General features: G+C 40.0%; 2 protein-coding genes and 1 pseudogene across 3 annotated transcripts; 1 reads left to right on the forward strand and 2 right to left on the reverse strand.

Annotated features, from left to right (window-relative positions):
• Nucleotides 1-7,664: 7,664 nt before the first annotated feature.
• On the reverse strand, nt 7,665-11,046 carry LOC127639556 (C-type natriuretic peptide 4-like). Of its 2 annotated transcripts, none has more exons than XM_052121624.1 (3): nt 10,871-11,046; nt 9,076-9,374; nt 7,665-8,009 (listed from the first exon to the last, which is right to left on the reverse strand). In XM_052121624.1, coding segments are annotated over exons 1-3 (393 nt in total). In that variant the 5' UTR covers nt 10,964-11,046; the 3' UTR covers nt 7,665-8,008. The 2 variants fall into 2 exon arrangements, with proteins under 2 accessions (XP_051977584.1, XP_051977585.1); XM_052121625.1 differs by having other exon boundaries at nt 10,943-11,039.
• Nucleotides 11,047-25,145: 14,099 nt separating this feature from the next.
• On the reverse strand, nt 25,146-25,856 carry LOC127639765 (replication protein A 32 kDa subunit-like; annotated as a pseudogene).
• A 24,854-nt stretch (nt 25,857-50,710) lies between these two features.
• Nucleotides 50,711-52,318, forward strand: LOC127639766 (uncharacterized). Its single transcript, XM_052121977.1, has 6 exons — nt 50,711-51,004; nt 51,094-51,228; nt 51,410-51,538; nt 51,628-51,696; nt 52,065-52,191; nt 52,278-52,318. Exons 1-6 carry the CDS (start codon nt 50,711-50,713, stop codon nt 52,316-52,318), a joined length of 795 nt encoding a protein of 264 aa, XP_051977937.1.
• The last annotated feature ends 19,771 nt before the right edge of the window (nt 52,319-72,089 follow it).

Consider the following 72,089-nt stretch of genomic DNA (forward strand, 5'->3'; position numbering starts at 1 on the left):
CTTGTGTAAAATCACAATCCAACAACTGCTTTATGCAGCATAATGAGCTAGTAGCTAACAGCTAGCTGTCGTGTTATTGTTTTGTGTCACGTTTAATATGATGTCTTGGCAGTATAGGGGGCCCAACTATGGCGATCAGCCTATAATCCCACCCACGTTGAGGCGGCACTAAACTGCAGTGGAAAAGCAAGCACAGAAAAGTAAAGCGAATAGAGTCGAGTCTAGTAGAACCGTAATGTGCAGTCGGAAAGTTCCATTAGTCAAAGTATTACTGCAGTACTGGCAGGAAAATGTCCTCTCGCAAGACGAGCAATGTAACGATGGAAATCACTTCATTGGTGGTGCAGAAAGCAGATTTCTGAAATATTGGCAAGTCGCTATGGATTTTTTCACATTTGAGTCTTTTTTAAATCAGTCAGTGCTTGAAAATGCCTGTTTGGCAAGAAAATAACTTACAAATGCAGTATATTCACTTTAAGTCAAGTAATTTTTATTTGAATAGCACTGTAAGGCAGGGTGCCAATGTGTTTCCTCATCCATTCCCCTTCAGCTCAGAATCACCTCAAAATCACCTAAGATCTGTATGTAACAAAAGTCTATATCTGATGTATACAAATAATGTAACTAGTGTAACATGTTTGGTATAATTTAAAATGTCTCAGTGCGTCTGGTATAGTGCTCTTATTCCCAGTTTTGTAAAACTTAATGACAACAAAGTTACAAGGTCTTTGCCAAATGCTTTATAATTCTGGAGGTCTGTCCCCATCCCTGCTTGTATGTTAATGAGGTATGTCCCCAGGACTTCCAAACCTAACCACTCCCAAAATTCCCTTTGTTTGTGGTTTGGGTATTTAAGGAGATGTGACACATTATTCATGGTTCTCTGTAGTCAGATGACCCCACACAGTTTACTGTGTGTAATTTATATCAGGTGATTGTAATTTCAATTTCTTAGGTTTTGATAAAATGTCTAAATTTGACTTAACACTGTCTAATTGGAATTGAAGAATTTATTCTGTTACCTGGTCAATAAATTGTAAACATTTGATTTTATTGTGGATGACTTCTGACTCTGCGTCAGATTAGTGACGACTAATATTTGGCATCAATTCAAGTGTACTTGGTTTGCAAAGACAAAAAGGGAATTTCCGTTTAGAACAGCAAATGCTGCTTGACCAATCTAAATTTGGGTGCGTCTTACCTCTGTTTTAATTTGATGTTTCTCCAGATAAGTGTACGTGGGAACCACGCATGGCCAATCCAAAGCTATTAAAAGAGAAGTCATGTTGGTCAACTTATATCTGTAATAGTGGCCGTGACCTCTACTGAAGAAAACGTTAAGTTAAATTCAAGTGTATGCAATTCCATGGGGGCTATATTCCATCAGGGGCAGTGGTGGCTCAGCGGTTAAGGCTCTGGGTTACTGATCAGAAGGTCGTGGGTTCAAGCCCCAACACCACCAAGACACCACTGTTGGGCCCTTGAGCAAGGCCCTTGAACCTATCTGCTCCAGGGGCGCCGTATCATGGCTGACCCTGCACTCTGACTCCAGCTTAGCTGGGATATGTGAAAAATAAATAATTTCACCATGTATATGCAGAAATGTATGTATAATGTGTGACAATTGGTCAAATTAAATTAAATTAAATTAAATTATACTGAATTATCTTTGATTGTGAAAACTTGAATGTGACCGATCTTATGTATATAGCAATTACCTCTGTTTGATGATCCAATACTGGCCGCTTGTGATCGTGAGACCCGCAGTGTAGAGAAAAACACGCGAGGACCTCAAAGCGACATAGTTTCCTAATCTGAATGGGTAAAATATAATTAAAGGAGTTAAAAAGAATAATCAAACATTCGCTCACTTTTAATGATGCTCAGATATCATTAAAAACCTTTTTCATTTATGGAGTCAGATGAATAAACGAGGTAATACATAAGAGAAAATGCATTTCATTTAATATTGTTGTGTTGCGTAACAAGAAAGACAGTAACGTGCAGAGACCTTCACCCGTATTATTGGAGACCGCCATTGGACCGATAAACGGGCTTACAGCGCTTTTCACAACACACATAATTTCAAAGCAGCTTTACAGAAAATCATGCTTTAACACTACCTCTGTGGATGGTGACCATACTTTTGAAGGTGCAAAAAGAACAGACAGTCAGCATCAGAGGCGTTTCCAGCATTGAAGGACATCCAGGGCTTAGCCCAGACAATTTTATTTTCACACTAGCAACCACATCTCTGTAGTCCAAAGCTGGTGAGAGGGTATTTTTTGAGTTTTGCTCTGGCTGGGCCTGTTTCTACAGTTCCTAAATCTTCCACTCTAGTACTATCCTCGACTAACTCATCCTCTCTCCTCCCTGAATCATCTGTGATGCAAAAGAACAGATACAGCACATAACTTACTGCAAATCAGCTTCAAACAACTAATTAATCAAGTGCTACATATTTCAAATTGTAGACCAATACCATTGAAGAAAATGTATTGGGAAGAGCAGATCAGTGGGATTGCCCTAATATCTATCATGATTCTTGAAGTTTCATGTACATTACAATAAAGTCATCACAAAAGAGTTATATTATAGTGAGTAAAGTGAGGTAAAAAAATATTGAATATAAATAATTTATATTTTTTGACATAAATAGTCAAAATGATGTATAAAATCCTAAGTTAAACTGATTAATTGTTACCAGTTGCCATGCCTGATTCTGGCACAGCTGCTGCTGCTGCTGCTGCTCCTCAGTCTGTTGCTCATCCTTGCTACACTCTACAAAACCATTTAATGAAATCAAGGTGTATATTTACTACAAACTATTATCACAAAACAAGTCACACATACATTTTATGCTAATGCTTATTGGTTATCCTTAGCGAAAACAACACCTGATAAACAAGAAAACTACACTCCGAATGAGACTCGAACCGCGGTCTCCGGCGTGAGAGGTGAATGCGCTAACAATGAGCTACTGTGGGTGAAAGCCAGCTAGATGATGATCTTCAAAAACAAATGTGAATTCTTATCCACTGACTTCTTTCGGAAAAATCCCCAAAGCCTCATTTGCTTAATTTTTGCTGTCTTTCCTGCTAACTGCCGTTAACTCGCCACTAAGTAACGTTTGTTGATGTCAACGACTGTGCAAGCTCCTCCCCTACCTGCTGCATATTCAACAGAGAGGAAGAATCAGAGTCACCCATAGGCTACCGACAGCAAAGGAACTTATTCTATAGGCTAGATTATGCCTATGTCTATTATTATAGGCTGTATGCAGCATGTGCAAAGCCAAAGCACAATGAAATAAGGCAACTTATGATTTCGGAGGTTTACATAGGCTTTTGTCTGGTTTCATATTTGTCAGTCAACTTTTCAAAATACATTCGGGGCTACACTCAAAACATTCGGGACTGAAGCCCCGGCAAAATCGGCTGCCGCCGCCTCTGGTCAGCATAAAATAGATTTTAGACTCTAGATTTTAGACTCTAGATTATATAAATGTCTTCTAAAGCGATATGTTCGCTTTTGGTGCGAAAAAGATCAACATTTATGTACTATAAATTAACACTTCCATTCAGCAGCGTTACGATCGGTTTTAGGTGAAAAACAGACAAATTGATGTCCTTATTCTCTCTAAATCTTGGAGTCTTCATGGCATGAGAGAAGCTTCATCACACACTTGATGCATGCGCTGTACACAAGCCAGACACAGCAGTGTTGCCAGGTTTGCAGTTTCACTACCTGTTGGATGACTTTGAAAATGCAGATGCATGTTAAAATGATAGTCATTGTTTTTTTAATGTTTAATTCTAGGTAGCCTAATTGATAGTACAGGTACCACACCGACACTCTGGGTGTCATCCTATTTTATCCTGATACCCAAAGTAAAAAAGCCAAATATTTGGTCTCTCTGGTGACTCTTTGTGATATAAAAAGATAGTTGTGCCTTGCACTTCAATTGTGGCTGTTAAACAAAACCAGAATAGAATATTTTTGCTGTTGTTGATATGAATTAATATGTAATCTGGTCTCGGGACAATTATAGGCCACATTCCTAGATAAAGTATGCCCAGAATCTATTACTCATAGGATGCAGCCATTAATGTTAATTTGTTGAATGGAAAAAACTAAACTTTTCTTGTGAAAAGTGTTTTAGAAAGTAACCAATTAATAATGTAATAACTTTTTCAGTAATGTAATCAGTAAAGTTAGTAATCCATTTACAATATTAATGTAGTAAATAATAATTTGTAATTAATTACTTTTTTTGTGTAACTAACCCAACTCTGCTCAAATGTAGGGTTTGGGATTTTAGACTCTTTGCTCGTGCTACAGACATAAATTATTCTTCAAACCATGCGGCTTGTTGAAGAAAGGTGTGCAATTACTTTTTTCAACAATCAGACATGTGATTTTTGTTGGTGAAAGATAAAAGAGAGTAAAATCACATATATTTCAACTGAAGGTTGCCCAAGCCACATATCTAGAGACCAGAAAAGAGACTTGAGGTAACCTCCCCACCACCCATTGCATCTGCATAGCAATGCCCTGGACATCTTTGACCGTTGCTCCGCGTCACGCCGTCTTTTCAGCTTCTCGAGCAGGAGCACCACGATGTCAGAAAAAAAAAAAAGGAATGTAAACTTTAAAAGTGTGTCTCAAGACACCTGTGACACCTGTTATGTGCATTGCTACAATGTTTAGAGAGAATCAAATAGAATCAAAGAAAACTTGAATTATCCTATTCTATTTATTTATTAATGTTTTTGGCTGAAAAAGTCCCATACACAACTAATGCAAGTACCATTTGCATTTTCTTTAGAAGTCTAGTTTTGTTAGGCTATTTCTGTGGTGCCTTTGTATGTCAGTCTATTCAACGTGCTGTTCCCAATACAACTGCCACCATCCTGATTCTGTGGCATATTGAATTTGGCAGAGATTGACTTTGGCCACTAGATGGCAACATTGCATTTTAAAGGGTAAATGAAGCCTGTTGGCCAGCTGCCCATGTGCACATAATTAAAGAATATTGACTAGTAGCAGTTACAACTTGCAGGCTATTAGGGGTAATGTAATTTCTGATGTTTTGTACAAGTAATTCTTCCATATACTTACATTGTGACTCTTAATTTTCCTATTTGCTAAATTCTGTCTTTTATATCAGAAACTAATGGTGGCACTATTTTTACCATCATGCAATTACAGTAATTTAATATTCACAATTATTGATTTCAAAAAATGGGGTGGAAATGAGAAAGCAAAATAATTTAAATAATAATTATAATATAGGTATACCACATTTAAGATTTCAAGTTATATTTTCTTAACTGTGGAATGAATATATCCTACTTTTGAAATTGTGCAAGATCTGTTACCTTCCAAAGAAGATTTTCAGGTTAAAAATGACAAATGGGGTTAAAATGACCCAATATGAATCAAATCATTACTAAAATGCACTACCTGTCAGCAGATCAACAGAAAGATTAATTTTTGTTTCTCATGATCTTAAAAATTTTAATCTAAAGGATTTTGCTGGATAATGTTCTGGATATTTTAAATGGATTTTAAAGCTGAAATCTAGAGACAGGGCTACTTTGAATGAGCTCAAATAAGATAGTTTTGATTTGTTTAACATTGCTGGTCAATATAAAAATCCCATACTTCCATTTGTGTTATTTCATAGTTTTGATGATTTTACTATTCTAAAATGGGCAAGATAGTAAAAAAAAAAAATAAAGATTGAAAGTAATTTGTGTAGTGTAATTAGCTCTTATATTTTTATTTAATTACAAATGATATTTTTCTTCATACTTGGCACTGAAACAACATTCTTGTTCTTTCAGGTTGTCTCAGATCAAAATGTCCTGTTTAGTTTGGCGATAAGACTTCAATTTTCCCCTCATTTGTTAACCAGAATTTTAACTGCAATGTCTATTTATTACATGTTAAATATATATTTTATTATTGAATGAAATTACATTCAGCCATGTTTAAGTGCAACTTATGTGTCGAAAAAACTTTTGAGACACTGTTTACATGCAGAACATAGTGAGTCATTTGAAATTGGTTATTAAGGACAAATGCACTTTTTTTCTTGTTTTCCTGTGGAATTGTCCTTTAAAAGCACACTGCAAATATAAATAAATCCCCAAAGTACATGCTTAGAATTAATGTATTGCGATGAATCTGGCATTTTCCCAACTGAGTGGGTCATTCTTAAGGGTAGTGAGTAATGCACTTGGTGCACTTTTTTTTTTACAATTTTCGAGAGAGTTCAAATTCTGCCAGACGAGTCCTTAAAACATTTAAGTTATTTATTTGCATGGCGTATTGGCATCTCAGTATTGCCCTCTGATGTTTCTTAATCTTAATGCATTGTTATAAATGTGCAGTGGGTTAAAGGTGACATGTGATTTAATCGTGTGTTTACATGCACAATCTTACACTGATTATGCCTAATAAACCAACAATGTGTGTGGTTGTGTTTTCCTTTATCAAGTTGAGGTCTTAAACGGTTTAAGCAAAAACCGATCGGCACACATAGTTTTACACATTACCCCATTTTTGTGTTGCATGTAAACACCTTTACTGCCGTTCTTACCGGCTTATCTAATCTTCACACGCCTGTTCACGTTTTAATGTCAAAAGCAGAGAATAGACCTGGCTGTGTCTAAAGGGCCTAAAGCCCTTTAAAGCCTAAGACTCACGAGAGCTTCATTCGATGTTGTTTAGGTTTAGATTTAGTGGAAGGGTTAAGGTTATGGTTAGGTTAAGGAGAAGGGATAGAGTGGCTGTAGGACTCCAAATAAACACTATAAACAGTGTGTAAACGTCGCATGCAGCTCTCGCAAGACTTTCTGTAAACGGGAGGTACCTTCTAGACACGACCAATAGACCTTATTCACGCTAGCGCCATCTTTGATTGTAATGAGAATGACAACGAGGCTGTGAGGGATGAACTTACAGTCTCTTCAATGGCACGCACAATATAAAGCTGTATAAAGTTCCTAGATCACATCTGATTTTCCACAACTCATGTTGTCTGTTTTTTTTTTTGTCTACTGAATGATCTTGGTAAGAATGGTAGCAGAATGGTCCAAAAACACTTTAAACTACTGTACAGCCCATAAAAGAGATTGTACGTTTATCCCTCAAAGCCTCGTTGGCAATGTGAATAAGGTGCTGTGAATAAGGTCTATAACCAGATGATTTTAAGTCTCATGTAAACGGTTGCCTTGTATTGTTGGATTTTTGGAATCCGCTGATTTTGGCAGTTATCTGTGTGTTGGTGTGCATGTGAAAGCACTCATTGCACTATAATATAGGGGAAAAGGTACATACTGTACATCAATACATTCTGATGTAAATGACTGAGGAGCAAGTCAGTATATTGTATTGTGTGCTATGCTTATTGTTTCAGGTGAAGACAAAAATGTAACAACCAGGCAATCCATTAAAAGGCCTCTTCACACACATTCAGATTCTTAAGACCAAAGAATATTTCAAACATTTAGTTAGAGAGATGTTTTAGATGCTTTTGGTTTTCCAAAAGTAATCTTTAGGAACCTTTTCTCCATTTTTGCATTTGTGCATTTTTTAATGACTTTTAAAACATGTACAACTATTAGAGACAAAAAAGTTACAAACGTAATTGACCTGCATTTTGCATTCATTTCAAAATATTACATAAATAAAACAAATATTTATAAATATCTCTTTTATAAACATATAAATATTTTTTAAAACATAAATACATTTATGCGAGGATGAAATACATGAATTTACAGCAGCAGCAACAATATACAGCTTTTATCCACAATATCCGCCATATCGTTTATTTTATACATATGATTTATCTATTTTATTTTAACTGTACGTTTCATTGTCCCCACAAATGGTGCTCATAGTGGCTTCGTACCGTTAGTCCAATTCTTTACGTTTTTCTTCAGAAGAGGAGCAACTAAGTCCATTCTGTCCCATATCTATGAAGGTCATGAGACGCTCTGGGGAAGAAAAGACATTGCATATTGTTAGGTGGATCCGCTCAGACATCTGTCACATCACTGCAACCTTTTATGCACGTTCAAGTGGCTGACATCATATTCTTTACAACAATTCTGCATCATTAGGTCAGATATTGTTCTCATCAATGTCATACTTGACTAGTTCAAACTGTCTTCTCTGCAGTAAGTCCACAAGTACGCACACACATTTGTAATCTGTTAACCAACCATGATACAAGTCAGATTAAGCTAGTAATATAATTATGCTGCCTATAATTATGATAAGCGTCTGCCATGTTCTTACTGTTCTGCCATTTGCCTCAAGCACTAATAAAAGTCATTTTCAGCTTTGCATGTCAGATGATATACAGTATGTCATATTTGTAAGCTTTTAGACTATGGCATCAATAACTATATTAGATATCATCTATATTGAGCAATGAAGTTTCTTTTTATCACAACCTATTCCCTTTCAAAACAATTCTTTAGGAGTGCATATATTTTACAGTTAATTCCTCAAAAATGATTTGGAAAGATCTAGACAGCAAAAAACCTTTCCCCTTATCTAAACATCCTTAAAACAAAATGTATGTAAGTAAAACGGCATAAACTACTAAGAATTTCACTGTATATATTGAATTAAGTTCAAGCATATCAATGATATTATGTTTTAGTTTAATATACAGTATATACAGTATATTATTTTTGTTTCTTAAATAAATTTATGTTATTTAAGGTTAAGGTTGTTGATATGTTTTACTTGAATACAAGATATTAAACAATGCTGATTAAGAAATATTTTTTGCAGGGTAAGGGGCCATTCACAGAGGAAACATTCTTGAGTGCATAAACAGACGGATGCAAAGGAATGGAACAGAAGGAGAGGCATTTTTAAACTGATTTTTATGGCAGTGCTTATGACGCAAGATGCAAGTCGTGACGCAACAGTCTAATACAATCAATCCATCTCGCACATACTGTATTTACGTAGAAGAAAAGTTATAACACGTCCTGTGTGAACAGCTCCTTAAGTATGCTCTTGAGTTTAATTTCTAAAGATACTCACCATGAAAGATTGTTTACAGAGGGGTAATGGGACGGTTGACATCCCATCCCGCTCATGGTCCCTATCCTATCCATCTTGTGTCCGAAGCATCCGCTCCTCGCTGTCGTCCCTCCCTTTTTAGATCCAGCTCTCTGTTTCCGTGATCCGGGCTGGTCATTCAGGATCCGAGCCCACATGCTCTTTGCTCGAGTGTCCATCTGGAGGTCCCGCAGAAGGCGCGCTCTGTTCTCCATCCTCCTCTGGCTCTCATCTGATGCTAATAACGCGGACAGCTCCTCTCCCAGCAGCGCCCTGAGGGACTAAGATATACAGATGAAACATTTAGGACACACATTTCTCGTAACAATACTTATAGAAACCGCTTTAAAACTCAAAATGCATAATTTGTACTTGAAATTCAATTACAGTGTAGTTCATATGCTAGTCAACCATCCGATTTGCCATTTTTATATTATTAAATGTGAACATATCAACTGCAAAAGATGCAGTTATGTAGTTGTTACATTAAGGAGCCTTTTCTGACTCTTAAAAATGACTTTTGATTCTAGTTACTGGTTAATTACTGGTTGATTCAGTCATTTTGAAAGAGATTTAAACCAGTTCATTTAGATTTGATCACATGAAGCACATTTATTTGGGTTACCGACAATTCTACCTTGTGCAACATCATTCAGTAAAATGGTTATAACAACCATCAGATTTGGGTTCTTGGACTTAGAATAGCAGATAACCATAGTGGAACCCTTTTTGGAACAACAGTTTTGGTGCATACCAATTATGGGCTCCATAAGGAGGCGTTATACCCCAATGCTAAAATCAATTTCAGCATAATAGGGTTCTTCAGGTAGATGTGCTTCTAAATGCAACTATTCACATTATTAATGGCCCTTTTAAGGATGCAGAACTATAAAAAATTGGTAACCTGCGATATTGTTGTATTTCTAAGTGATATAACCCATAAAAATGACTTTTGATGGTGTAACCTTATGTAGTCAGTTTGATTCAGTGATATTAAATCATATCTCTTTACCTGAATAAAAGATTTGAGATGTTTAGACCACATGAGATAACATTTATTTTCCAGTGTAACCTGTTTGAGAATTCTTCTAGCTGTTACGCTGTCTTCATAATTATTCTTTTTTTCCGTTCAGAACATTTTTGTTGGTCAGAAGTTGATCTTCATAGCCAAGGAGACTCTTGAGTTCGCAGTACATTTTTTTGTCTCAGGCACTTCTCCTGAAATGCCATTCGTTGACATACAGTAATAGTAGGCAATAGGTTGACATTGTTAGTATGTCTTCGGAAACTCGGAAAACTTCGGAAAAGGGGAGCCACATGTGAAATTACGCATAAAAGCGCGAGGAAGTTAGCTTTATCTTTACTTTTGGTGTATGATTATTTTTTTATATTTGAGAAAGAAAACTGTAAGACTTGTTGATATAACATAAATATAAGTCTTGCAAATAAAGAAATTAAACGTTAATCAATAGCCTAAAAGTGTTTTTTTTTTTTGTTGCGTCCGAACAAGTGTCCAAGTGTCCATTGGGGAGACGCTAGCGCAGACATGACGCTTGAGTCGCTTTTTCATGAGGATGATGAAAAGTGCTAATTTCGAAACTGAGATAATGTTTTGTAATTATAATTATTATTATTTCAACACTGGAATTTAAGCAGTAAATTTAAACCAATCGCTCGCAAATTTGCGCGCAACTGCATTTAAATGATTGTTGCGCGTTTCTTTGCCAATGTTACATGGACTCTATCAGTTGTAATAAACCTTATAAATAATACTCACTCTCTGTTCTGCCTGGGTTAAGGGTTTTGCCTCTGTGCTGGCTGATAGAAGAGTCATTAAAAGTCCACAAACCATTAAATGCGAGATGATCATGTTGATGATGCTGTCAAAAGCGGTTGATCTCAATGAAGAAGTTCAGTTCAGAACGCAAACACAGCCCTTCATTTACTTCCACAGGTCTTGATCTCAACTCTAAGTGAATGTAATTCCTGCTCATGGTTTTATAGCCATTATGACATCAGTCGGGGGACGTCATAATGGCTCTCCTCCCTCCTGTGCGTTTACCTTTGCCAGTTTCTCCATTAGGTACCGTTAAGTGCGTCATAGGTTACCCTTCACAATATCAGTGACCAATATGGTATTTTTTCTTAATTGATCAAAAGGTATTGCTATTGGTTTGGTCATCATTTGCAGTGGCCAGTGAAAACAGGTGGAAAAAAACACTGATCATATGCAAATTCATTGGTGATTGTGCTGAATCACCAGTCCTACAAATGTTGTTGAACTTTGTTAGAACAAAAGTAAAACAAGATGTATATGCGTCATGGACAGCATCACAGCAAAGCTCTTTGTTTTTTTTTCATGCACTCTATTTTAATGCACTTTTAAATGTACTTTATCTAAATTTATTCAAAATGCATTGCATTGCTATTTTTTATTAATTTTGCAATCATTTATGTACTTCGATAACAGACACTGTGCCATCTGGAATGTAAATGCCATTTAATAACTTAGAAACAAACATTAAATTATAAATAAATTAAATAAAATTAAATGTATTGATAGAAATGAGTCACCAGCTAAGCTTAATTGCATTATTAACTATATTCAATATTCTGTATACAAGTGCATTTTGATATTTGTGAAAAATGATGCATTGTGAGGATGTCTTCAAAAATAATGACATAAATAGTTTTCATTTATCACTTAATGTCCTACAAAGACCAGTAAACATAAAAAAAAAAAAAAAAAGATAAATCAATATTCTGTGTGACCACATTTGTCTTTAAAACAGCAGTAATTCTCCTAAATACACCTGGACACAGTTTTTCTATCTATTTAGGCTGTCTCAATTGTTTCTGTCTCTTTATGTAATCTCAGACTGACATGATGTTCAGTGGGGGGCTCTGTGGGGCCATGACATCTGTTGCAGGGCTCCCTTTTCTTATTCTTATTGCAAAATTAATGTTTGGGAATCTAACATTTATATTTCCTATTGACACATTAAAGCTGAAGATATAAATAACCATCTTATGACAAATGATTTTGTGAAACATCTTATGTGCCTAACACTTTTGCACAGTACTGTATATTTGAAACTGAACCAGAAGGTCAGTTGGAGCTTAAAAATAATATATTAATAGTTATAATTTTTTTCTATTATTAATAAAAAGTAATGGTATTACCTCATAATATTTCATCAAACCATTATTGTATGCAGGATGAAAAAGCAGAAGTGAGAAATACCGTATTCTGCACAGTAACATTGCAACCTCTCTTTTGAGACACTATGTGGCAGTATATACTGTTTTGAAATGCTTTTGGGAGTTAAGAGAGCGTCCATCAAATATCTTTTTTTTCCACAGTCATGTCCACCAAATAATGATAATAATAATAAAAAAATATTTTGAAGTCTTAAAATGAAGCTCTTATGTGTTTAAACTGGTAACACTTTACATTATTGTACTGTATACAAGGGACACTGGGGCTAAATGTCACACAGGAAAGTTGTCACAGGGACTATATCTCAGAAACTAAGGTTTTCAGTCAAAAGTCAAATTACACAAATGTGTTTTGTCTTACTGTGGTTCCCTATCGAGAGGTCTCTCCTATTGCGTAAGTAGCTTACGCTATGGGAAAACTCCGTTTCTCGAGAAATATTGAAGTCTTTATGTAAAACGCATTGCAGCTGCACAGCAGACAGTAATGAGCGAGGCAGCTCGGTCATTGGCTGTGCTGCGGCAACTGCTCGAACCAATGACGGGCGACTCTGAACGCTGCGACCAATGGGCGCTACGCCTGCATCAGCGCTCAGAGCCCGCCGAAATTAGCATAGCCAGGCTATATAATGGGCACCCCGTCATGCGAGTTCCTTTAGAGTTAATCTCCTTCAGCGAAGACCTTCTCCTCCGGATTGTTGGAGTCTTTCGCCCGCCGTCGAAAAGCCTACAGCAGGACTGCTAAGAGGACGCCGGCGCCTTCAGCCGCCTTCGAAGCCTTCTGCTACGCCATCCGGCACGCATCGCATATCCTTTACTGCAAGCGCTCGCCCCCGCGACGTTTTTTAAAGTAAAAGAGTAATTTTTCAAGGCGTTGTTTCAAATGCCTTCAGCCTGCGCCTCGTGCAGAGGCCCTCTTCCTGACGGAGATCGGCACGTCATTTGCACTCGCTGCCTGGGACCGGACCACGCAGAAGCTGCACTCATTCAGGGCGGATGCCCCGAATGCGACTCCCTGGGCCTCGCCGAGCGCTCGCTTTGCCGCTTTAGCCGCAAACGAGCCTGCTTCCACCGTGCTGCCACCTCTGTTCGAGAGGTGGCAGCACGACAGAGGCTGCCAGAGCACGTAGACTTCGGTGACGTCACGCCGGCCCAATCCCCGCGTGCGTCACCGCTACCAGAGATCTCCCCGCCGCCAGTCCATTTCACGAGAGCGGACCTGCACCCCTTCAACAGAGCGGTGGGTCTCGTCTCGTTTGGCACGTCAGGGGACGACGATGAAAAGGATGACAGCCTTTCTATTAACGCTGCATCCGACGACTGGCCGGGCTCGTTCAACCCCGCGCCATCGACATCAGCGGACACGAGCGCGGGCACCAGCATGGACTCTGAGATCGTCCGTATCCTGTCCAAGGCCGTGGAAGACCTCGGGCTCGACTGGTCTTCTCCAGAAGAACCCGCCCGCAGCCGGCTGGACGAGTGGTTCCTGCAGGGGTGCCGGCAGGCCCCCCGACAGAGACCCTCTCCTTTCTTCCCCGAAGTCCACGACGAACTCACGAAGTCGTGGAAAGCCCCGCACTCTGCTCGCCTAAAGCCTTCTTTTTCTTCCTCGCTCTCCTCAGTGGACGGCGCGAGAGAAAGAGGCTACAAGGCAACTCCGCCCCTCGAGGAGGCCGTGGCCAACCATCTGTGCCCACCCTCCACCGCTGGATGGAAGGCCAAAGCTTCTCATTCTTGCAGATCCACCTCAGCTCTCGCCGGTCGCGCATACGCCGCCGCCGGCCAAGCTGCGTCAGCGCTTCACTCAATGGCGCTTTTACAAGTCTATCAGGCCAAACTTCTCCGCACCATGGACGAGTCTGGACCTGAACCTGAGGCTTTCAAGGACCTGCGCAGCGCCACGGATGTAGCCCTGCGAGCCACAAAGGCCATCGGCCGGGCCATGGCTAACTTGATTGTCCTTGAGCGCCATCTGTGGTTGACGCTAACGGAGATGAAGGACGCGGATAAGGTGCCATTCCTCGACGCGCCTATCACTCCGAGGGGCCTGTTCGGACCGGCGGTGAAAGAATTCGCTGAGCGCTTCACTGAGGCCCGGAAGGATTCGCAGGCTATGCATCACTTCCTGCCCAAGCGCTCCAACTCGTCTCAGAAACCGCCTCAGCAGCAGCAGCGAGCCAGGGCGGCGCCTCCCGTCTCCCAGCCAAGGAGCAGACCTGAAAAGGACGCTCGACACCGCTCCCGTTCCGCTGGCCGAAGAAAGCCGCATGAGCAACGAGGTCCTCGGCCCAAGATCACACTGAACCCGGAGCCTCGTAAGTCTTCCTAGCAATAGGAAGAAAAAGAGAGAGTACGTGTCTCGCAAAAGCCGGACCACTCTCTCTCAAGCATGTAAAACATTACCCAGTCCCCTTACAGGCGGCTGGATATGTCTATACAGCAGTCAATGGGCCAGTCATAGAACTCGCTCACCTGCAATCAAATGCCGTTTTTACGGCGACACACAGAAATCACGAAAAGAGTCATTTTCTGCCTGTGTCACTAAGGGTTCACATGTCCACACTAAAGTGCGCATTCCCACATATCAATACTGTCCAAACAGTGCCAAATACCTCCCCAGTTCAGGCTGGACGTCCCAAAAATATAGATCGTGTGCCTATTGTCATGTATGCACCACTACACACAAGCACTGTTCCCACAGTTATAAACACTTCCCCAGTAAAAACGGGAAATACTATAAATGTAGCGCGCGTGCCTGCTGTACTGCACGCACCCCTACACACAAACACTGTATGCATAGCCAAGAAATCCCCGACTTTATGGAAGTGGTGCACGTGCCTACTACAGTATATGCACCCCCACCCATAAGCGCTGCCCATACAGTTCCAAACAGCTCTCTATCTCATGCCGCAAGCATCACAGATGCAATGCGCGAGCCAAGAAACTCCCCGCTAAATGCGGGAAGCTTTATGAATGTGGCGCGCGTGCCTATTACGATGTATGCACCCTCACCACAAAACTCTGTTCATACAGTTTCAAGCATCTCTCCGACTCATGCTGCGAGCATCTCGGAGATAGCGCGTGTGCCTGTACTCTCACACGCACCCCTGCACTCGGCACTCAACACGGCTGCTCAGCGCGCACCTGCGCCTCTGAGAGCTGTAGACTCTGTGTTAGCACAAGGCAATTTGCCGGTGGGGCCCATACGTCACTGCGACACACCCCCAGCCAGCATTCAGCCCATATCTGTGTGAGCAGAAGCCTGGGAAAAAATCCCCGACATGCCGAAATGGGTTTTGAACATAATAAAACACGGTTACTCACTTCAATTCGCTCGCAGACCTCCCCGCTTTTCAGCGGTGGTCGAGACGAAAGTGAGGAAAGATGTGTCACATGTTCTACGCACCGAGGTACTCAAACTGATAGAGAAGGGCGCTACAGAAACTGTTCCTCCCTCTTTGAACGAGGCGGGTTTTTACAGCCGCTATTTTCTCGTCCGGAAAAAGGACGGTGGCCTCCGCCCCATCCTAGATCTCAGACATCTGAACAAAGCTTTAATGATTCGCTCGTTCAGAATGTTAACGACCAAACATATCCTCGCGCAAGTTCGCCCCGAGGATTGGTTTCTATCAGTGGATTTGAAAGACGCTTACTTTCACATTCCGATAGCGCCTCATCACAGGCCTTTTCTGAGATTCGCCTTCGAGGGACAGTCATACCAGTACACAGTACTACCATTCGGCCTATCATTGGCCCCCCGTACATTCACGAAATGTATGGAAGTGGCACTTTCCCCCCTGAGACAGCGGGGAGTGCGAATACTGAATTATCTCGACGATTGGCTAATCATAGCACAATCAGAGGATCAGTTAACGACGCACAGATCTTGGATTATCAGCCATCTAGAATGCCTGGGTCTGAGAATCAATTTTGCAAAGAGCGTGCTATCCCCCAGCCAGAATCTCTTTTCTGGGAATAGTGCTAGACTCAGTGCAGATGACAGCGCGCCTCTCATCAGAGCGCGCGCTCTCTATTCGACACCTTGCAACATCATTCAGAACGGACGCGCACGCCCCCGTCAAACGATTTCAAAGAATGCTCGGTCTCATGGCCTCGGCATCAGCTGTACTCCAGCTAGGATTGTTGCACATGCGTCCTCTCCAGTGCTGGCTCAAGAGCCGTGTCCCCACTCACGCGTGGCGCTCGGGCCACTTTTTGATCAGAGCGAATCACGGCTATATAAAAGCCCTGACGCCCTGGAAAGCCATCAACTGGTATCAAACTGGCGTGAGTTTGGGCGTGAATACGCAGAGAAAAATGATCACGACAGATGCCTCCAAAATAGGATGGGGGACCCTTTACGAGGGCAGGCCTGTCTCCGGCTTTTGGTCAAACCCGGAAAAGCGCCTACACATAAACTGTCTGGAAATGAAAGCGGTCGCCTTGGCTCTCAGAGCCCTGCTTCCGTACCTGAAAAACGAACACGTCCTGGTCCGAACGGACAACATGACGGTAGTTTCGTATATAAATCGCCAGGGTGGACTCAGGTCGAGCTCCCTGCACTCTATGGCCAGGGAGCTCATCCTATGGTCACAGCACCACCTGCACTCGCTAAGAGCAGCGCATGTGCCAGGCGCCCTGAACCAGGGGGCGGACATGCTGTCCAGAGACAAGGTTCTCCCAGGGAATGGTCTCTCCACCCCCTGACGGTTCAGTGGTTATGGCAAACCCTTGGCGAGGCAGAGGTCGACCTCTTCGCCTCCTGGGAAAATGCGCACTGCCCCCTTTTCTTTTCAAAAAGCACGGACGCGCTCGCCCAGGTCTGGTCGAGCCGCCCCTTGTAAGCTTTTCCCCCAATCGCGATGCTACCTCAGGTCATCAGTCGGATCAGGGAAATGAAATGTGCAGTGCTCCTGGTAGCCCCACTCTGGAAAAACCAGACGTGGTTTCCAGAACTGATGCAGATGATGCAATCTGCCCCATGGCCAATTCCGTTGAGGCTAGACCTCCTCAGGCAGGCCAACGGGATGATTTTTCATCCCCGCCCCGATCTGTGGGCCCTCCATGCATGGCCCCTCAATGGGTTCCCGAGAACCTCCCCAGTGGAGTTTTGAGAACCATCACTGAGGCGCGAGCGCCTCTACGAGGCGCTTATATGCCCAAAAGTGGAAAGTGTTCAGCGACTGGTGTGATACCAAGAGCTTGAACCCCAAATCGTGCGAGATACCAAGTGGAGCTGCTGGAGGCGGGCCGCACACCCTCCACGCTCAAAGTCTATGTGGCTGCCATAGCGGCGTCACACAATCCTGATAAAGGACATTCATTAGGGAAAAATGATCTAATCATTCGTTTCCTAAGAGGCGCTAGGAGGATGAACCCTCCTCGCCCCCCCTCGGTGCCGTTCTGGGACCTGGCCACGGTCCTGGACGCACTCAAGGGTGCCCCGTTCGAACCTCTCCGAACCGTGCACCTTAAACAGCTCTCGCTCAAAACCGCGCTCTTGCTGGCACTCGCTTCAGTCAAGATAGTGGGCGACCTGCACGCGCTGTCATCGAGCGCTGCTTGCCTGGAATTTGAACCTAACAACTGCAGAGTTGTCCTTAGGCCAAAGCACGGGTATATTCCTAAAGTGCTCTCTACACCCTTCAGAGTACAGGTGATATCTCTGGCAGCGCTATCGTCCCCAGCAGACGAAAGCGACGCTAATTTACTCTGCCCGGTCAGGGCGCTCAGAGTATATTTGGAACGTTCTGCCCTGTTCAGACAGACGGAACAATTATTTGTATGCTTTGGCAGCCGCACTAAAGGTCTTGCAGTTTCAAAGCAAAGAATATCGCACTGGATAGTGGATGCTATAGCGCTGGCTTATGAAGCCAAGGGCCTTCAATGCCCCTTAGGCGTCAGAGCTCACTCTACGAGGAGCATGGCCTCCTCGTGGGCGTGGTCGAGTGGGATACCCATTGAAGATATTTGTGCGGCAGCAGGCTGGGCCTCGCCTTCGACATTTATCAGGTTTTATAACCTACAGGTCCCCTCATTACATTCCAACATTCTATCAGCCTGACTATAGAATGGAATAGAGTATGTATATGCTGGGCTTTGTCTCCTCCCTTATAAGGTCCGTCTCTGACCGACTTAGAGGATTTTTTGTGCGTACCAGTACATAGAAAACTCAGTACATAAGATATGTGCTTGTGTTTGTACAATGAGCGCCCCACCTTGGGGCAAAGGCGCTCTGTGTTATCCCATTATATAGCTCGCCGTTGGCCGGCTCGTGGAATAATCACTTTGCTTTAAGGCTCAGGCATCTGCCTCTGGCTTTATAGAGCGAAGTCAGCACTCATGGCATTTTGCAGGGTGTTCCCATAGCGTAAGCTACTTACGCAATAGGAGAGACCTCTCGATAGGGAACGACTCGGTTACTAACGTAACCTCGGTTCCCTGAGAGGAGGGAACGAGTATTGCGTAAGCTGCTGTGCTTGTGCTTGGTCAGTTCGCTTCAGTCGATTGAACCTAAAGGAACTTGCATGACGGGGTGCCCATTATATAGCCTGGCTATGCTAATTTTCCCATTGGTCGCGCGTTCAGAGTCGCCCCGTCATTGGTTCGAGCAGTTGCCGCAGTACAGCCAATGACCGAGCTGCCTCGCTCATTACTGTCTGCTGTGCAGCTGCAATGCCTTTTACATAAAGACTTCAATATTTCTCGAGAAACTGAGTTTTCCCATAGCGTAAGCTACTTACGCAATACTCGTTCCCTCCTCTCAGGGAACCGAGGATACGTTAGTAACCGAGTCGTTTTATATGTTGGTTTCAAACATTTAGTTCAAAACTAGTCTTAAATTCTAATGTGACTGTGAATTATTTTCACCAAAATAAAATTGTAATATCATCATATTCTTGTAACAGCTGTTGTGTGAACAAGTGAACACAATAAAACCTGCATTAATTAAGGTAGATTGTAACTAAAAGGTTATTAGGACAAGGGTATTTTTCATAAATGCCAGGTAGATCATATAAATATGTCATAAATATCAAGTTGCCATATGAGTTTCTCTATTCATTTTAAGTGGTGGAGATGCTACTTTAATCTTTAAGCTCTACTAATAGAAAGTAGTTAACTAAACTGAAGCTATTTAAAGAAAGAAGAAAATATTGTAGATAAATAACAATGAGATGATATTATTTAATTTGCAAACAGAGTTCTGATTAGTTACATATTTAAATAGTGACATTACCTTACAAAAATTAACCATGACTTTACTGTAGCGCATTGTTTGACAAAACTGATACAAAATTAACAATAGTTACTACAGTCATGGTTACTACAAAACTACTATAGTAAAAGCAATTGTTAGTTTTTGTAAGAGTTAGACAAATAGAGTGACAATGAACATTAAACTAAACATAAATTTAAACATACTTTACATGAACCATCTGAAAGAACTGACTCAATAAAATAAATCTGAGATCTAAACGTCTAGTTACTGTTGTAACCTCCGTTCCCTGATGGAGGGAACGAGACGTTGTGTCGAGTGAAGCGGCACTAGGGGACTTCCTTGAAGGCCTCGGTTACCTCTGAACTTGAGAAAAGGCCAATGAGAATTTGGCAGACAGAATTCTTTATACCCTTTATACCCATATGTCCCCCAGACATATGGGTATAAAGGGAGGGAATTGTGCATCTGTTCATTCAGGTTTTGCACAGAGCAGCCAAGAATAAGGTTCAGCCGTTACAGTGGCTCAGTTCAGCATCATGGCCGGGGTGACACAACGTCTCGTTCCCTCCATCAGGGAACGGAGGTTACAACAGTAACCTAGACATTCCCCGTCTGTCGCTCACTTCGACGTTGTGTCGAGTGAAGTGACACAAGGGGTCCCTATTCAATCACGCCATGCGCTGAACTGTGTACGTGTGCTGCCGACGCAGGTTCGGGCAGGCAGTTGCGTGCCAAAGCAACAGGATGCATCAGACTGCACATACCCTTCCTCAACATCCCATTAAAAAAATGTATTAGGTTCCTGGCATCCTGGAGGGGGGAACAAAGCGACGTGCCAAGCATGGGAGCAGGCCGCGCCTTTTCTCTCTCTATGTTTCTTGCATAGAGTAAAAGCGGCTGGGGCCATCTTAACGCTATTACATGCACCGGGGAATGCGTTATTTTCAAACTCCTATTCTTTGAGGGGGAAAAGACCCCGCGGAGACCAGCACCTGCCCAGGCATTCCCGAGTTCTACATGCTCGGACCTGAGAGAAGACAGGACAAGACCGACTTGTCCCTGAGATTGTAAAATCTCGTAAAGGTATTGGGTGTTGCTCAGACCGCAGATGTCTGCTAGGGAGGTGTCATTGGCCAGTGCCCACAAGGATGCCACAATTTTCGTTGAGTGTGCTCGAACCTGCAAGGGGGCGGGCATGGCCTGAGTGTCATAGGCCAAAGCAATGGCATCGATGACTCAGTGGGAAAGCCTCTGTTTGGAGACAGAGTTTCCTTTCCGCTGTCCACCAAAGCAGACAAAGAGCTGCTCAGAATCATCTAAAGCATTTTATGCGGTCCACATAGGTACGCAAAGCATGCACTGGACACAGCAACGAAAAGGCTGGGTCTGCCTCCTCCCGGGGCTTTGCTTCGCTTGCAGGTTCACTACCTGGTCCCTTAAGGGGGTCGTAGGAACCTTGGGCATGTAGAAAACATGGGTGTCTGCCGGACCGATCTCCAGGCAAGTGTCACTGACAGAGAACAGAGGGTTGGGCAGGTCCCCAACCCTCTTGATGGATGCGAGCATGATCAGGATGGCCATCTTCAAGGAGATTGCTCTGAGCTCGACTGATTTTAGTGGCTCAAAGGGGGGTCTCTGAAGGCCTGAAAGGACCACGGAGAGATCCCTGCATCGTGGTGAGCCAATATGGTGGCTACATAAACCTTCAAGGTGGAGATGAACAGCCTCCCCTCCAGCCTCTCCTGCTGGAATGAGAGCACTGACCCGACTGCGCATCTATGCAGGTCTTTTGATCGGGAAGAACACCTATTCACGAACAAGAGCTACTTCAGGGCGTAAAGTTGCCTGGTAGAGGGAGCTCTGGCTTGATTGATCGTATCTACGACAGCAGGTGGTAGGCCACTTAGATCTTCCGGATCCCATCCAGGGGCCAGACGTGGACGTTCCAGATGTCTGGGCGCGGATGCCAGAGGGTGCCCCGTCCTTGAGAAAGAAGGTCCTTCCTCAGGGGAATTCACCAGGGAGGGGCTGTTGTGAGGAGCGTAAGATCCGAGAACCAAGTCCAAGGGGGCAACCAGAGTGACTTGTTCATTGTCCTCCCTGACCTTGCACAGCACCTGTGCAAGTAGGCTCACTGGAGGAAATGCGTACTTGCGCAGCCCTCGGGGCCAGCGCTTCTGTCCCGAAAGGAGCCTCCGCTAGGGAGTACCAGAGCGGACAGTGGAAGGTCTCTTGGGAAGCGAACAGGTCTACCTGTGCTTTGCTGAACTGCTCCCAGATCAGCTGGTCCGTCTGGGGGTGGAGCCTCCATTCTCCTCTGAGCATGCCCTGTCGTGACAGCGCGTCCGCTGCCGTGTTGAGGTTGCCCGAGATATCTGTCCAGGGGTTGAAATTTTGGTGGCAGGCGGGGGTGATGAACACACGGTATGTGCCGCGGCACCATGCCCATCTCGGGACTCGAGTCTGAAGCCAGTGCTTTTGGGCCTGGCGACTGGTCCGGGGCAACCAGCGCGACGGGTTGGGAAGTGAAAGCCACGCATCCAAGCTCCATGCGAGGTTCACTAAGGGATGATTGTTTTTAACGTACCTGGCTAGGCTTCGCAGCAGGGCGGAGCAGGTAGTATCGCATCGGGAGGCAAAAGCACATCCCGAGGCTTTGGTGCTGAGAGAAGACTCGAAGCACTTACATTGCTCTGTGCACCCGGCAGGGGACAGTTTAGTGACAGATGAGGAGGTCCCGTGTGGGCGTCCTCTAGACACGTCAGGACAGGCCGGCCGGGTGACAACAGTCATGGGTCTGGAGGCGAGGGGTCCAGTGTGCCAGGACTGCCGGAGTGAGGCACCGGGTTGCCGTGAGAATTATTTTTTGTGGGTCAGATGACCCAGGGAATTTGGAAATCGCGTGGCTGTGAGTGGTGCCCGGACCCGATAAACCAATCGTCTAGCCGTGAGGGCTGCGGGGAGGACGGAGGGTTCCATTTCAACCCCACGCTGACGTTGGCCGGGGCAAGCATGTTGGCCATCTGGGCGTTAGCCTCAGACTGGGCATGCCGACCCGAAGGTGACAGTTCCGCATCAGACGCTGGACCGATGCAGCGGTGAATTCATCATCCAGCTCGGGGGGCCTGCTGCCATCCCCAAATCGCCTCCATCGCGAGCCGAGAAATCGACCGCATCCAGGAACTACACAGGGGCGGAAGGGCATCTTTACAAAGACGCGTCCTAAAAAAGACATTCAACACCAGCTGTGCAATAGCTCTTTTAGAGAAAATAAACTTTTTTAAGAAATATTCTCTTGTAGACGCACTGTCGAAGCACCCAGGGGCAAAGATGCACTGCCGTGCAGAGAAGGAGAAAGCTGCTTATATGCACCGTAGATACAACAGCAGACGATCTACAGAGGTGAGTGGAACAGTAGTGATCACAGCTCGCTGATCGCACAACCGCTCGGATCCGAGGAAGAAATCTGAATGAACAGATGCACGATTCCCTCTCTTTATACCTGTATGTCCGGGGGAGGGACATACAAATTCTGTCTGCCAAATTTTCATTGGCATTTTCTCAAGTTCAGAGGTAACCGAGGCCTTCAAGAACGTCCCCTAGTGTCGCTTCATTCGACACAACGTCGAAGTGAGCGACAGACGGGGAATATACATATATTTTAACCGGTTCATTTACATGAAACTGTCTGAAAACAATTTTTTTTTCATTAACTAGCCAAATTTTATTCATTTAAATGCTCCCTATAAATCCTCAAAATTGTCACAATGCTATGCATAACAAATGTATCATTGAGTTAGAGAGCTACTTTAACAGTGAATTTTTTTGGACATTTGGACCTCTAAAGAAACAAAATAAGTTTAAATGAATACGTCTTATTAAAGATACAAGAAACTACTATGGTTATTGGGAAGAAATAAAACTTCAACATCAACATAAGTCATCAAATCCTATTATATTCTACCAAAACTGTGAAATTCCCTGAAAGGCACAAAGCACTCGCCTATATAGAGCCCATGACGTGGCTCCCTATGGGCATTGCTAAAGTGCCATCAGCCAATAAATTGGCATGACTGGATACAGGCTTTAGACCACATGATACCACTGACGTAGTCCCAATTGCATCATTACGCAATGTCACATTCCCTTTCAGGGGACAAGGTTACGTTCGTAACCGAGATGTTTTCTCTGTTGCAGTAGCACAAACTAGTTTAAAGTAGTTTAAAAGGCACCTATTATACCCCTTTTCACAAGATGTAATATTAATCTTTGGTGTCCCCAGAATGTGTCTGTGAAGTTTCAGTTCAAAATACCCTACAGATAATTTATTATACCTTGTTGAAAATGCCAATTTTTGGGTGGGAATAAAAATGAGCTGTTTTTATGTGTGTGTCTTTAAATGCAAATGAGCTGATGCTCCCCGCCCCGAATCCAGAACAGGGCATCTCTTTGGATAACTAGACATCATAAGCAATATGACTGACAGTGAAAATAGTGGTGTTCAGCCATATATGTTTGAACTGGAGTCAGACACTGATAAGGGAGACTCCGGCAGAAATAACAACTTTGAGAATGAACCAGGAAGTTTCTGAATGGTTATTTGATACATTTATTTATTTGTTGTAGTGTTTTTTCAGCAGTTTTGCAATGATGGATGAGCAACACACACACAGAAATACTGTTACAACGTTCGCTATGCGCTATAACGAAACAACACACACAAACAAACATGTCCGTCGGCAATCATGAGCAGGGCCTGTACAAAGTGACATCACTTTGTACAGAATCTGCGAACGGCTTGTTCTGAGACAGTGCTTATGATTAATGGGGATTAAAAAAAAGGACTGGGTGGATTTTTATCATTATAGGGTGGTTGTGTACACACACAGCCAACACACATTTATGTTCAAACACCATATAAAAGTGAATCTTGCATAATAGGTCCCCTTTAAAAGATTGGCAAGACACAGCAGAATACATCTTTTCCGCTTAGGAATAGAAATCAAGTAATTCTGCTCTGAAAACTGACAAACTGCAGAATATGGACATGTACATTTTGCACAAAAGGGTGAATGAGGAAGAGGCAACAAAGCCAAAACCTAATCACTAGGACAAAACACACGAGACTCAAACCTTAAACTCTGAGGTGGTTTAGCCTCCTGAAGACCATCGTAGAGAACAGCAAGTGGTTCATGCATTTTAGGACCAAAGACCAACTCATTAGGAATAAAACCTAAACTATATTGTACCACTTCACAAGCAGTCAACAGTTACCAAGTCAATCCTTCCTCCATCACGGTTCAACTCCACACAGTAAGCATGTAAGAGAGACTTTTGCATCTGGTGAAAGGGTTTCAAGACCCTTTAAGTTGCTGCAAGTCTTCCTGAAACATATGAGATTGAAAATTACACCCTTGGGCATTATGAATGACCTCAGGAATTCCAAAACTAGATATAAATATGACAAACCTTTAACAGTGGAACGAGTGGAGAGGATTGGTTCTGGCCGGCACTCAATTGATTGTACATCATTCTAGTACCAAAATAGCCCCTGTTGAACCCATACCACCCAAGCTAGCATGCGCAGTAGGCATAATTTCCATCCCTCCTCCAACTCCTACTTGGTTCTCGTGTGGCTCAATTGAATGTAAATCATACTGGCACCAGAATATTCCCTTGCTGACCCCATGCCACCCATGCTAATATGCACAGTAGCCATAATTTGTATTCTTTCTCCACCTCCCACTAGGTTCTTGCTGTTGCTCAATTGATTGTACATTACCCTAGCTCCAGAATAGCCCCCTACTGACCCCATGCCACTCATGCTAGTATGCAAGGGTGGGCATCATTTCCATTCCTCCTCCACCTCCCACCATGCCCTGTGATTTTCTCTTCTACATTTGACTTCCAGCATGTGTGAAGTAACTTTGTCCATGTCCTCTAGAGGTGTTACGTTGAACACAACCAAAGACTGGTTATTCTGGGAAGAGTTTAGTTTGCCATATACTTTGACAAAAGTGTTTGGAGAGATGACCGTGTTATCAAAGTCCCTGTCCTCTATCTATCTACTGCTTTACATCCATGGCACCATGCAGTCATGCCATCTACCATCTACAAGATGTTCTCTGTGGATCTGTCAGTGTTTCTTGCAGTTATATTTCAGTTCCAACAAGCTACCTTTTCCACTTCTAAGCCGTACTGTCTTCATTCAGGCATTAGCTGGGAAACTTTGCAGGGAACCATCTATTTCTTGTTTCTCCCATGAGAGGCAGCTGGCTATTCATATTCTGCTGGATTCTGGGTTTCCAGCCATACTGGCCTCACCATATTAAGCATTGTGTTGGAGCAGATGCAGAGGGAAGCATTTCGCTATCTGACCATGAACGATTAATGGAAGCATGACTGAAAACACAGATTCAGTTGAATGATTAGTTTTTCCCAGCACTACATGAGAGAGAGATGATGGTTTAGGTGAGTGTGTTTGATTACTCCCTTGGCTCCATTGCTGCGTTAACAAAAACATTTGACAAATGTAGCATTTTTTGATGCTACAGCATTACTTGTTGGAAAATGTACTTTAAAAGCTATAATACTATTAAAATTAGCAGAGCAACTGAAAAATTTAACTATGTTAGTAATGTTCTTACTTTTAGCTACTTACTAACAATGGTATTAAATTGTTAATTACATTTTCTTGCTATGCTATGATATTTTTTTGTGGTAACTATTACATTTTTGGTGTCAAGTAAAATGTATTTGCATAGCGTTTTTCACAACAGGTGTTGTTTCAAAGCAGCTGTGCATTAAATTATGCTATAACAGAAAATGAATAAATACAATGTCAATATTAGTTATTTATGTTTAGAACTGTTAGCGGTTAAAATTCAGTGTTATAAGTGTTGTGGGTTAATGATTAAACAAAATGATTTTGTATGAATTAAGTTTTAGTGTTAAAGTCTTCCCAAATTAACTGAGGAAATACATGTAGATGCATTGTCCTATGATTTTGGCTGATGAAGGCTTTGGTTAGTGGTCATTTCATTTTCTATGTAGATTAAGAGAGTGTTGTCCCTGCTTTGACCAAGCTGATATAAATAACATTCAGTGAAGAGCATCGCAGTCCAGCTGGAAGCTCATGGTAGGCATTTTGGTGAACTCCATCCTGAGAACATGCTTCAGACAGTGGCTCATGAAGAATCCCATGTTAAGTTTGCATCAATTCATCCTTTGTGAAGTCTGTCTGGCATGAACTGTGCATTTCAAAAAATTTTACAGTTTAAATTTAGCTGTAAAGCCCATTAAATATCATAGAATACATTTTAAACACAGACATGCTGCGGAAGATTGATTTTATATTTACTTTGGATAGTATTTCATGTTTCAAAAATATACATTTTTCTCAAATCAGCAGGTTCCCATTGTGTCAAATCACCCCATTTAGTGTGATAACATACCCCACCTTAGAGTCATTTATAGCATTTGTTTTCCATTGCAATGTCATTCGCCAATAAATTGTGCACAGTAATTCATTAATAAAGCATTTAAGGTACATTTTTAGGAAAATAAATGACACTCAAGAGTGCACTGGAGCTGGTACTCAAAAGAATGTCACAGGTGCTCCGGAAAGGGTGCAAAATGCAAGAAAGATAGCAGTGGATGTTTCCCAAAAATGAAAACATGAATCCACATCCAGGCATTCATGTGGAATTTCAATATTAAAAAGCCTTTATTAGCATCAGGTCAAGTCAAGACAATTTTATTTGTATAGCGCCTTTCACAACACACATCATTTCAAAGCAGCTTTACAGAAGATCAGCATTAACAGACGATAAAACTGTAATGTCTATAATGTCGATGAATCATCATTGTGTAATTAGATAAAATATGATTGTTTATCGTGTTTAAAAATAAGTAATTAAATAATAATTGTTTTAATAACCCCAGTGAGCAAGCTGAAAGTGACTGTGGCAAGGAACACAAAACTCCATAAGATGTTTTAGAGGAACTACATCTTAAAAAATGACCAATGCGTATTGGCTCAAACAAGCTTTCATCAGCGTGTCAAATAACCCTGTTAGGAAGGCAACACATGCATATGGATGGTGAACTCAGATGCAGGAACTTTATTGAAACACAGGCAAGGGAACCAGTGAGAAGAATGATGAATGAACTTAGACGGTTTCAGAATAATGCTGTTCGTTGTAGACAGTACTTGACTATGAATAACACTGGTGATGAGAGCACAAAGATAGATGATACTGCTGTGGAAGGTCTGTGAGATCCTAAGGAAGACTAGGCAGTGACTGTGGGGTAGTAATGGGTATTTAAACTGTCCTTGAAACTAAGTGAAGGTGCAGGTGATTAAAATCTCAGAAAAAGTGGGAGAGCCTGGTGGAGGCGTGACAAACCCTTAAATGCATGGTAATTTTCCCAAATGCTCTTATATATTCGGGCCTTTAGAGACCCAGCACTTATATTTATCAAAATGTACAAAATATTCAAAATATTTTCAAGTCAATTAGAAAATAATAAAAATATATTTTGATGTTTAATTTTCATAAATCAAGTTGATGCAACAAATCTGGACAAATCTAGAACAGGATTGATTATTTTCACACTGAAATTTCATGATATGCAACTGGCTGTCAAGCACATTCTGAGCTACACATAATTTACACATAAGATACACATAAGCAACACACAAGTTACACATATGTATTTTCTCAGGCACTTGTGGAGTCTAAATAGATGCACATGTTTCACTTTTAAGAATGAAGCGGCGTCCACTCTTGGTACAACACATTTATTTCTGTAAGAAATATGAAAAATACAGGTGAGATCAAGAGCGCTCTCTGTAGCATATACACTTGAACTCTCTAATCACATACTGAATACAATTTTAACTTTATCAGCGTCACTTTTTCCTATAAACAGTTATACGTCTTATAGTACAATCGTCTTCCCATATACATGACACTGGGCACATTACTCTTGACACAGGTTACCTTCTCTAAACCCATAAACACGATAACAAAAACTTTAACATGTTCAGTACTCACTCTGTCATGACATAAAGGTATGGCAAAGAACATTAAAGTATCACATTATATTTCTTTGACATGAATACAGATTAGTGATGCATAAACTCTATATGCATATCCGTGAAATGAACAATTCAGTACATCCACATTACTCCAGCATTAATTATTATATGAACTTCTCTTATTACTCTTTTCATAACTGCATTGTTACTTGTTTTAATCAGTTTTTAACTCTTTATTAATTATGCTTATGAACTGTCTTTATTCAACTAACATGTTTAACCCAACATCTGTTACTGTGTTTCTTCCATATTATCTTCAGAGAAAAAAAAAAAAAAAAAATTAACACTTAGTTTGAAACAATCTCTAACTATCAATACACCATGAAATGCTCTTTTTAAAATTAACGGTTTAGGGAATGACAATAGCTGAGGTATTAACATGTTAGCATGGTGAACATAGGCCTGTTAACACATGTGCTGCTAAGCACATATTTCTCTCACTTTAGCTCACCCGGAAAGTGACTAGCTTTTACCGGAGTTATTCACATTGCCGTCCGCCATTTTATGTGCGAGCGCATAGCGGTCATCCCACACTTTTAACCACAGTCTAATTCAACATTTCTTAATCTCTCTGGTACAACTAAAGCTCTACAGAAAAATAATATTGTTGTGCATTACCACAGTATTAATTACCATCAGCTTACCTGTAAGAAATATGAAAAATACAGGTGAGATCAGGAGCGCTCTCCGTAGCACGTACACTCTCTAATCACATACTGAATACAATTTCAACTATATCAGCGTCAGCTACTGATGCCCAGTCTAGTGTAAAGCTTAGGGTGCCCCCTACTGACGAAACTGAGTTTAGCGAGGAAAAACTTCACTCATTTAATAATACCTTGCAATCAAGTAATATAGACAACTTGTTTCCAGACTTTAGCTGGGGGGGGGGGGCAATCTTTATATGTATCTGTTAAACACTGGGGCTACACACACACACCATACATTATTTCTGTAGTACACACAAATGACAACAGTCATATCATACACACTTGCTATAGTTGTCACAGTTTGTCACCTTTCTGTTCATAAGGACTGATATTTAGACATGGCTATTGTCTTCTGTTGTTAGTTTGCCCCATACTACATTTCCCATGTTGCACAACCTTATCATAGCCATCTGTTCCCCATCTTCCTCACCTGTTCCCTCATCAATCATCTGTATGGAGTGGTGGTGGTCTAAAGCACATATCTGGTAATCAGAAGGTCACTGGTTCAAGCCCCACAGCCACCACCATTGTGTCCTTGAGTAAGGCACTTAACTCCAGGTTGCTCCGGGGGGATTGTCCCTGTAACAAGTGCACTGTAAGTCGCTTTGGATAAAAACATCTGCCAAATGCATAAAAATAAAAAAAATTAAATGTAAATCTGTTTGCAAATATACCCTCTAGTTTCACTCACGTATTGTCAGTTCTAATGTTTCCTGGTATGTTCCTGTGATCTTTGTTCTTTATTTATGAATGTTACTATTTGTTTCTTTACATTACTCCACCTTGTTTGTATCATCTCCATTAAAATCAAGTCCATCTCTGAAACATCAGCACCGTCTTGAGTAAGAAATGACATGTATAATATGGAAGTGTACACTCATATGTGATACTGATAACTCACAACTGTTGATAATTCATTGTTGTTCACAATGCCAATGTGATATATTATTTATTTGTATGAATATAGAACAAATTACTTGTTTAATAAACAAAAAATAGATATCCTGTAATTAACCTTAATAGATATGATCTAATCATAAAAAAAAATATTTATGGAAGTGCAAAAAAACCCTGACACTCTTACATACCTTGGGTCTCTAAAGACCCTATACACTTTTGGTACTTAAACCATTATACTTTTTTTTATTCTTTTTTACACAATAAGAGATATATTGAGGATGATCCAAAAATGGAGGAGGTACAGGGGATAGAATGAGTTCCCGGGTCTCTAAATACCCAGAGGTATGCGTTTAAGTGTTAATTCCATGTTGACTTGTTTTAATTTCATGTTGACTTAGATTTCATGGTCACAATAGCGTCACCAAACAGAATTGCAAAAAATATAATTGTTTTCCCTAACAAACATTCCTTCTGTTTGCCATTGGTCAGCCAGTTTAAAATCTTAAAACATGAGCATATCGATGTAGTCTCATGCTACCATATTACACATAGAGGGCTAAAACTCAAGAAACAAGGGTAGAAACTGGCTTCAGCCATGTAGAGCCTGTTTACATGCACACCAAAACACTGATTACTCCCAAAAATCAGTTTATTTAAATAATCTGACAAAGCATGAAAACCGCCTTTACGTGAAATTTTAAATAATCTCTGCTTTTGACGTCAATATGTGAAGTCATGCACACATTGGAAAAGCCGGTAAGAATGCTGGTAAAGGTGTTTACATGCTGTGCAAAATCGGGAAAATTGGCTTGTGTTTATTCTTACGCTGTTTATGACTTTACACCGATAAAGGCACGCCGTTTAAAACTTGCTGGAATTCCAGATGTTAAGAATGAAACTATGCGATGTAAACAACTGCTGTGTATACACTGGTGCACATGCCACATGTCTTTGGAAAGATAATATTCTTGTGATTCTATTGATCTAAACCATTTCAAGATACAATCACAACAGCTGGTACAATCAACGTTTTTGTCAGACCACCAAAATATAAACAATAACAAAATATAGCCAATGAAGTCTATCATAGTAGTCCACTGATCCACGACATCCCAACAAAAATGGTCTTGTTACATTGGCTAAGGTCATAGTAGTCCACTGATCCACGACATCCCAACAAAAATGGTCTTGTTACATTGGCTAAGGTCCAAATGATCCAATCAAGTAAATGATTTAGTCCAAAACACATGAATACATCAATAAATACCCAATAATTTATTATACCCAATAAAACACTCTTGTTGCATCTTTTCAAAGTATCCGGCAGATGTGCCTAATCTTTCAAGTATTCTCCATCATAACTTCAGTTCACGTGTAAACATTTCTGATATATTGGTATCAAAATGGATGCTGCACTCTGATTGACACCTCATTTGACCCAAAAGGAGCTTCCATGTCCTGTACATAGCCTTCAATAGCCAACGAGAGTCTGCATCAAAAAGAAGTGCCTGCCTCTTTTCCTTGGTGTAAAGATCGATTACTGTAAGTAAATATTTTCTTATATTATATAACATATATTACTGTTAAGTCTGCATGAATAACCTTTAGTTTGAATTATGAATACACATTTTGTAGATTACCTTTTGTCTTGTGTTTCCCCAGTGAGTCTGTTGAACTGTTTGCGGGAGGTGTTTGTATTTGTTTGTGCATGTGTGAAGTTTTTTTTTACCCCTTTGTTTCACTGTTTGTTTCAGATTCATATAGCTCTATTGGCATGGTATAAAGATTTTTACATTGCCAAAGCATACAGTATTTACAGTAAATATACATACGAAAAGAAAAACTATACAAGTTGAATATAAGAATATAATTTGTGTTTGTGTGTGTCTTGAGGTGTTACTGCTGACCCGTGGGGGATGTGTGTGTGACTTTTTGTTTCATTGTGTGAACTGCTAAGATGTGAGGCACAGATCAGCACTGGGCATTGAATGACATCCCAGTTCCACCAGCGGTACAGGAGTACAACCAGTACTATATATTCAACTATGTTTAATGGTCTTTGAAATGTAATAATATGTGTGGTTGATATATATACAGTGAGGAAAATAAGTATTTGAACACCCAGCTATTTTGCAAGTTCTCCCACTTGGAAATCATGGAGGGGTCTGAAATTGTCATCGTAGGTGCATGTCCACTGTGAGAGACATAATCTAAAAAAAAAAAATCCAGAAATCACAATGTATGATTTTTTAACTATTTATTTGTATGATACAGCTGCAAATAAGTATTTGAACACCTGAGAAAATCAATGTTAATATTTGGTACAGTAGCCTTTGTTTGCAATTACAGAGGTCAAACATTTCCTGTAGTTTTTCACCAGGTTTGCACACACTGCAGGAGGGATTTTGGCCCACTCCTCCACACAGATCTTCTCTAGATCAGTCAGGTTTCTGGGCTGTCGCTGAGAAACACGGAGTTTGAGCTCCCTCCAAAGATTCTCTATTGGGTTTAGGTCTGGAGACTGGCTAGGCCACGCCAGAACCTTGATATGCTTCTTACAGAGCCACTCCTTGGTTATTCTGGCTGTGTGTTTCGGGTCATTGTCATGTTGGAAGACCCAGCCTCGACCCATCTTCAATGCTCTAACTGAGGGAAGGAGGTTGTGCCCCAAAATCTCGCAATACATTGCCCCGGTCATCCTCTCCTTAATACAGTGCAGTCGCCCTGTCCCATGTGCAGAAAAACACCCCCAAAGCATGATGCTACCACCCCCATGCTTCACAGTAGGGATGGTGTTCTTGGGATGGTACTCATCATTCTTCTTCCTCCAAACACGGTTAGTGGAATTATGACCAAAAAGTTCTATTTTGGTCTCATCTGACCACATGACTTTCTCCCATGACTCCTCTGGATCATCCAAATGGTCAATGGAAAACTTAAGACGGGCCGTGACATGTGCTGGTTTAAGCAGGGGAACCTTCCGTGCATGCATGATTTCAAACCATGACGTCTTAGTGTATTACCAACAGTAACCTTGGAAACGGTGGTCCCAGCTCTTTTCAGGTCATTGACCAGCTCCTCCCGTGTAGTTCTGGGCTGATTTCGGACCTTTCTTTGGATCATTGAGACCCCACGAGGTGAGATCTTCCATGGAGCCCCAGTCCGAGGGAGATTGACAGTCATGTTTAGCTTCTTCCATTTTCTAATGATTGCTCCAACAGTGGACCTTTTTTCACCAAGCTGCTTGGCAATTTCCCCGTAGCCCTTTCCAGCCTTGTGGAGGTGTGCAATTTTGTCTCTAGTGTCTTTGGACAGCTCTTTGGTCTTGGACATGTTAGTAGTTGGATTCTTACTGATTGTATGGGGTGGACAGGTGTCTTTATGCAGCTAAACAGGTGCATCTAATTTAGGATAATAAATGGAGTGGAGGTGGACATTTTAAAGGCAGACTAACAGGTCTTTGAGGGTCAGAATTCTAGATGATAGACAGGTGTTCAAATACTTATTTGCAGCTGTATCATACAAATAAATAGTTAAAAAATCATACATTGTGATTTCTGGATTTTTTTTTTTAGATTATGTCTCTCACAGTGGACATGCACCTACGATGACAATTTCAGACCCCTCCATGATTTCCAAGTGGGAGAACTTGCAAAATAGCAGGGTGTTCAAATACTTATTTTCCTCACTGTATGTTTTGGTATATTTTTCTCAATGTTGTTTTCTTTCTGTCCATCCAGGTGCATGGGTGGAGTAGACCTTTCTGATGCCCTGATAGGGTACTATAAAGTCATCCACAAGACCCAGAAGACATTATTTTATAATTTCATGGACATGGCCATTGTGAACGCCTTTCTCCTCTACAAAGACATTGCAAAAGGTAAAGGAGAGGTACCTATGAACCAGAAGGCATTCAGAGAGACCCTTGCTGAGGAGCTGGCAGAGTTAGGGTCTCACTCCACAGCCAGACCCATATCCCCATCTCCATGCAGAGCACATCACAGGTCAGTGCATATCAGTGGACTCAGCACCTGAAGTGGACTGAAGTGCAGGCAGTGCCATACAAAGACACCCAGTGAAGTGCTCCTCCTGTGATGTGCCTTAGTGCTTTGTTCCCAAACGTGACTGCTACAATGACTGGCATGTTGCCAAAAACATGTAAATGGTATAATTGTATGAAAATATGTTGTGTAAAAAGTATGTAAATAGTTTGGTGTGTTTTCCTTATATAAACTTATTTTCCACCATAGCTCTTGTTTTGAATTTTATATGCACAAAGTTTAGTTTCAAGAAGGGAAAAAGCACTCTTTTTAATGTGTTAATGTGTTCATGCTCCAGTTACTCTGTGTCAGCAATACTAATTGTGGATCTGGATATGGGATATGATAGCGCTAATTGTCACCTTTCATTAGAGCCCAAAATTATGACTGTACGTTAAAGCGTTCCAAAGTATTCGCCTTTTTATCCTAGGTATGTGGCCATGGTTACCAAGGGTCTTTTAGAGTATCCAAAAGGCACTTTTGGAAAACGCCAGGACATACCCTTTGAAAAACATGTGTAAAATATACATTTTCTGTAGTATTGTTATACATTTTGAACATGGACTAGGTAAGGCTTCATACTGTGGTCCCATTGTATTTTCCAGCTAATAGGTCCCAGTTATAGTAATCTACAGGCACCTGTATGCAAAAAAAAACTTCTATTACTCAAAAGCACTTACAGTGATTCTGACAGCGGAAAAAACTTCAGAGTGTCACCAAAAGAGACAAAAACCAGGCATGTACTCCAAAATGTTCAAGAACACCTTTCAATTTACTTTGGGTATGCTTTGAATAGGTGTTTTTAATGCGTTTACATTAAATTATTGTCGGTGTTACACATGTAGAAAGCAGCAGGCGTTGTTTCTGGTGCAACACATTTAATAAAGGGGTTTTGCATGCAATCCTGCAAGACAGATATGACAGTATAAAGTCAATCACAAGTGGAGCATCTCAATTTGGTGTGTTATTTATCTGCTCGTCTCTGCATTAACTGCTATACGCTTATCAAATTCAGTACATTTTTTCAATTGTATAACATTCCCTGTTGTTCACTAAACTAAATTAACATTCACTTGCAAATACAGTTTACATATCAAACACGTGAACATCTATCTTGATCCATAACATAAAGAAAAGAATAACAAATAACCATTGTTACGTTTATTTTGAACCCATGCATTTCCCTTTGTCTGTTAACCACTTTCCAGAGTACATACATTCTCTTTTCCAGCATGACTTGTTTACTCTAAATAACACATAACACTTTAATGTTCCCTAATGTGACATTTCACGACTCTTTTATACAATTATCGAGCAAATCATGTCGTTTGAGTTACTTAGGTAAAGTTGGTTTTATATTCGCATATTCGCACATTCGCGGATTTCCGCGTTCAATAACTCGTGAACTAAACGTTGTTGCTACACACAACACCTATCACATATAACTACAGATAAAACACCAGAAGCTACAACATAAATTTCCTCAAAACGATCTTTCCTTCGCACTGGACAAAATACATTGATCTCTATGCGCAGGCTGCTAAGAAGGGACCATCTGCAAAGTGCAAACCCGAAGGAAAGCTCGTTTTGAGGAGATTAAAATATTAAAACAATGTTATTTGTGTAGTAACAATATTCAGCTCATGAGATATTGAACTTGGAACTCCGCAAATATGCGAAGCGAACATAAAAAGCAACTTGCAGACTTGATCATGTAGGACCTTCAGGACCACATAGCCTACGTGGACAGCACCATGAACATAGTCAAGTTTAAAAATAAAAACCCAACCAGGGTAAAAATAGTTTCAGGTTTGATATTTGCTGCGTATTCACCTAGACTGCTTTAGTGTACTTTTGTGTAGGCTATTGTACATACAGTACGCAAAAATGTTTTATGTAAAAGTTACAGTAATTCACCAAAGGGATTTTTTCCTGTTCCAATGGCTGTAGTGGTTTCCTAGTGACCATACTGACTTGACTACAGGTGAAATTTTGACAATAACTCCCTTACTGTATGTACAATAAACTAATAAGTTCAAGAAAACATTACTGTAATTCCCCTAAAGTATTTTTTCCTGTTCCAAAGGCTGTAGTGCTTTCCTAGTGACCATACTGACTTACTACAGGTGAAATTTTGACAATAACTCCCTTACTGTACGTACAATAAACTAATAAGTTCAAGAAAACATTACTGTAATTCCCCTAAAGTATTTTTTCCTGTTCCAATGGCTGTAGTGCTTTCCTAGTGATCAGACTGACTTACTACAGGTGAAATTTTGACAATAACTCCCTTACTGTACGTACAATAAACTAATAAGTTCAAGAAAACATTACTGTAATTCCCCTAAAGTATTTTTTCCTGTTCCAAAGGCTGTAGTGCTTTCCTAGTGACCATACTGACTTACTACAGGTGAAATTTTGACAATAACTCCCTTACTGTACGTACAATAAACTAATACGTTCAAGAAAACATTACTGTAATTCCCCTAAAGTATTTTTTCCTGTTCCAAAGGCTGTAGTGCTTTCCTAGTGACCATACTGACTTACTACAGGTGAAATTTTGACAATAACTCCCTTACTGTACGTACAATAAACTAATAAGTTCAAGAAAACATTACTGTAATTCCCCTAAAGTATTTTTTCCTGTTCCAATGGCTGTAGTGCTTTCCTAGTTACCATACTGACTTACTACAGGTGAAATTTTGACAATAACTCCCTTACTGTACGTACAATAAACTAATAAGTTCAAGAAAACATTACTGTAATTCCCCTAAAGTATTTTTTCCTGTTCCAATGGCTGTAGTGCTTTCCTAGTGACCAGACTGACTTACTACAGGTGAAATTTTGACAATAACTCCCTTACTGTACGTACAATAAACTAATAAGTTCAAGAAAACATTACTGTAATTCCCCTAAAGTATTTTTTCCTGTTCCAATGGCTGTAGTGCTTTCCTAGTTACCATACTGACTTACTACAGGTGAAATTTTGACAATAACTCCCTTACTGTACGTACAATAAACTAATAAGTTCAAGAAAACATTACTGTAATTCCCCTAAAGTATTTTTTCCTGTTCCAATGGCTGTAGTGCTTTCCTAGTGACCAGACTGACTTACTACAGGTGAAATTTTGACAATAACTCCCTTACTGTACGTACAATAAACTAATAAGTTCAAGAAAACATTACTGTAATTCTCCTAAAGTATTTTTCCTGTTCCAATGGCTGTAGTGGTTTCCTAGTGACCATACTGACTTACTACAGGTGAAATTTTGACAATAACTCCCTTACTGTACGTACAATAAACTAATAAGTTCAAGAAAACATTACTGTAATTCCCCTAAAGTATTTTTTCCTGTTCCAATGGCTGTAGTGGTTTCCTAGTGACCATACTGACTTACTACAGGTGAAATTTTGACAATAACTCCCTTACTGTACGTACAATAAACTAATAAGTTCAAGAAAACATTACTGTAATTCCCCTAAAGTATTTTTTCCTGTTCCAATGGCTGTAGTGGTTTCCTAGTGACCATACTGACTTACTACAGGTGAAATTTTGACAATAACGCCCTTACTGTACGTACAATAAACTAATAAGTTCAAGAAAACATTACTGCAATTCCCCTAAAGTATTTTTTCCTGTTCCAATGGCTGTAGTGCTTTCCTAGTGACCATACTGACTTACTACAGGTGAAATTTTGACAATAACTCCCTTACTGTACGTACAATAAACTAATAAGTTCAAGAAAACATTACTGTAATTCCCCTAAAGTATTTTTTCCTGTTCCAATGGCTGTAGTGCTTTCCTAGTGATCAGACTGACTTACTACAGGTGAAATTTTGACAATAACTCCCTTACTGTACAATTATCACATATATTTATGTAATAAACATTATTACATGTGTTTATTACATATGTTTATGTAATAAACTGTAATTCCCCTATAGTGTTTTTTTATATTTATATTCAAATGGTTGTAGTGCTTTGCTAGTGATCAGACTGACTTACTACAGGTGAAATTTTGACAATAACTCCCTTACTGTACGTACAATAAACGAATAAGTGCAAGAAAACATTACTGTAATTCCCCTAAAGTATGTTTTCCTGTTCCAATGGCTGTAGTGCTTTCCTAGTGACCATACTGACTTACTACAGGTGAAATTTTGACAATAACTCCCTTACTGTACGTACAATAAACTAATAAGTTCAAGAAAACATTACTGTAATTCCCCTAAAGTATTTTTTCCTGTTCCAATAGCTGTAGTGGTTTCCTAGTGACCATACTGACTTACTACAGGTGAAATTTTGACAATAACTCCCTTACTGTACGTACAATAAACTAATAAGTTCAAGAAAACATTACTGTAATTCCCCTAAAGTATTTTTTCCTGTTCCAAAGGCTGTAGTGCTTTCCTAGTGATCAGACTGACTTACTACAGGTGAAATTTTGACAATAACTCCCTTACTGTACGTACAATAAACTAATAAGTTCAAGAAAACATTACTGTAATTCCCCTAAAGTATTTTTTCCTGTTCCAATGGCTGTAGTGCTTTCCTAGTGACCATACTGACTTACTACAGGTGAAATTTTGACAATAACTCCCTTACTGTACGTACAATAAACTAATAAGTTCAAGAAAACATTACTGTAATTCCCCTAAAGTATTTTTTCCTGTTCCAAAGGCTGTAGTGCTTTCCTAGTGATCAGACTGACTTACTACAGGTGAAATTTTGACAATAACTCCCTTACTGTACATACAATAAACTAATAAGTTCAAGAAAACATTACTGTAATTCCCCTAAAGTATGTTTTCCTGTTCCAATGGCTGTAGTGCTTTCCTAGTGACCAGACTGACTTACTACAGGTGAAATTTTGACAATAACTCCCTTACTGTACAATTATCACATATATTTATGTAATAAACATTATTACATGTGTTTATTACATATGTTTATGTAATAAACTGTAATTCCCCTATAGTGTTTTTTTATATTTATATTCAAATGGTTGTAGTGCTTTGCTAGTGATCAGACTGACTTACTACAGGTGAAATTTTGACAATAACTCCCTTACTGTACGTACAATAAACGAATAAGTGCAAGAAAACATTACTGTAATTCCCCTAAAGTATGTTTTCCTGTTCCAATGGCTGTAGTGCTTTCCTAGTGACCATACTGACTTACTACAGGTGAAATTTTGACAATAACTCCCTTACTGTACGTACAATAAACTAATAAGTTCAAGAAAACATTACTGTAATTCCCCTAAAGTATTTTTTCCTGTTCCAATAGCTGTAGTGGTTTCCTAGTGACCATACTGACTTACTACAGGTGAAATTTTGACAATAACTCCCTTACTGTACGTACAATAAACTAATAAGTTCAAGAAAACATTACTGTAATTCCCCTAAAGTATTTTTTCCTGTTCCAAAGGCTGTAGTGCTTTCCTAGTGATCAGACTGACTTACTACAGGTGAAATTTTGACAATAACTCCCTTACTGTACGTACAATAAACTAATAAGTTCAAGAAAACATTACTGTAATTCCCCTAAAGTATTTTTTCCTGTTCCAATGGCTGTAGTGCTTTCCTAGTGACCATACTGACTTACTACAGGTGAAATTTTGACAATAACTCCCTTACTGTACGTACAATAAACTAATAAGTTCAAGAAAACATTACTGTAATTCCCCTAAAGTATTTTTTCCTGTTCCAAAGGCTGTAGTGCTTTCCTAGTGATCAGACTGACTTACTACAGGTGAAATTTTGACAATAACTCCCTTACTGTACATACAATAAACTAATAAGTTCAAGAAAACATTACTGTAATTCCCCTAAAGTATGTTTTCCTGTTCCAATGGCTGTAGTGCTTTCCTAGTGACCAGACTGACTTACTACAGGTGAAATTTTGACAATAACTCCCTTACTGTACAATTATCACATATATTTATGTAATAAACATTATTACATGTGTTTATTACATATGTTTATGTAATAAACTGTAATTCCCCTATAGTGTTTTTTTATATTTATATTCAAATGGTTGTAGTGCTTTGCTAGTGATCAGACTGACTTACTACATGTTGAATACTGCCAATACCTACCTTACTGTAAGTATATTACAATCATATTATTCTGAAGAAATTATTCTATTTTCACCTTTTTTCATGTTCCAGAGGTTATAGCATGTTCCTAGTGATCACTCTACTCAGTTAACTTCGATCAATGTATTAGGTAAAAGTATGTATTATAACTGCTGTTCCTTGTACAACACATTTCTTTCATTGATTTAAGAAATTCAGATACTTTACATTATTGTAATGATTCAAGTTAAGTTTTTGTTATGAAGTCCTGAAGAAGTGGATTCTGGAATACAGGATAATGTATGGAATTCAGAACCATGGACAGCACCGTTTCCAGCGTGCGAAAAACATGTGTTGTGCCAAATTTCAACCCCCGCCAAATTATTACCCTCTATTGGTACGTTTAGGATTAGTTATGGGGAGTGGTTAGTGTTAGGATTAGGCAATCAGGTACTGACATCAACGAGGGGGGGTAATAATTTGGCAAGGGGTCGAAATTCGGCACAACACCGGAAAGGACACGCCCACACACTCATCTTATGTTCAAAAAGCATTTCTATAATCACAATTCAGTCACTGCAAAGATTGAAAAAAAAAAACATCTTACCTTAAGTTAGAATAGAGTATTATGCCTTGGCTTGACTTCGATGTGAACCCAAAGTGTGTGAGTGATACACTCTGGTTTAGCTATCAGCTTGCTTGCTAGACATTTTTAGTATGACTTCTCAGTTTCTTCTGTTTGGCACATGGTTAATTGGCATACGTGCACAGGACTGGTTGGCTCAGCTTGGCAAAAAATAGAACATTTGTGAATAAATGTTTTGAATTCTGAATACTGGACATGGTGAGCTTAAAAACAATTTAGTGACAATAACATTTTATTTAGAAATATTTATATTTTGCTTTTGATGCTTTCAGAGGGTCTCACCCAGCTAACACAAATACGTGACTTACATAACTGCAACATTTATAATAATATGGGAGGACATATTATAAGTGGTCTAATTTAAGTTGTCCTCATTGGCCCAAAACTATTTTAGGGACTTTTTCAACGACATATGAACGATACAGACTCAAACATTCGTGCATTTACTATAGAACAAAGCACAAACAGCAAAAACAGTACGCAAACAGGTTATATACATTTAAATGAACAAGGTTTTCCCCAAAAGCTTGACGTCTTCATTTTGGTGGCCCTAATAACAAAGCAAGAATAAGAAAAGAAAAATGCAAGAATAAGAACAGTTCAGTGTTTTCCAATTGAACATTTAAATACACAAAGCAATTAGCATTGAAAGATAGAATCTGTATAAGCAGACAGTTTTGTTTAAAAATCGCTCATATATTTTTCTAAACATTGTCACAAAGTTATGTTGTGGCAAGTGCATTATTTCCCTTTAAAAAATGTTTATAACTTCATGACATGTATCACTATAATCTAGAAAACCTTAGTTTGAAATCATTACTTGTTACATTTAATAATACATATTATTTTGTTTTCTTCTTCTGAAGTTGTGATTACGATAAAAAAAATTTAAACTAGGAAACTAGGCCTATTTATGATTATTGCTGAAGGCAGCATTAAACCCCCAAAATGTCAGGTGGTGGTGCAACTGTCTGAACAAATGAACAGACTAAGAAAACAATTTAACATGGTGTCTTAATAATAAAAAATTTGAAACAGTGCCATCATTTTAGGTTTGAAGCCTTTCATGTTATTGTTTTTTTTTTTTTATAAATATCAGTAGTTTTAAAGCTATTGAGGTAATTGAGAAACATTTGGCCAGCAATTTGTATATTCTCAAATATTATTATGAATTTACAAGGTAATAACAGTAAACATGATAATGCATCATCCAGAGGAGCCTAATTGATCTCATTGGCAGAGTGAAAAAGTTTGTAGAGCTCTCTCAAATACTGATAAAAAATGCTAATTTCAAGTATGGGTAGGTTGGTGGTACACTTTCCATGTCAGGTGGTACAACATCATATTTTTGTTGTACCACCTGACATAAAACTGAAATTAGTTTAAACATTTTAAAATATCATTTAACATCTGAAAATTGTTTAAACACATTGTCTTCAAGAGTGTTGATGTCATTAGAAGTCTTACCAAGTGAGGCTGGATCCGAACTGGAGCTGCTGTAATCTCTAGTAAAATATGCTGAGCGTCCTGAGATACAAACAACGAGACAACAGGAGAAAGATTAGCATTGCTGCTGGTCATATTATTTCAGGCAAAAGATGGTCATGTGCACTTTTTACTATTTCATCACATAGTACAAAATTATGATATGTGTTAATTGAATGCTTAGCTAAAGAGATGTGTCTTTAATCTAGATTTAAATTAGGATAGTGTTTCTGGGCCCCCAAACATTATCAGGGAGGTTATTCTAGAGTTATTGTCGTGGAATATCACGATGAATCTCTCTAAGTTGTAAGAAAACTCTCAGAGTCTTGAGTTCCAGATGCCAAAGTTGTAGTTTATTGAACACCAACAAACATGAGACCGGCCAGCTGTCCGCTCTGACATTATCCTCCTAAGTTCTCAGTTATATACCTTTTGTTATCTTGTTACCCACTATCTCTGACTAACAAGGTCACTGCCTTGTTTCTTTCCCTCGCCACCAATATGTTTTATCTCCTTCATTAATTAAATATTGGTGGAAAATCCCCACCTATCTATTAAAAAGAAAACATACATCAGCTGGTAACTTCACATATCTTGGACATATGTCATAGTTCATGGGAACCCTTACAGTAAGGCGGCCTTGTTTATTTCATGGCCTTGTCTGTTCCTTCACATTATCATGAAAGAAAATGCAAGCTCCACAGATTTTTAGCTCATCAAGAAAAACATCATGGCAGCAAGAAAAACATCATGGCAGAAAAACACCAGCTGCAAGATATCATACAAGACACCATTCATATTTTGTTTTTGTTTGCTCATACACCTGTTTTTCAAGGTTATATACCATTCTTTGTGTTCTCTGCAGCATCAACACTTTTAGTGACCTCACATGCTCTCTCCTGGGTCACACAAAGGCCTGGAAACTCATATATGTATTTTGATATATAAAAACATACTAGAATATTGAAAATATACTATATATTTCCCTTACATTCTATAGGAAATCATCTGATTTTAATGAGAAATCATGGCCCAACGAGTCGATCATTTTAATTTAGTGCATTTTTATGTCTATGCACAAAAAGGGGCTGACATTTAAGTGTTTTTTAAGGTTAGCACTGTTATGGGGTTAACAGCTGTCAGATCCAGGACCAGATATGATGAAAGAAGACCAGGAGTCGTGAAATTCAATCAAATAAGTAAAATTTTACTGAAGAATATTTTGCAGTTAAATTGGTAAAGCCAGCGTCAAAGTCACGAGGAGGTCGCAAGCCAACTCTACCTTACAATCAAATCTCACACAAGTATACCTTTTACAAGGACAGGCATTACATCTTTGCTACTTCTGATTGGCTAAGACAACATAAAATCTAAACAATTATACATTTATACTTTATTCTTTAGAGACATACACATGAAAGAAGTAAAATTTTGTGAACTAGATCATGTAAATCACATAGAGGTTGACCCCTGTAACCTTTACTTGGTCAAGAAAAATCAGACACCATAATGCACTTAAAAATATAATGGTAGAAATGCTGACAACAAAATATGATTAAAACTATATATGAATCATGCTTTGAATATAGTAATGATTATATTGTTGAATATAGTAATGATTATATAACTTGATTCGCACTTGTTATAGGAATAATGTAAAAACTCAAAAGGATATATAGATATAGTGAAGAGACAAGGGATTCTGACCGCAACCCTTCAGCACAAAATATAATTAATAATATGAAACTAAGATTAACTCAGTAAACTACATGCATGCATGAACTAAATAATTTTGATCACACATAGTATTTACATTACAACAGTACATCATCAGACATGCTAATTTACATGGATTCAAAACACACCATAATTTTTTTTTTGTGAGACATCTCTTACATTTAAGCAAGCTAACATATACCCTTCTTCTTAACTCTTACAACAGTTATCTCGTACCACAGATAACATCTGCTCTTATCCTTCTAATCATTACCTTGTCACCCTAGGTAATTAAGTTTAAATGTCATCTTCACTGCCACTTTGACTGGAATCATATGTGTCACATACATGCAAATCATGATGATGTTGAAACGTAGATGACACAGCATTTCTAATCAATTGCATTACACATGGCCACAAACACAAGATCAACAAGAACGAGCAAACTATACAAATTACCATCATCATCGCATTTGTCACATTACTAAAAATACCTTTAAACCATCCCCATCCAAAAGAGAATGAATTAGTTTCCCGATCTGTCAGAGTCTTTGACATGGAGGTCAAATTATGTATTCCTTCTTCAATGACATGGCCTTTTGCATCATTATCTGGAATGTATGTGCAGCACGTTTCTCCCACTATCACACAAACTCCACCTTGTGATGCCGTAAGTTGGTCTAAAACTAAACGATTCTGCAGAACCGTGAGACTTAGTCCTCTCAGCTCCTCCTTGATGCCTTCCATCATAATATTTGTCGTGTCAATGAAAGAAATCAGTTCATACCTGGTTACCTGTACCTCTTCCATTACTGATGCAACAGCTATTCCAGGCACAAAAAAAGCCAGCAATTTCTCAGCTATGTTCCAGATGTGATGATTTCTTGGCACTGGGCTGTCTTGCACAATGTTAAGCAGTCCCCTTTTCTTTGGTTTCATAACTTCATGTGGTTGGTGCTGTATGACCATTGCTCCTCCATGCAGTTGAACTAGAGCACATGTTCCTGTCCAGTTTATAGGCAGAGACACATAGATTGCATACCCACACTGCCAGTATACATTTTCTAGTACTCCTGTGCCCTCTTCATCTGGTACATGCACAGTTGCACAAGCAGCCTTACATGCATCACGTATGGATTTGTGTGATTTCAAGTATTCGAAAGCCATTACAGCTTGTGTCGAACTCCCAATGGCAATAGTAGGGTCAAATAAGCATCTATAACAACGTCGTTGTGTGATAGGATTAGTGTCGTTCTCTTTGTAGATTACGTTGCATTTACTCTTTGGTGTTTCCCCTAAAGCATAAGTTCCTGAAACTCTGCTGTAACATGTGAGATTAGTTGGTATGTTCCGAACAGTTGCTGCCTTGCCAAACACTCTTTTTGTCACCTTCATTGTTGTCCATTCCTTGTTGTTTAAAAAGAGGATAGTATTCTCGTTATATGAAGTTGCTGCCACAGCCAGTGTAGCCATGAAGGTTGATGTGTTGTGATCTTAGTGCGGCCACAAGTCCGCTCCAGCGGTACTGTGCGCGAACTGTGTGCACACGTAGCAGTTCGGAAACCCACTTTTCTTTGCTGTATGGTTGGTTAGTCTCCACCACAGGTTCGTAGCATATGGATGAGGAGGGCTGGGATGGTCCATCCAGGACTCAGATAAGCTTGCTAAAAAATCTTCTGCTGTTTCTCGTACTCGTCTCGGTCGCAAAGTATGGTTAACTGAAGCAGTACCATTCCTCATCATTCTCACAGGCTCAGGATCAATGGCTTTTTTTGGAGTGAGCAGTAAAACAATCAATAATGACAGAACAACCAGTACGCATGTCGTAGCTCTCAGACCGCAGTGTCCAAGAAGTCTCATAGGATGCCATGGTCGTCGGTGTAGCTCCATATTGCTCCCAGTGGCCTTAATTGATCTGGGTCATTCAAGTCCAGCCCGTGTCACTGCGTGTTCAGCTCACAATACACTGGCTGTGTGTGCCTGTCTTTCCCAGAAATAACGACTTTAATTCCCCCCCAAAGAAAGTATGAATAACAATGGAAAGTTACCACAGGCCTCGATGTGAACTTTGTTTTATCTTATGACAAGTAGCGTATAGGGTAAAAATGTTGTCCATCTCCAAACTTTCCCATAAGAAAGTTATGGGAACTTTCTTATGGGAAATGTTGTCCATCTCCGTTGTTATTCATACTGTAATCATCTGCTGGTCAGATGGAGTCAGAAACAATGACTCTGTGAGAAAGAGAGAGGGTCAGACATTTAGTGAGACAGTGAATAGGGATGTGGACGGCATAGTCAGACTTTGACACTATCTCTCACACTGTAGAATGGGGAGGCCTAAAAAAGGCACCACACCTGTAAGATCAGATCTATGGTCACAGGCTAGAGGGATTGATTCTATGATAAAGACGCTGCAGAAAGCTGATATTTTGAATAGAAACACAGAATATTCCTCAGAGATATGGTCCCAACTTGCCATAGATTTACTTAATGAAGACATACAGAAAAATCGCCATTGGTTATGGGTCGTCTGGAATCACAACCGCAGAGGCCTGAGAGAACAAGTACATCTGGCTGCAGAACATCATACCAATGGGACTGAAGAAATCCAACCCACAGATCAAGGTAAAATAATTCAATCACAATACTAAAATAAATAAGAAGCTTTTACAGTGTGCTTATTTATTTCAATATTTTATATTATTTGTTTAAGATAACAAAAGTATTAAAAGTTTTTATTCACTTTGGTACTATTTTCACAAGATGTACATTTTCCAAACTCTTAGTGCTAATATCACAACAGATCATCAAAAGTGCATTTTTTTCAAACATTTCATCATGTTTTCAATTGTGTAAGTACAATTCACAAAATCACAAAGTATCCTTTTCACAACACAAAATAAATGTTTCATCTACATGAATGTTTCATTCACAGTCACTGTCTTTCAGAAAGCTCTTACTATCAAACTTTTGATTTGCATCTCTTCTTGTTTAGTTTACTACATCTGTCTATTATTTAATCCAAATGATCTTAATGGTTAATCAATGAATCATTTGGTACACCTATGCATTTCTATAGATATTGATTCAATACACAGTTTCTATAGAACTTGTTTGCAATTTTTCGATATGGATAACCAAATGAATTATTTTTACATAAGGGATTTATAGATATTAACCACCACAATGTTCAAAGTGTGTGCACAAGCATGTGTGTGTGTGTGTGTGTGACGAGAGAGAGAGAGAGAGAGAGAGAGAGAGAGAGAGAGAGAGAGAGAGACGGATAAATTTGTCATTTGTGCAAACACAGTAAAGCAGAATAGAGTGTAAGGGAGAGGAAACACTCAATGAAAACATCAGATTGATCAGAGATGCATCAGTGGAAGGGAGACAGATGGAATAAAATGCATTTTACATTACAGTATGTATGCCATGTGATACTGTAAAAATGGTAGTTACATTATTGTAACTCAACCTTCATCTGTAAAGGTCCACTACTGTATAGATTTGGTCAAAGAGTGAAATCATTCACTGTATTACCAGCAAATTCTGTTAGCACAGAACCTCATGGCTGTACTTCATCACACCTTTTGATAACACACTGGATAATATTACAAACATTATGGATTCAATTACTTCTAATGTGGCAACTGTAGCCTGTACTGTATTGTAATTAATTCAGCAACAATGGTGATTTGAAACATGTATCTTGCATTGTTTGCTGTTGAATGAAGTGATTGTTAAAAGTACTAAATTGAAAGAAGATCATACTGTTTTGGGGATTAAACCAAACGTCCTGATGACATATTGCAATAATCTTGTGTTTGAAACACAAATAATTATGTGGACTGAAAAGTGTATAACTGTAAGGAAAGCATGAGATCAGGTTCTGAAAGAATGACTAGCTGTTACAAGTGTGATCAGTTTGGATATTTGTACTAAGAGTTTTGAAAATGTTCACCTTGTGAAAATAGTACCCAAGCGAATAAATTAACTGTAATTAAATATAGAAATGAAATATGACAAATAACAAGGTTCTGTTTGGTCCTAATAGGGATACACTGAATTTTTGTCCGAAAGAGAAAAAAGTCCAAAAATATCAACTGCAACTATGACGCCCCACTTATTTTAATATAGGGATATTTTCTGTTTAATTTTTGTGTTACTTTAAATAAAAGTGTGGTTATTTTATATTATTGCCTTTTTTTTATTATTGAGATTCAGTAAAATTATTGCTTTTAATTTAAAAGTATAATAATAATAATAATAATGATAATACAATTCTAAAAAATAACTGAAAATAAGAAATTAATAACTATATATATATATATATATATATATATATATATATATTTGTTTTTTTGATTGTTTGTTTTTTAAGGACCAACATTTTTATTTCGGTGCATATATTTATTCATTCCTAATATTTTCTTTATTCATAATAAATAAAATATTTTTTCAGTCATTTTCCATTTATAAATGAAATGATTGGTAAAATTTGCACATAACAAAACATTTATTTTATTGGAAAAATGTATTAATTGATTAAAGTGATCTACCACAGATACAGAAGTGGCAGATGTGGAAACCCAGTTTGACACAGAGATTTTGAAAAGAGAGACAGACTTCGACTCACAACCTATTTACCAAGAGCCAGATACTGACTCGGAGGGTCTAAAGAGTACACCTAAGCCCACAAAGGTACAGGAAGGAGAGCCTGGAGTAAATGTTCAGAGACAATGTCCAGAGGTACCAAAACAATTTGTTATCTCTATGAAAAGAAAAATATGGAATGGGATCAAGCCACGAATATGGTACTCAAAATTAAGACCACCTTGGACAGACCATGTGTATGACAGCTTTAAAGACCAAGATCCATGTTGTACTCTCTCATTTAAATATCAACATGCCAAGACTCCCTGGAGCAGAAAAAAAAAACTTCCATATTTACATATAAAGGCAGTCTGCACATTTTCAACTTGCCCAGCCAAATACACTTTCACAATGCAAAATAATCCTGCTGCACTGGGAAAATGTGATGTGAAAATGTTAGTCCAACAAACTGGAGATATACACCACAAACTTTCAGAGAAAAAGGCTAGGCCAGCAACCAAACTAAAAAGAGGGAAAATAGCAAAGGCCCTAACACATGGACCCAGTCAGTATTTTTACAGCGCACTACAATCAACACCAAACGAGCAGCTCCTGGCTGGGAACATGACGGAATCTCTCAATAAAAAAGTGTTGAAAGTTATAGGCTCAGAAATGAGGAAAAGGAGTCCATTCACTCCAATGTCATGATGGAAATATACTTAATGCAGACATTGCTCAAGGAATGTGACACAAAATACTTCAAGGTACCAGGCTACGTACAGCTTTTCAGTATGAATCCGTTCATTGTTCATTCAGTACACCGAGCTTGGCATCAGCATTCTTGTGCATCATTTGCAAGTAAGTCTCCCGTGTCCCTCTATCTTGATGCCACTGGAGGAGTTGTGTCAAAAATACCGGAACAGCCGAAGCGTGTGCTGTACTATGCACTCGTTCTTCCAGGGAACGCTAGAGATGCTCCACCTCTTCCCATCTGTGAAATGCTCTCTAACAATCACTCAATACCACCAATCACATTCTGGCTCATGCAATTTACATTGCATTTGTCAAAATACACACAAATAAATGTTCACCAGGTCGAGACTGATTACAGCTGGGCTTTAATACAAAGTGTAATGCTTGCTTTCAACAAAGAGCACATCAGCTCTTACCTCGACAGAGCATACAAGTTCTGCATTGGGAAAACATCATGGGATGAAATGAAGTCATATACTGTCTTGCACATTTGCTCTGCACACATTTTGAAAGCTGTCAGACAGGCAATCTCTAGGCAAACGGATGACAAAGGACTGAGAGACTTTGCCACGTATGCTTTCGCAAGACTCCAAAATGCCAACAACATGACTGAATCAAGAATTGTGTTCCGTGCATTTTGTGGCCTGCTCACAACCCCACAAAACACAAACCTTGTCAAAGAAAGTCTGTGTGTTTTGGAGAGTGTCATTTCAAGATCCAAAGAGGATACACTGGAAGAAACTTCCCAATCTGAAGACTGGGAAATGTGTGAAAGTGAAGAGAGAAGACATGCAATGACCATCACTGGCAGATCACCATTCACTGCTTTCTTCCAGTAGATCATGAAAGAGGTGAAGGAAGAAGAGGAAGGTGATGAGACATGTTTGGCCAAAGAGGACAACCCATACTTTTGTCCGGGCATCCTCACTGTCTACCTACTGATACCTACCTTGACATTTTTCCTCTTTGGAGTGGCTTGCTGTTGGGAGACCTGACTACCGGTAGGTATGAATCTTGTGAACAGGATTTGGTGACAACATTGACACTACCAAAAACAAGAGATACCAATTGTCACATAGAAAGGTGGTTTGGAATTGTCAAACATTCCATAATACATAAACAACAAAATGTCAAACCAGGAATCTTCATAAGAAAAATGCATCAGTCTCTGCAAACAAGATATACAGAGCACATCATTCTGCATAACCTTCCTCAAAAGCTGTTGCTCCAGCCTGAGCCACCTCTGAACCTTGATCAGTGTCAAGAAACTTGGATGAAGAAGGAAGAACGTTTCCCAAACACCAAATCCAAATTCTTTTCTGTTCCTCAGAGAATGCCTGTTCCACAAAAAAAGAAAAGAAGGATCCACAAAGATAAGCCAAAAAGCCACAAACAGTCAAGTCCTGAGCCAATGCAGCTTCCTGCAGAGGCACTCCCTGTAGAGGAAGAGGTAATTAAGTTAGTACAACAAATGAAACTATTTATTGCATATATTCAGCTAACTTATTATTGACTATATGAAGTGTGTAACATTCACAGATTGACATGTTATGGACAAAACCGCACAATGAACTGGTTGTAGCCATTGTGAAGTCTGAAGATCAGAATCTGGAGTTCCTGTTACATCACAAGGAGTTCCTAACACTGAAGCCGCATGACTGGTTATTTGGAGAGGTACACATATCATAACAAAAATATATAGTAAATACAAAATTGTACTATATATACATTTATAAACTATAAAAATGTTGTACCTAAGAAAAAGTAAATGCCAGATACTAAATGTTTTTTCTCAATGTACGTACTAATTGAAATAAATTGAATAATTGCAATGATTTATCTTTTTTTTCCCCAGACGATCGAGTGCTATTTAAGAGCTGTACTTAATGCAAAGGGTGCAAATATCTACCAGCTAAGCCATTACACCACAAGTGTCATTTTAAATGGCCCAGAAGACCAGGTCATACAACAAGGTTTGAAAAAAGTGAGTGCAACTACTTATGATTCTGCATTTTTATATGTCCATGTATTTTACAGTACACAAATACATTTATTTACATTTCTGATATATAGGTCAACTTTGAGAAATATGATGGGGTCATCTCTGTTGTAAATATCAGACACGTGCACTGGAGGTTTGTGGTAAGTAAAAATATATTATAAGTAAAAAATACAATTATTGTGTATGACTATTACAGATAAACATTGATACACCCATACATAAATGTTTGACCTTTTCACAGACATTTAATTGAATGACTAATTATTATTCTTTTTTTTTTTATATTTAGTATCTACATGCTACAACTAACGCCATTTTCATACTTGACCCTCAACGTGGTAGTGATGAAATGAAACTTGCCACACAAGCATGCAAAAAATTTTTGTATGTTATGTTGTATAAAAAATCTGTAACCTTTTTCGATCTACAACACTAATATTGGAATATTAGCATATGGATGTTGCTGAAGACCACCACAACCCCACACACTGTATTTTTCCTACAACAGGGAATATTTCAGGAAGAGAGGAAACCAGCACGGAAGAAAAGACTGGGTGGACACTATGTAGAAGCCTGGGACAATACACCATTCGTTCCAGGAGGATGCTTTCAGCTGTGGTGTCTTTGTGATGCAGGTAAATGGAGGGAAAACTACTTTACATAAACACTGTTCTCACATTTTCCCATATGAGACTAGTAATGTTCTCCGCTCTCCTTCTAGATGGCGAAGCAGGTGGTGGAACACTTTCCAAACATTCCTGAGAGCATCAACATAATACCCAGCAAAGAGGAGATGTGCCACATCAGGAAAAATGTTGCCAAAACAATTTTGCAGGCATCAGGTATTGGCAAACTATTTGGAAAGAACAGTTTATTTCCAGAGACAGAGTGATGGAGTATAATTATCTACATTATCATAATTGCAGTGTCGAGAGATGAGTATTGCTCTGTATGTGGACAAAAAGACATTAAGAAAAAAAAGGCCAAAAGGACCAAACAGAGGAGCTCTGCACCTGGGTATTCTTTATGTCATTATTGCCTATTTGTTGAAAGTGAAAAGAAATTGAAGAGAAAATGAGTTTTCACAAATACATTTCATAATTACAACAGTTTCTGAATAAATCTAACAATGTCCTATTTTTCTTCCAGGTTCAATGTGAATTATGCCAGAGGTGGTTTCATGTCCAGTGCCTCGAAATTAATCTGCCACCAAAAGAGGAACCATGGATTTGTGGTTTGTAAGCTATTCAGTTAGAGGAGCTCATGCTAAAAGTGTGTTTAAATTGTAAAAAATATGTATGTATTTGATGAAGCAGAAAAAATACATACGTATATATATTTTCTTGCTTATGTTTTATCAATTTTGCTTATGCTTTATCATTTAATCATTTGTATATTAAATATCATTTAACCAAATCTAATCACTCATATTGTAAGAAACATTACTATTAGGTTGATGTGTTTACCATTATTATCATTTGAAATGTATGCTTGCTGCTTTTCTTTTATTAATTTGTATGCCTCAAATGTAGCTGACTGATTTAGAAGTCTGTAAGTGTCCATAGACAGACCACAAATGCTTGAATGTCTCAGAATAAAGTGACAAATGAATGTTCTCTTAGCTAAACCTCTTGCAGAAGGGACATGTTGTGCAGTTCTGTATTGTGTATTGTATTAAGATGAACATAAAATAAACAACTTTCTGACTGACACTTTTAGGGTACCAGACAATGTGTGTATGCCTCGCCCCACTTGTCCTGGCAAATTATCTCCGCCCATAATTCCCTTTATAAAACAGACAATATAATTTTCCTTCAATGACTTAATATCAACAAAATATCTCAACATTGCTGATTCCAGATTCATTTCTGGAAGCCGGGCTAAATTAGCAAGCACTGTTACTGCATTCAGATATCAGATACAGACATTAAAGAATACATGAAAAGAACATTTCAGTAATTACACTGGTAAATTCTATAACAAAGTAAAATCTCACAAGCCTAGAGAAGTCATTCAACTCATGTGATATTTAGAAAGAAAAATATTGATGAATACCTTGATAAGTCACTTATTACATTTACATTGAAGCAGCAGTTTATTCCAAAATCCACACCCAAAATAAACATCTTGTTTGCTGTCATGTTTTCTGAGTACTTGTCAATAATCTGATGGATTCAGTACCACGGACAGTAATATTTCTGCAGGACTGTAAACATCAATCAATGTACATGAACTGTGTTATTGTTAGAGTTCCATGTTAAACACATATGTCATACAACAGGAAAACATAAAATAGAGTTTAGCCATTCTTTTTATTCAACACCTGGAGAACACTGTTACACACTCTTTATCACAGATAAAAACAGAAAAACAGAGGTGAATAAAACAGCAATACATGGGCTGTAGTATGTTCTGTAGAGTCCAGACAAGATGATCCAACTTGCTTTGTAGCAGTCGTCTCAATGCTTTTCAAAACCTTTTGAAATAAATCATATGTCATTATTAAAACCACCACACACAGTTCTTTTTCATTTTTTTTTTTTTTCTCAAATAAATAAATAAATATAAACAGTTGTAAAATGAAGCAATTAACTATGTTCAGGAGATTAAACATGATTTTCCTTTCTACAGTCTGGATTGTTACCAAATTACAGTTCATGTACAGATTCATTCATTATTATTTCATAAACACATTTTTAAACACCATCATTATAATGCAGGTTTTGTTGCTAAAGGACATTCTATAGCATCAGAACACATAATGTGAGAGGCTACATCTGCAGTTGGCTAAAATGTAGTTTTCTGTTTGCACACGATGAAAAACAATTTTAACTTTTTAGACGGTCCCTATCTTGGTTACGACACACATTGAATATTCATCTCTAAAGTACACGCTTAAAAATATACTTGCCCATTTTGATCGATTGTAAAAAATGTTGTAGTTCACAACCTTTGTTGTCAATATCATGTAGCTGCTTCGAATCTGAAAAAAAAAAATAGCTTTATTGACTATTTAATTGAAAAAGTTCTTTAACGCGAATGTGCGAATATAAAACCAACTTTACCTAAGCGTTTGAGTTTCCATTCACTCTAATGCCCCCCGCTGAATACAATTTGCGTGAAATGGCGGACACCCGCGAACTCCATGTGCGTTACTGAACTCACGTCACTTAAACTATTAATTTACCCATCAATATCACACAACAACTAAATAAATATTACTGTGCATACTGTATTTCCATATATTTTGCACAATACTGATTCTCCTTTCACGTACAAGCTTTCATTACCGTTGTGTATGATCACGCTCTATCCACGAGTAATAACAATACAGTTTTAGTGCTCAAAACCTACTTAACACAACAAAATACAAAACATAACTGTTCCTGTACCCCTTTGACTTGTAATAACCGTAAGCAATCTTACCTGCAAGACAGATATGACAGTATAAAGTCAATCACAAATGGAGCATCTCAATTCGGTGTGTATCGTCTCTGCATTAACTGCTATATTACGCGTTCTTGAGCAGACCTTGGCGAGAGCTCCCTCTAGCGGTTTGGATAATTTATGCCACGGTATACACATGAATAAATACCATTCTTGCAGATCTCTATTAAGGCAACTAGACAGGAGTCCAAGACACTCTTCAAGCGCTTTCAGAAATTTAGTTTGAATAGATTACTCTGAATACAGAACTATTATAGTCTCAAATTTTAAAGTGGGGGAAGGGGGTCTTCTGTTTTCATGACTTTACTTTACACTAGTGCCACACTCTCCCCCAAAAAACCAAATGTCTCCTGACATTTCAAAATAACTTGAAGCATATTCAACAGTTTCTCAACAGGAGTCTTTAACAACTCTCAACTATGCTCCAAGGTCTCCAAAAATTACCGCTTGGGGCCGGTAACTGCTTTACTTCTACCGAGCAGTCCCTTTGGACCAAAGAAGGTTGGCCTAAGGTATCATAAGTAAATACCACTGATTTCTGTCTCTGTCGCTTTGGATAAAGTCTCACAGGTTTTGGGGAGTCCGTCTCAGACTCACTGTCGTTTACACCATTGTCACTGTCAATGTCCCCATCGTGACTTGAGCAGAGAACACTTTTCTCAAGGTTAAGGGGCACATCCCCTCCTACAGAACAGTTTAGAAGGGGCAAATCCTCTTCGCTCTGAAGGGGCAAATCCTCTTCGCTCTGAAGGGGCAAATCCTTTTCGCTCTGAAGGGGCAAATCCTCTTCGCTCTGAAGGGTTCCATCTCGAGGCTTGAAAGGCCGTGCTCTTGGGTTAAGAGGCATGCGATCCTCCTCTTGCCACTGACCGGTAAGAACATACTCCTCCTCTGAATCACTCTCAGAATTTACTGGAATCTGACTCTTTTTGTCTCTGTCACTCTTATTCCCTTTAGGAGTATTCCGAGTGTTCTGTGAGCCAAGTTGATCAGATTTTTCCCTTTCCAGTGGCAGGAAGTCACACGGTAGGAGAAGATTTCTGTGGATGACACGGCTTTTCCCCTTCGCGCTTTCAGGTCTCACCTCATATACCGGACTTTCAGCGTGTTTCCTTTCCTTAACCACATGTACCTGATCTTCCCAGTATGACCGTATCTTCCCAGGACCCCCCCTAGGAGCCAAATTGCGGATCAGGACCCGGTCACCAGGCTGAAGATCTCTCCCTTGAGCCTTCTGATCATAGTAAATTTTCCCACGGGCTGCTGCTTTTGAAGCAGTCTTTTCTGCAATTTGGTATGCCTCACTAATCCTTTCCTTCCAACGAGACACATAGTCCTGGTAAGTGCCATACACTTCATCAGTCTTCAGGTTGAAAAGAATGTCAATCGGTAAGCGAGGGGATCTTCCATACAACAAGTAGTATGGCGAGAACCCTGTTGCTTCACTTCTTGTGCAATTGTAGGCATGAACCACTTTGGCCAAGGAATTCTTCCAGTCTACTTTCTCCTCATCCGCAAGTGTACGGAGCATGGACAATAGAGTGCGATTGAATCGCTCCACTTGTCCATTGCCTTGTGGATGGTAGGGTGTTGTGTGCGATCCGCAAATTTCCACAGAGTTCTTTCAGTTTCTTCATCAATTTGTTGTCGAATTCTTTGCCCATGTCATGATGAATTTTACAGGGAAAACCAAACTTCAAAGCAAAGTCATTGAAAAGTTTCTCTGCAACCGTCTTAGCAGATTTATCTTTGGTTGCGTACGCCTGTGCAAACCTAGTGAAGTGACCCATCACCACGAGAATGTATTCGCAACCTTGCTTGCAGGTCTCCAAATGAAGAAAGTCGATGGAGACCATTTCAAATGGATGCATGGTGTGAATCGGGGTTAAAGGTGCTCGAGTTTGTCTGACTGGCTTTTTCTTTTTCAGACACTCGCATACTTTGGTGACAAAGTGCTCCACATCTCTCTGCATTCTTGGCCAGTAAAAGTGCTCTCGGATGAGGCAGAGGGTTCTCTCCGCACCCAGATGACCCATCTTTTGGTGTAGTTCATTTAGAATCAGGGAATGGTAAGACTTGGCAGGAGCAACTGTTCACTTTTCCTGGTTTTCCTATAAAGTACTCCATCTTCACCCACACAGAGTTTGAACCATTGTTTTAACAGAATTGCCACATCAGGATGTTCTGCTTTTACTGCCTCTCTACCTGGTCGTTGCTCTTTCTCCTTGAACTTCAGGACTTTTCCGATAATACTGTCGTTCTCCTGAGCTTCTCGAATCTGGACTGGGGTCAGTGGTGGACCCAGGTCACCTTGGTCTCCCTCTCTCACTAGATGCAAGGCATTTAAGTGAACCAACCCTGTTCCTTGTGAAGGATTTTCACACTCCACTACCATTCCTTCCACTGAAGCTTGAAGGACTTCTGGCTGCATCTGTTCTGTGAAACTGCTCCATAAACTTGTCGATGTCCAGCGGCATGCGTGACAGACCATCTGCATCAGCATTCCTCTTTCCCGGCCGGTATTTTATGGAAAAGTTAAAGTCGGCAAGCTGTGCCCGGTGGCATTCAGTTTGGCGGTGGTGAGCACATAGGTAAGAGGATTGTTATCTGTGTACACAACAAACAATGGTGCATAGCACAAGTAATGGCGGAACCGCTCACAAACAGCCCACTTCAATGCCAGAAATTCCAGCTTACCAGAATGCATGTGGTAATTTTTCTCTGGGGCACTTAGTGTTCTGGACCCGTAAGCCATCACTACCATCTTCCCATTCTGGCATTGATACAGTATCGCACCCAATCCTTCCTGGGATGCATCAAAGTGTAGCACAAAGGGCTGAGTGAAATCTGGGAAACCCAGGATTGGAGGTTTTGCAAGGTGATCTATCAGGATGCTCAGTGTCGCCTGATGGGTTTGTGTCCACTCAATGGGTGTCCGTGACATTACATTACTTTCTTTCCTTGGCTGGGTGGGTTTTCCTTTCCTTGAGACCATTCCTGATTCACCTGAATCCCTTTCTCTTGCTGTCAGTAGCTGGTACAGCGGCTGGGCGATGCGTGAAAAATTTGGGCTACAAGAACTGTAATAAGACAGGAACCCTAACATCTTCCGTAAGTCACCCACTGTGGATGGTGTCCTTTCCTTCAAGGTCTGCACTGGGGCAATCTCCGCTGGGTCCATCGTATAACCTTCACCAGACACCATCTTCCCCAGGAACCTCACTTTGCGCTTGAAGAGCTCACATTTTTTCGTGGTGAGCTTTACACCATGCTCTTTGTAGCGCTGGAGCACCAGCCGCACATGGGCCAAATGATCTTCAAAACTGCTGCTATGGACCAAGTTGTCATCTAGGTAGGGTTGACATATTGTGTCCCTAAGGCCTAACAAGCAGCTTTCCATACTTCTTTGGAACTCAGCTGGTGCCGAACTCAGCCCAAATGGGATTCGTGTCCATTGGTACAGCCCCCATGGGGTTATAAATGCTGATAGCCGCTGGCTCTCCTTATCCAGGAAGCCCTGGTGGTATGCCTTCCCCTGGTCCAAAACGGTAAACCAAGTGCTTCCACTTAATGCATCCAGCATGTCTTGTATCTTAGGGATTGGGTGGCGATCGGGCACTGACTTCTGGTTTAGCTCCCGGTAGTCGCAGCATAACCGGAGACTGCCATTCCTTTTTTCCTCACGCAGACTACTGGAGATGAGTATTCTGACCTGGAGGGAGCCACCCAACCTTTATTTAACAAGTCTTGCAAGTACTCCTTGACCTCATCATGTAAGGGCTTTGGGACAGACATATAAGTTTTCTGCACAGGCCAAGTGTGATGTGCATCTTTAATGATGGAATGCAACCAATGTCGTCATCATTGTAAGCAAAAGCTTGACACTCATCCCTCAGTACTTTTCTCACAGCTTCCTGCTGAGCCTTTGGGAGATGGTCCAGATTCACAAGGGGATCCCATGCTGGTGGTGGTGATTTGCCTCTTGGATTATCAGTGGTCTTTTCAGGGGCTGGCCCACCAGTTTGGGATCTCTCTGCCGGGGGTTTCTCAGGTCCAGTGGGATGGACTGCCACAGGATACACTGTTTTCACAGGCTGTAAGTGACACAAAATGTGGTTTCTCTGCAGGGTGATGTTATGCTTTGCTGCATTGACAATAGATATGGGTATATACTTGATGTGTCTTGCAGGAATCTTCACTACTGCTTCACTTAATTCTAACTCTTGAACTGAGCACACCTCGCTGGGTGAGAAGAGCAGTTCTTGGCCCTGATACTGAGACCCAACGTGAGCACAGACCATTACAGTGGTCACTTGATTCGCAGCAAGTACACACATTTTCTCCCAATTTTCACCACCCCCACCGTTACCTCTTGCTCCTTACTCCGGATCAGTTTCACCAGTGTGTGTGCCTCGCTGTGGGTGATCGAAAATGCAGAACTCATTGTATGTAGCGTTTTCCTCTCTCCACACCCAGGGACATCTTCGATCCTGTTCACAACCTCTTAGATGACATTGTACCCAATGATTTGGTCCTCTGCTACTGTTAGATCACTGGACACCAACATGGGTACTTTTAACAGTGGTGTTGGGAACGGACCCCCATCCAGTTGGAAATTAACCTCCACCCGCCCGATGAATGGAATCTCTGTGTTGTTCGCCGCCAGCCCAGTCAGGGTTGCCTCTCCCAACAACTCTTCCAGAGGCTGGATGAAAGTATCTGGGAGATGTTGTCGTCGCCAAGCATCATTCACAATGCTAGCTTGTGCCCCCGTATCCCACAGCGCCTCCATCGGCTGACCATTCAGATGGCAGTTGACCAAGCAGCGCTTTCCAATCAGTTTAATGAGCTGTGATTCATGTTGGGGTGGGAGATACTTCACCATACAGAGATTGGTATTGGCTTTTACTGAGGTTGCATTAAATGAATGGGCATTCGACATGGCCAACTGAGATGGCTGATTATTTTGTATGCGGTCCCCAGAAAGGATAGGTTCAGAGGAATGGGACGCTTCTGGGAGGACTACTGATGACCCCGTTTCAGCAGTCCTTGGTCGTTTCCTGACTGTGAGCTCTGTACTCTGCATCCACGTGAGAAATGGCCCGTTTCTCCACATTTGAAGCAGTGTTGACAGTTTTCACCTACTTGCTCCTCCCTACATTTCTTAGAGCCTCGCTGTCGTTCTTCTCTGTACCGTGAGGACGTCCTATTATTTGCTTCCATTGCAGTTGTAATCATCTGTCTCATTTCAGCTCTCAGCTCCTCCATGAGCTTTTGAGTGTCTGGGACCTCCTTATTGACCTTCTGGCATCCTTTAGATTCACTTCCTTTTACCGTTCTGATTGCCATAGCCATACCAGGCTCTTTGGCTGACTGTACAGCCATGGCAGGCGAGTACTCAGATCGTGGGTCTGTATGGAACTCATGTATGCGGGGAGGTTTACCTGCATGGAGCCTTTTCAGTTTCTCTTGTCGTTCACCTTCCAGCTTAGCAGCCTCATTCACTGCTTCAGTCAGCTCCTCATCCGTTGTCCTGATGTTATTGAGATAGGGCTGTATCTGAAATTTCAGAGAGTCACTCGTAAGTCCGGTTTCAATTGACCGCAGAAATTTACGCTGGATGATATCTCTGCTATAGCGGTCATCATCGCCATCCTCAGCTTTCCACAGCAGTTTCTCTTTCAATTCAATTGCCCTGAAGATGAAGTTCTGAACTGACTCTTTGGGTCCTTGGGATACGTTTATGAGCTGGTGGTACAGAGCAGTTGTACTGTCAACTTTGTAATGGCCCTTCAAGATGGTGTATAACGACTGGAGCGCAAGACCCCGCTTAATCTCCAACATATCTCTCAGTGGCAAGCCTGGGGTGACAGCTCTAACCACTGCCTCTACTATCTCAGTCTCAGAGTGGCCCTTCTCTAATCCCACTTCCATTTGGCGAATTAGACTGGGGTAGGACAACTTTTCTTTCTGTACACTTTCTCCTATCTCTCCCCAGATCTTAAATTCTCTTAGAGTCACTTCATTCAATTTCTGAGAAGGTTCAATCCTCTTCTCATACCTTGTGTTACTTTTAAAAGGCTTGTGACTGTCTATCCTCCTTTCAGCCTTACAATAACTTTCCTCATCTCGCTGTGAGCGGCTAAGATACCTTTCTTCCAGCCCTCTTACTTGAGTTGGTTTCTCTCCCATCACCTCCACGTCAGTGGTACTTAGTCTCACCTCACTCATGAATGAGAGTAAATCTTTGAAGTGCTGAATGACCTCACTTTCGCCCTCATTCTCCTGTATTTCATCCAACGTGCTTTCGACTGTCCTAATGAGCAACCGTCTGGGCTTACCTGAGGACACATCACATTTCAGGTAACGACAAACCTCCTGCAGATGGTCTTCGTCCAACTGCCAGAGATCGGCGCTCACTTGGTCGTGAAGATGTTCCATGGCCAAGTTAGTCTCCGTATGAAGAGGTAGTCTTCGTCACACTGCTCTACCTCTCCTGGCTGGGCTCGCCAAAATATGTTACACATGTAGAAAGGAGCAGGCGTCGTTTCTGGTGCAACACATTTAATAAAGGGGTTTTGCATGCAATCCTGCAAGACAGATATGACAGTATAAAGTCAATCACAAGTGGAGCATCTCAATTCGGTGTGTTATTTATCTGCTCGTCTCTGCATTAACTGCTATACGCTTATCAAATTCAGTATGACATTTTTTCAATTGCTCAGTATAACATTCCCTGTTGTTCACTAAACTAAATTAACATTCACTTGCAAATACAGTTTACATATCAAACACGTGAACATCTATCTTGATCCATAACATAAAGAAAAGAATAACAAATAACCATTGTTATGTTTATTTTGAACCCATACATTTCCCTTTGTCTGTTAACCACTTTCCAGAGTACATACATTCTCTTTTCCAGCATGACTTGTTTACTCTAAATAACACATAACACTTTAATGTTCCCTAATGTGACATTTCACGACTCTTTTATACAATTATCGAGCAAATCACGTCGTTTGAGTTTCCATTCACTCTAATGCCCCCGCTGAATACAATTTGCACGAAATGGCGGACACCTGCGAACTCCATGTGCGTTACTGAACTCGCTTCACTTAAACTATTAATTTACCCATCAATATCACACAACAACTAAATAAACATTACTGTGCATACTGTATTTCCATATCTTTTGCACAATACCGATTCTCCTTAAATAATTTATATAATTATAAATTAGTTAAAAAAAATTATTTAACGAAAGTTAAATAATTTGAGCAGACCTTGGCGAGAGCTCCCTCTAGCGGTTTGGATAATTTATGCCACGATATACACATGAATAAATGCCATTCTTGTAGATCTCTATTAAGGCAACTAGACAGGAGTCCAAGACACTCTTCAAGCGCTTTCAGAAATTTAGTTTGAATAGATTACTCTGAATATAGAAGTATTATAGTCTCAAATTTTAAAGTGGGGGAAGGGGGGGGGGGGGTCTTCCGTTTTCATGACTTTAATTTACACTAGTGCCACATCGGCTTATTAAGCATAATAGGTGTTAGAACTTACATGTAAACACACTATTTTTTAGACAAATATTTTTTTCAGATCTGGTTTTTAGGACTGACTATCTGGACTCATTTTGCTGAAAGTACTGAAATTATTCATTTGTTCAAGCAGTGCAGTCAATGTCTGGTATCTCTACATGGGTTGCCATAGTAATGACTTACATAGTAATGTGTCAGCAACACAATGCCAAGAGAATTTCTCAAACGACAACTGAGAGAAACTAGAAATTTTGCCTCTACTCGTGTCCATGTTGCTGAACAAGGTTAATGAGACAACAACATCGACTGAGGCATTATTGTATTTAGTACATATTCATGCATGTGCTGTGTCTGAAACAGCTACTGAATACCTCACATTCCACCATTGTGTGGGGAAAATAAGGGGAAAATGAGTTAATTCAGACTCAGTAAGATACACTACTGCACACACCCAAGTAGTTATCATCTAAAATGGAACACTAAAATTATTTTAGTACATGGGAGCGTTTGTTGTTTTTCACTTTAAGGGTAAGTGACCCATGTGAGGTGTTGCCACTAGCTTTAGTACATTAGCAAACCTCAGCACATGTAACACTTAAGTGACAACTCTTTTGTCAGGCCAGCATCATGGTAAGGTAACTAGATTCATCCTGTAGGTTTGTTCCTTTCATTTTGAACAGGTTCTTTAGTTCAATAGTGGTCTAGTAACTTGTAAGAGCCCGCCTGCCTAAATGAGTCCAACACATTCATTATGAACTCGGTACCAGGACCCAGAATACTAATCGTCTGCAATTAGCATTGTTTTAGTTTTAATTTTGTTGCTGATACAAAAATTAATTGAATAAAAATGTATTGAGAATGAAATTTAAAATGAATATATAAAATGAAAAACTAGAAAACTAATTATTAATAATTTGTTTAATCAATGAGTTAATTATGCCTACTTAATTCTCAAGAAAATATTTTTTAAATAATTCAAAAATAACACAGAAACAAACATCTGTAGGTTTATGAATGCTTTATTCTACTGCCATTAACATCTCAACACAAGCAAGTCCTCTGTAATCCTCTGCCAACTTTGACACTCAGTGGGACTGACTCTCTTCTGTTGTTAAACTGCAAACAACGCATCCGGACAGAGCTTTTATCATTGCTGGGGATTTCAATCATGCCAATTTGAGGACAGCACTCCCCAAATTTGATCAAAACGACCAAGTGTTTCCAAACCAGTTTTTAGCGACATTTGATGTATCGACATAGAGTTTATGCGTTGAGTTAAACGGAAAAATATTATGTCGACATTTGTGACATTTTAGAGATAATGTGCATTTCAATCAGCTTTATTTTGATGTGCTAAAACTTTTTAGCAAAAAATCCTTGGATGAAACATAGTTATAAATACTCTTATGGCTAAACATTTTTACAGTGTTCAGTGACTAAAATGTTAATATGACTAAATGTTGCTAAAATGTGACTAAAATCTCAACAGTTCCCCATCTGTCGCTCGCTTCGATGTTGTGTCAAAGAAGTGACACTAGGGGTCTCTCTTGAGGGCCGAATATGCCTCTAATCTATGAAAAAAGGCCAATGGGAATTAGGCAGACAGTATTTGCATATAAAAGTGGAGAAATACGTCGAGTTCATTCAGGAATTTTCTGAGGAGCCGGAAATGGTCCGGCCACTACAGTGGCTCGGCTCAGCAACGTGGCCAGGAGGACACAACGTCTCGTTCCCTCCATCAGGGAACGGAGGCTACATCCGTAACCTAGACGTTCCCCGTCTGTCGCTCACTTCGACGTTGTGTCGAAGAAGTGACACTAGGGGTCCAATTTAAATCACGCCATGCGCTGAGCCGTGTACGTGTACTGCTGACACCGGAGGGGGCAGGTATTTTACGTGCAAAGGCGACCAGTTGTGTCAGACTGCACGTACCATTCACGTTTTCATTGACTAAAACTACATTAAAATGCCCAGACGTTGTCAACTAAAACTTGACAATTTTTTTTTAAAATAGGATAAGGTTGACTAAATAAGATAAAAACTAAAAAGGACATTTGACACAGGACTAAGACTAAATTAAAAAACAGATGACAAAATTAACACTATTATTCAGTTGCCAGGTCATTAGGAGTGCATTAATCCAAAGCCAACATTTATGTGTTCTTAACGTCACTTTTTTGATCAGTATGGTACCACCTCTGCCTCTTTTTGAGCCAGGAAAAACCCTGTACTATATACTGTTGATATAGATACTCAAAACTCGCTCTGGCTTTCAAGGAACAGGAAAAATTGCCTACTTTAAATAAATAAATAATTACATGTGTAGGACGTTTGTGCTGTAGGGATGAACATGCAGATTTCAGATTGAATATCTAATGTTTAATCACTGAAATGAGATGATTTCCTCAAGTCATTAGGGACACTGGAATGTTTGGACTTAGCAATATGGTGGCGCAGCGGCTTCACTGATATAACGTCATGAGCAATCCAGTTCTATATCTATATCGGTGGATAGAACCCCTCTCATGCTCTCCTCACAGCGGGTCTCTGCAAATTGCTATAAATGGGACAAACTGATGGAAGTGCAGAAATTATTTGCACAGAAACTGACACAGACAACTGCACTTTTCATAACATCCAAAGCAAAATGATCTTAAAATTACTTGAAATCTGAAATGGTATGTGCGTGACACTTTTTAGTGAGCACTCGCTTTTAAAGGTACAGATCTGTGCAGATCCGTATTTACCATGGAGTAGATGACGGATGATCCAAAAATAAGATGACTATAAAAATAATAGGCAAACAGATGAAATATATATAAAATATGCTTGTTGCTGTATTCTTTTTGAGACAATGAAAAATTTATATTTATAAAACAATGTATACACTTGATGAGTCTGATTTGACTTGATTTTATAAATAGTGTTAATAGCAACTTACAAAAATAAGTATTTCATGCTTATTTACAGTGTTAGTTCAAAATCAAATCAAATCACTTTATTGTCACATGACCATATGCACAAGTGCAACAGTAGGTGAAAGTCTTGTGTGCAGTTCCGAGCAACATAGCAGTCATGACAGTGACGAGACATATACCAATTTACAATAAACAACATATTTACACAACACAATTTACATATCAAATGTACACATAATTACACACAACACAATAATAATATACAATGTACAGTAAACAATACACATAATATAGAATACACATACAATGAAAATAAAAAGTATATACAAAATATATATACAGTATATTATATTGTTGAGAATATAATTATGACAGTCCATTGTGAGATAATAGATTAATAAAGTGCAGTGCTGAGTTATATTTATCGTGAGAGATCAAGTGTTCAAAAGTCTGATTGCTTGGGGGAAGAAGCTGTCATGTAGTCGGCTGCTACTGCGATACCGCCTGCCTGATGGAAGCAGTGAGATCAGCCCATGACTCAGGTGGCTGGAGTCTCTGATGATCCTCTGAGCTTTTTTCATACACCGGCTGTTATATATGTCCTGGAGGGGGGGAAGCTCACCTCCGATGATGTGTCTGGCAGTTCGCACCACCCTTTGCAGGGCTTTGCATTTGTGGCCGTGCTATTGCCGAACCAGGTGATGATGCATCCAGTCAGGATACTCTCTACAGTACTGGTGTAAACTGTGTGAGGATGTGGTGGTTCATTCCAAACTTCCTCAGCCGTCTCAGGAAGAAGAGGCGCTGGTGAGCCTTCTTCACAACGGCCTCTGTGTGGACAGACCATATGAGTTCCTCAGTTATGTAGAGGAACTCTCCACCGGTGCTCCATTAATGGTGATGGGGCTGTGTTCTCTGTCTTTCGTCCTGAAGTCCACTACAAGCTCCTTGGTTTTACTGACGTTGAGGGAAAGGTTGTGCTCCTGACACCAGCGTGTCAGAGTGTGCACCTTCTCTCTGTAGGCTGTTTCATCATTGTCAGTGATCAGATCTACTACCGTCGTATCATCAGCAAACTTAATGATGGCATCGGAGCTATGTGTTGCCACACAGTTATGTGTGTACAGGGAATACAGGAGTGGGCTGAGAACACAGCACTGCGGGACTCCAGTGTTGAGGGTCAGTGATGAGGAGATGTTGCTGCCCATTCTAACCACCTGATGTCTACCTGACAGGAAGTCCAGGATCCAGCTGCACAGCAAGTTGTTTAAGCCCAGAGCCCGGAGTTTCACAACAAGCTTGGAGGGCACTATGGTGTTGAATGCTGAGCTGTAGTCTACAAACAGCATTCTCACATATGTGTTCCTTTTTTCCAGATGGGAGAGAGCAGTGTGTATTGTAGATGCAATGGCATCATCAGTGGAGCGGTTGTTATGGTAGGCAAACTGCAATGGGTCCAGAGAGGTGGGCAGCAAAGAGCAGATGTGATCTCTGATTAACCTCTCAAAGCATTTGTTGATTATGGGGGTCAGAGCAACAGGGCACCAGTCATTTAAAAAAGTGATTTTTTATTGCTTTTGTACAGGCACAATGGTTGACGTTTTGAAGCATGAGGGGAATACAGATAGGGAGAGGGACAGGTTGAAAATGTCCGTAAAAACACCAGCCAGTTGGTTTGCGCACGCTCTGATGATGTGACCCGGAATGCCGTCTGGACCAGCAGCTTTACGGATGTTGACCCGTTGGAAGGCTCAGGTTATATCAACAGAGACGGAGAGTGAACCATCATCTGTAGCGTCAGCGCAAGTGCTGTCTCCGCGATGGCGGTGTTATTGTCCTTGAAACGAGCATAAAATTTATTAAGCTCATCCGGGAGAGAGGCAGCGGTGTTCATGGTGGAGCTTTTATTCCCTTTGTAGACCGTGATGATGATGTTAATTCCCAGCCACATACTTTTAGAGTCGGTGGTGTTGAACTGTCTTTCAATTTTGTGCCTGTACTGGAGTTTGGCTGCACTGATAGAGTTACGGAGGGCATAACTGGCTTGTTTATGCTCCTCCGCATTCCTGGAATTAAAAGTGGAGATCTGTGCATTAAGTGCCGCGTGAACATCGCTGTTAACCCATGGTTTCTGGTTGGGGTAGATCCATATTGTTTTGGTCGGAACAACGTCCTCTATGCACTTCCTGATAAAACAAGTTACGCTATCAGTGTAAACCTCAATGTCGTTATCAAAGGAGGACCGGAACTTCTCCCAGTCTGCATGATCAAAACAGTCTTGTAGCATAGAGTCTGAATGGTCCGACCAGCACTGGATCATTCTGAGGGCGCTTCCCGTTTCAGTTTCTGCCTGTAAGCGGTGGTCTGATTTGCCAAATTGTGGGCGGGGGAGGGATTTGTAGCCATCCCGGAAAGGAGAATAGCAATGGTGCAAAACCCGGTCCCCTCGTGTGTTGAAGCTGATGTATTGGTGGTATTTTGGTGTGATTGTTTTAAAATTGGCTTTGTTAAAGTCCCCGGCAACAATGAACGCAGCCTCAGGGTGCACAGTTTCCTGTTCACTTATACTCCCATACAGTTCCTTGAGTGCCCGGTCTGTGTCGGCTTGTGGGGGGGATGTACACAGCTGTGATAATGACCGCTGTGAATTCCCTCGGTAACCAGAACGATCGACACAGAAGCATGAGATATTCCAGATCAGGATAGCAGAAAGACTTGATAAAATGTACGTTCCTCTGATCACACCAGGATTTGTTGATCATAAAACATACACCACCACCTCTGCTTTTACCTGAGAGGTCTTTCTCTCTGTCCGTTTGGTGCAAGGAGAACCCTGCTGGGTCCAACTCTCCGCAGACATCCAGGTTTCTGTAAGGCAGATAACGCAGCAGTCCCTTGTCTCTCGTTGGAAAGAGAGATTATAAAAGATTATAAAAGTCCACCACACCCCACTGATTTAAATGTACATGTTTGTACATTCAGATAGACACTAAAACGTAGCATATGGATGTTTGAAAGCATCTAAAACGTAAATATTTTTACGTATTTACAGTTTTAGAAATGTAAAATATTGATGAATCCATTACAAATATATTTGTACATTTCATAGTTTTTTAGGTATTTTAGATCCCTTATCCCTACCTCTAAATATAACCACATTTCAACAATATAAAAACATTTAACAAGTAGATAAATGTACAGTATAGCAATAATTTTTGTTACAATATATGAATTTATATATATTTTGCAGCCACTAACCCAACACCTACTCCTGCATCTAACTATAAATATTTATTAAGCATATAAAACACGTCACAGGCAGATACATTTAATCACAATAATTTATTCAGAAAAATTGCAAAATTGAGTACAAAAGTAGTCCAAAGTGCGATGTGCTGCATCCGATGTGCTCCCTGATGGCATACAAAAGCATTGAGTGAGGTGGAGAGTATTGTTACAATTATTATTCACTGTAAATCTTTTCCTGACACACTCCATAACATCGCTGTCATGTCTCATTCAAACATATACTGTACATTGCAGAATAAAACAAGGCAAACAGTCATGAGACACTTGAGAGGCAATGAGCATTCAACATCACTGTCTAAAACCAGTGTTGTAATGTTTTTTGAGGCGGCAATTATTCCATTTTGAAAACAAAACCATGATTTCGGTTACGGCGTGCGCTGCGGCCATCCTAGTTGTATATGACTTTCTTCTTTCAGTCAAACACAATCGGATTTATATTAAAAAAATATAGGCCTTCTGAAGCGAAGCGTTTGTGTATGAAAAATATCGATATTTATAACTTTATAAACTATAATCACTGTAATGGCCATCCGTGCGTTCACAAGAGAGTCGCGTTCCGGCATATGACATACGAGTAGCATAAGCTCCGTTGAGAAGTGACGAACGCGGAAGATTGGCTGGTTTGGGCTTCAAAATCCAAGTTACCGTTCACTCCGAAGGTGCCCCAAATCAAGCCACCCTGCCCCTGCAGAGAGCTCGCAAGATCACGATATATATAGTTAAGTTCCTTTTTACTCTAAATCTCCACTTATACTTTAAGGGGGGCACCACATTGGATCTTGCTTAGGGCACCAAGTAAGCCAGAACCACCACTGGCTGTGGGCCCCTGATAAGAACTGGTTCATGGTTACCAAATCTAGACTTGGTAAATCGTATGTTAATATAAACATACAATTTATTAACGAAAACATAATTATTATTTTATTTTTGCACAATGCAAAAATATGTATAGATATATATTGGAATAAAGCACCCAAAAGCAGAGAGTGGATTTTGCCTGTACTTTACACTTAAGGCGGATGCACAATGTACAATTTATAACAGTCCTTTACGATTGTTGCTTGTCAGACTGTACGAACAGGATCCCAGTGTATGAACAGGATCCTAAGTCATTGAAATTAAATGGTTGCTAGCAAACAAAAATAATCTCTGGTGTTAATTTTCTACAGCGCGAATATGAGGTAATTTTTTTTGTCTTTTTTATACTACCCTATAGAAAAGCTTGTTGAAACATTTTGCCCTTTGTGCTTCTTTTTTTAAAACCAACCCTTAATAAATCAAATGTAAGTTAACTCTAATGTTCATTTCTTGTTTTTACAATTAAGGACATCCAACATATCCCCAGATGAAAGATTTGTCGTTAGGATGAATTTGTTCAAATATGTGTAAATAATTTACACTCACTCACTCACTCACTCACTCACTCACTCATACAGTAAGAACAGTATTCACACAATGTTTTTCTGTTTTACAGAGTGATGACACAAGAGGGTTTAGAGATCTCATCTGCATGAATGTCCAGGATTTTGGCCATCTGCAAGAATTGGTCTCTCCCCACATGAGGACACACACACACCTGAGAAGAGCAATCACTGCTAGGGAGAGGCTCTCTGTGACTCTTAGATTCTTGGCCACAGGCAGGAAATGGCGATTTTCAAGTACTTACTGTTATAAAAATGAACGTTGACTTTTGTAATCACCAGGGGAATCATTTGCCTCCCTGAGTTTCCAGTACAGAATGGGAAGAAGCACTGTTTCATGCATTATTCAAGAGACATGTGAGGTGTTGTACCATGTGCTTAAGGACAAGTACATGAAGGTTAGACATTTAAGTTGCCTAATGTACAAAACAGTTTACACAAAAAGTTTGTGAACCCTTCATAATTGAAGGCATTTCTGCATAATCTGCTTAAACTTCAGACATCGATCAAGCAAGACAGAAGCACTAATCATATCACATTAATTATACTTTAACTGTATTGTAATCATTTCACATATATGCACCAATTCTCATGTGCAAGATGAAGAACAAAATGGGTCTGAGTCATAGATTTATGTGCTATTTTTGCTAAATGATTACATGTAAATGGTTTCTTAGATTGAGAGAGATCATTCTCCTCATGGTCTTTTTGTTTCTTTTCAGACTCTAGTTACAGAAATAGAGTGGATAGAGGTGGCTAAAGGATTCCAGGAAAGATGGTAATTTCCAGATTGTCTTGGGGCGATTGATGGAAAACAAATCACCATCACCATGTTCACCCCAGGGAACAGCGGGAGCACTTTTAGGAACTACAAGTCTGTTTTTCGGTCTTGTAGCAGTTGTTGATTCGCAGTACAGATTGTTGTATGCTAATGTTGGCACACAGGGTAGAGTGTCTGATGGGGTCTCTTTGCCCACTCTGATCTTTGAGAGGCAATGGACAATAAAGTTTCAAATGTTCCTCCAGCCAAACCACTGCCAGGCACAGATATTGAGATTTACATTTACATTTATGCATTTGGCAGATGCTTTTATCCAAAGCGACTTACAGTGCACTTATTACAGGGATCTCCCCGGAGCAACCTGGAGTTAAGTGCCTTGCTCAAGGACACAATGGTGGTGGCTATAGGGATCGAACCAACAACCTTCTGCTTACCAGTTCAGTGCTTCAGCCCACTACGCCACCACCACTCCACTTACGAGATGCCTTACGTGTTTGTTGCGTATGAGGCTTACCCTCTCTACACAGACCTAATGAAGCTATATTCTTCTAGACACCTTGCTCATGACCAGCGTATTCACAACTACAGGTTGTCACGAGCAAGACGTGTAGCTGAAAATACCTTTGGAATACTGGCCAACCGATAGCAAGTATTCCTCTCTACCATCCTCCTGGATCCAGTGGCAGTGTCAAAGATTACCATGGCTGCTTTAGCCCTTCACAATTACATACAGCCTCAATACCCAGATACATACATCCCACAAGCACTTGATGCAGAAGATGCAGAACACTAGATCATCCATGGTGGGTGGTGGAATGATACACCTCTCCCGTCTGTACCTGCATCCCGAGCAAGAAATGGCTCCACAATTGCTAAAGATCAGAGGGACCTTCTGAAAGCATATTTTATATCCCCTGCATTGTCAGTCCCATGGCAGGAACACATGTTGTGAACCATCCACACAGTTTGCTTTGTCCAATCCATAAAGCACAACCAGCTACAATGACTGAATGTAGAGTTGCATACAGTTTTTCATTTTCTCAGCAGTATTAATTGTTTTTTGTTTTTATCTAGAGGATAACGGTTAACTGTCGCTATGTATAAAACTGA

The sequence above is a fragment of the Xyrauchen texanus genome, chromosome 48 (genome assembly GCF_025860055.1).
Source record: "Xyrauchen texanus isolate HMW12.3.18 chromosome 48, RBS_HiC_50CHRs, whole genome shotgun sequence".
Taxonomy (NCBI): Eukaryota; Metazoa; Chordata; class Actinopteri; order Cypriniformes; family Catostomidae; genus Xyrauchen; species Xyrauchen texanus.

Excerpts from the sequence above, each read along its gene's own strand:
- LOC127639556 (XM_052121624.1), bottom strand. The coding sequence starts at position 10,963 with ATGATCATCTCGCATTTAATGGTTTGTGGACTTTTAATGACTCTTCTA. Across the intron at positions 9,375-10,870 it reads TAACCCAGGCAGAACAGAGA|TCCCTCAGGGCGCTGCTGGG; the intron begins GTGAGTATTATT and ends TGTATATCTTAG.
- LOC127639766 (XM_052121977.1), top strand. The coding sequence starts at position 50,711 with ATGCATCAGTCTCTGCAAACAAGATATACAGAGCACATCATTCTGCAT. Across the intron at positions 51,005-51,093 it reads CACTCCCTGTAGAGGAAGAG|ATTGACATGTTATGGACAAA; the intron begins GTAATTAAGTTA and ends TAACATTCACAG. Across the intron at positions 51,539-51,627 it reads TACAACAAGGTTTGAAAAAA|GTCAACTTTGAGAAATATGA; the intron begins GTGAGTGCAACT and ends TCTGATATATAG.